Below are 71,730 nucleotides of genomic sequence, written 5' to 3' on the forward strand. Positions count from 1 at the left end.
GTCATTTCAAGAATCGCTACCAGCTTCACCAATTTGCAAAGGACGATTGCCCACAAGCCCAGTGGTTATTTTCTGCATCTGGACATGGGAAAAATGCATGTGACGGAGTTGGCGGACTCGTGAAGCACCAGGCCACGCTGAACAACCTGAGAGAACGTTCAGTAAGCGCAATTCAGACGGCCAGGACAGTGGTGAGCGTTCTATCGAAGAAACTGAAAGGCGTGCATCTTGTATATCTGGACGAAAATGAGGTTGTTCGGTATCGTGAACAAAAAAAAAAGAAGAGTGGCTGACGGTGCGCGCCTTCCCTGGCATTCAGTCTTGGCACGCGTGGCGGCTCAGCAAGTCATCAACAGAAGGGACCTGTGACGTATATGTAGCACGGACAGTCGGATCTGCTTGGAAGCAACTTTATTAAATGGGTACAGCGAGAAAAACCTTAGCGTAAATTGCCGAATTTGATTTCCCAAGGACTGCTCATTTTGAATGCAGGGACATCTTATTTATCACATTTTTCTTCACGGGGTATTTAACCTACTGTTTTTGTTGGTGGTTACTAATAATTTTTATCTGATCACTATAAAAAAAATCCCAAAATGTTATCCTCGAGCAGGATAAAATATATCGGCTTGCCACGATTCATTCATACACCGAGAGCATCGAAGCTGCTCCAGTTAGGCACTATGGCATCCGTCACCTGAAATTGTTTGTAATCGTAAATACACAGCCAACCTAAATATCTTACTATTATATCTTTGTTTTTGTGTGTGGAAGTAAGGTTATTTATTTTACTCTAGATGTAAAATGTACCGGAAGGTACAACTTCACACTGCATCATCTTTTCTCAAATCATTAGTCTCTAATATGATACCACTTTGTACGCTTATGTAAAATGCTGTATATAGTTTCTCCTCCCTTTTACTGTGTGACCGATCGCTCTTTTTATCAATGACCTCATCTGAATAAATGTATATAAAAGATTTGTGCAAGTTTCATGAAACTGGAACTCAGAGTCACTTCTTGTATAGGACACTGCTAAGTGTAGGCTTTGAAAAAGGACCCTACTTTGGGGAGTTGTTTCTTCTTTCACAGTGCAATGATGCAACATGTTTTTAATATAAATGAATGCCGAAATAGAGTATAACAGGGTACCCAAATTTAAAAAAAAATCGAAGGTGGTGTTTTTTTTTTATTCGCATTGGAATTTTTCTTTGCTTGATTTTTTTCCCATGTTTGCCTAAATATATTGTAACTATTGTGTCACTCAGATACCTTATTTATTTTTTCAATAATAGCCATATATTAGTAAAATAATGTCTGCAAGTTATGTAATAATGATTAAATTATTTCATGAGATACAGATTTCCAAATTTTGCCATTTGTCGTTCGAGCAGGCATGTTTGGCAATTTTTAGAAAACTAAATAAATTTTTAATAAATATTATTACTTTATATTACAAGCAAGTTGTACTCATAGTTTGTTTGTAAAAAGTTTCAAAATTCTCCTAATTTTATTGTTTTAATTATTCACTTTCAAACTTGCCCCCTCCATCAGTGCGCGTTATTGCAACTGTCCACCTCTCCCTGCCTTACGATTTTTTTTGTCTCCAAATTTTTTTTCTGGTCAAAACTAAGTGTGGATTCGTTTATACCAGACACTAGACAATGTCATATAAAAACATCAGTTGATTTAAAAATGTCGACCAGCCACCCTTTGGTCGATCTTATCTGAAATCACCCAACTGTTTCACGGAGCGAGCTGACGTCATCATTTTGAAGCGGCGCGAAAACGGCACCTAGTTTCCCCGATCCTTCGATTCCATTGGCTAACGCGCGTCGACGGGGCTCCCATTAGCCGCTGCGCTCGTCAGTTTCCACGACCGCTCACCCCATGGCGCTGCGTGGGGTAAGCAGCACGCCGTTAACACGGAGCGTCCAAGGTCAGCGTGCCCAGGGGGGCACGCCACCACCACCTAGACAGAAGGCCTCCGCGTGGTTTCCTCTTCCTCTATGAAACGTCATCACAGTCGGATCGTGCTCGGTCGTCTATTGGACCCGAGTCCGACCTTCGACGCGCTGACTGGCAACGAGCCGCAGCCGAACACTGACGCAGCACTCGTGCCCAATCTCTCGCCTCGATCGATCTGACTATGATGGCGCGTGTGGAGGCCTTCTGTCCAGGTGGTGTTGGGCACGCGCGCTGGCCGGTGACGAAAAGTGCGCAGCAGACGAAAAAGGGAGCGGACGAGCAGACGACAAAGGGAGCGGGAACGGCTTGCATGCTTTCGCATTCACAGCTCATAAGAAGTGTTTAGGTGTACCTCGTGCTTTTTTTTTTTATGCACCTATATTTTCTGGATCCGCGGCTTTTACCCTTTTGAGTATGCTATTTAATATCGCGAAATTGAGAATAGTTATTGTGAAATCGGAAAATAAAAATGATGCCAAAACCAATATTCAAATATGCCCGCGCTTGGTTTTGCACTGAAGTCATGGCAGGCAGGAGCCTACATCTCGCCAGTCGAGCAGGCAGTCTAAAAAATGGCCTACGCCGAGCATTCGTTTCGTGCTTCTGCGCGGGTGCTGGAGCGAACTTCCAAAACATTCATTTGACACTATTGAACTGCTTGTTATCAGTTGGGAATGAATCATATTGTCCCCATCCTGCCACTGGCGTCACTTTTCTTTTTTTTTTTTTTTTTTTTTGCCAGTAAATATTTTTAGTTTGAAAACACGATGGGGACTTAAATTGTAATAATAATGATAATAATCATCTTTATTTTCAGGGAAAACGTTACCCCGTGTGGCCTTCAACGTTGGGATAGAAAGGCGAGGGCCGTGCGCTGGTGCACGTTAGCCTGCCACCCAAAGAATTTCAATAACTTCGAGCAAAAAAAATATATATATATATGTATATTGAACTAATATTTGGGATGCTCTTTCAGCGATGTGTGTAGTGTGTTTAGGAAATTTTCAGACAAATCGGGGACCACGAAGAGAACGCCGATGCACACCTCCTAAATACATCTGTACCCCGCGGTAGTACACTCTACCCGTGGTAGATAAAGCGGATTACGCGTCCGCTAGGCACATTTATGCACACAGTGTTAGCGTGGTCATAATGTTTTGTATATCTATCATTAGAAACATCAGCACTTTACAAAGCCCCCTAGAAATTCTGGGTTTCGGTTTCAGTTTCTCTTCGAATGACAGCGTTTAGCCTTTCTGGTCTGGCAACGCTGCATCTCGCGCTTTCTCGTTTCGGACGATACTTAGTTTTGTAATGGCGGGCCTGTTTTAGCGGAGCTGGGTGACGATGGGAGAATTAAGTTATGTTTCTAAAGTTGTCGTACCACTCGGCCCGGTCTACTGTCATGCTATGTCGTCGGTCACTAGTGGAAACAGTTTACGAATAGAAACGCACCCGCCATGGCAGACGCCGAGGCTGAAAACAAAGTAAAAAGTGCAGTGGAAGCCTGCGTCACGGCTCAAGCGATGATAGATATCAATTCCGAGCATCTCGATGGGCTTCGAACTCAGTGTGCAACCAGCGTGGAATTGACCCAGAATGAAATAAGAGCACTCGAAGTAAGTGGACTCCCCTTTTTTCCACTCCTTCGCTTTGTTTTAGGACGAGCTATCCTTAACTGGGTGAACCCGGTTTCCCAATCAAACTTGGCTTGAGAAATCGGGAGCACCTACAGATGCTCCTTCGAGGTGTTTCGATAACTGTTTCGAAAAATGTTTAGCGAAAGGAGTGTGGGCAGTATGAAGTGTCACCCAGTTTTTGAGTTTCCCCACAGATCCACGTATTTCTGTCGCCCCGTATTCGTTTCCTTCCTGGCTATGGCGTGCCGGCTGCTTTGATGCAGCGCATATTGGAGCCGTAGGAACTTAACATCGAACTATTCGTCGTTTACTTCCTGCGATCATATTGTTTGCGATCACTTCGTTTTTGCGAGGCTGTGGAGCTATTCCTTCCGTATTACGCGAACGCTAAGTGCTCCGTGGGCTCGTGCGAACTTCCGTATCCACTCGCTGCAAGTTTTAATTCGTGTCAAGGGTGACTGGAAAGAGGCATTAAATTGCTCGCCCGGAGCGAGTCGCTGGATTCGCATTACAGGTAGTCAGGATGCTTAATAGGCATTCCAGGACACCACTCTGTAATTTAACGCCGCCCGAGAGTTCCTGGGTAAACTGAGCATAAAAGACTGCCATTCTGAAGACGTCGAAGAAACCCTAGCGTAGGCGTTCGGAGACAGTTCGATGTAAAACGCAGTGTCCGCCTGCATCGTTATTATTATTTTACACGAACTGACCCATTCAAGGTGCTACCGATTGCCGATGCTTGCAATAATACATGTTCTGTCTTTGAGTCGCATAAGCTGCTGTGTCTTAGAACATGTGCCTATTCTATGCCCATTCATTACTTTTTTTCATAACGAAAAATTTGCATTTTCAGCTAATACCATCTGTGTATTGCGTATGTAGGTCAGTGTTCAAGAGAGGTCCCTTCTGTCCATATTTTTTTTTTACCTGTTCATCGTGGATGAGATCATATTTTATTTGGTGATGCATCGAAGGCTTAATTTCTGCTCCGCATGTTTCTTTATTTGTTGTCAAGGTTTGGTGCTTTATGATTTTTAGGTTTTTGTGAACATGAAAGTGAATGTGTTTCTGCGCTAGACCAGCTTCATCATAAAGCTTGTGTAAGATAGACGTATCCTGGATATAGACGCAATTTCCAGAATTTTTAAGGCTGCTCAAACTGCTGTCTGGTATTTCAAGAATGACCAGTGAGGTGGTGAAAGAAATAGACCATTCCAGAAATATGCAGCAGCACCATCTTTGCCAGCACCACCATCTTTGCAACACACTACAGCAGTGATTTTACATATAGCGCATGATGGCATACCCACGAATAGGAGGAGCGGTTCATGTTGGTTTAGCATCTTGCAATTTGAGAACGCATAGAAAGCAGGACGATAACAAAACCAGGAACCTGTGAGCTTTATTGTGCATTCATTTTGCTTTCCGTTTCTTCTGAACTCACAGTGGTAAGAAACAAGGGACTGTGTCGGTTCCAGGATGTACGGAGCATGCGAACTGGCTGAGGCGTACCTCAGAATGGCCCCACAATTATCTGCACCACGTGGTGCAATAAGGAATTGCCAAGAGGCCTTGAGGAATCCTCTAGAAAGTTTAATTGCTTGTCCACCTTGATGTAATATCTTACAAATGGGCACATTCCAGTCTTTCCCTGTAAGCCCCTCCAAAATCATTGTGAAGGCTTTTTGAGCTCGGTAAAAAATTTTGTGCTGTTGTGAATTTACGAATTGCTTTTATGACATCTACTTGCAGACAAAACTAATCAAGCTTTTCAGCCGTCAAGTAGTGGCTAAGAAGAAATATGCCGGCACCGAAAATGCTAACGAACTTCAGCACTACCCCAAGTTGGTGCTCTGGCTCAAGGTGGTCGGGCTGTCTGCGAAATCCATTGAGGTACTTGTAGAAACCGTTGCTCGCCGCCTGAAAGAGGTTTTTCAGTTTTGAATAGGCTTACCTTTTTGACTGTTCTGATTTCTGGCCTTCTTTATGGGCTGTAGTTGAGCTAGTTACTTCATGTTTTTTTTTTTTTTTTTTTTATGTCAACAGCTGAACAGCCTAGACGAAACACGGGGATAAGAAATGAACGAAGAACACCGGTGCCTTTGTCCATTTTTTACCTTGATTTTCCGTCTCCTTGTCCAGCTGTCCACAGTAGCAAAAAATGCTCATATTCTGTCTTCCTTGTTGCCAGAAAAAGAGATGTGCAGCAATAGGTCAAGTTTACCGGTTTGAAAGGGCATACCAGCTGATTGTTGTTCTTTCTTAAATTTTCCGAATCTCGCAGTACCTTTAGAGGTTCCCTGGGGTTTTGTTTTCCCGGCATGATGATGCACTAACGTGCCTGCATATTAACTCTCATTTCAGTAATTACAAATTTGCTAGTTTTGTGGCAGACAATGTGGCCTGGCTCTGGATAGAGGTACACTCACAAATTCCGTATCGTCCGCACATCCGCAGGGGCTGTCAAACAAGCTCACCACCTTCGACGACATGCTGGAGAAGCCGGAGCAGGAGGTCAAGGGTTTCCTCAGCGCAGTCAACGCCCGAGAGGAAGAGAAGCGGAGGTTCCTCATTGCCATGCGCAACCTCAAGGCGTACACAGGTAGGTGCAAGGCGCAGGGCTCCGATTCCTCTCCTCTTGATTTGCCGTTCATTACATTGTCGCGGCAGTTTATTGATTCACTGGTATACCCCAACGTAAAGAGATCCAGTTATAAGCTAGGGTTCCGTGTTTTTCAGTGCACACTTTTGTTGGGGAACAAACAAAATAGCATTTATTTGCGCTTATGTTGAAGCAAACGGGACTCAGAAATGGGATTTCCCAACCCCAGGGAATATGCGACTGACCACAGTACTGTAAAAACATTCCGGGACAGACTCGAAGAGTGGAACGGGACAGTGGACATGCTTCCCGAAGGAAGAAGCAGCCTTACAGACAGTTGGGCAGGGTTTGTGTTATGTCTTAACACAGAATAAAGCCGTAGATAAATATTTCTGTCTGTGAATCTGTGAAGTTTTGGTTTTTCTCGTTCAGGGATGGATCTAATTTAAGGTCTTCAGGTTTTCTTCGATTTTGACAAAACGAACCTGAGGGTTCCTCCTCAGGGTTTATTCATAGTTACCGAAAACACAAAACCCCATCCATGGGTACAAAAAAAGGGCAGTATGACGATATGATGATGATTCATTCATTCATTCATTCATTTGTTTGTTTATTTTATATGCTGATGAACAGCTGATGCCTTGATAATGAAGCACGCCAGGGAGAATGGAAATTAGTAGTGATGGACCGAATCCGCCGAACTTCAGATTTGGCAAAGTTCGGCACATGCCAAACTTCTGAAGGAAAGTTCAGCAAAGATTCGCGACAATGCCATGGATTGCAAATGGACGCCGTGCAGTCACCATCGTATAGTGTAGTACTACCAGCGGTTTTGGCGAGATGTGGAGTAGGCAGGGCGGTAGCTCTGCATTTGTGAGTCTTTGCGTCTTTCCGAGTGTGGTTCTCTTCACATACACAGCCCACTGTGCAAGTGGCAAATAGTGTGGCACATACTGGATAACGTGATTTTCATTTAACCTTTGCAGTGATGCAACGAGGTAGTTCAAGCATTGACTTACAATTAATTTAAAGCACTCCTCGCAATTATAACAATCCTCTTTTCGGCTCACAATTCATTTGTGCCAAAACAAAATAATATTACATTTTAGTTAGCATTATTTCGCAGTTTTCCATGTAGCTGCATAAAACTAAACACAAAACTATCATGCTCGATGTTGTACATCCGACGTTCCTAACTCTTCCCATCTTAACCATGCGTGTGTGTCTAACACCGGAAATTGGATGCAAAGCTGACATCAAGGGACTCAAATAAAGAAACATACATAGTTACAATAATATTGTTATCTCTTCTGATGAAGGTTCAGCAGCCATTGCATTTGTTTTCGTACACGAACAATGACTCCCGGAGAAAGAAAGAACGCAGTGTTATTGCCTTTATTTTAACAATTTACACACTTGCAGGCTTGCACTGATAAGGACTCAAAATTGAAATTCTCGTAGTGTGATTCGTGACTGCCCAAGTACTACCCAACCTCGTTGTCACGCCACTTCTGCAAGAAGTCACTGTAAAATTGCCAGTAGACACACAAAAACGACACTGATACAATTATCTTGTAGAATATCATCTTAGTTAGTAATAACTGTGTCAATATGCATTACATGTTGCATTTAGGTTAATGAAAAAAAAAACAACAGATAAAACAATTTTTTGCCAGAAAGAACTAAATATCAACATTAAGTCTGGCAGCCATGTATATTTGCCGAATCTTTAGAAAAGCTAGTCAAAAGTTTGGCTTTGCCGATTCCTAAGATTCTGCGCCAAATTTTCAATTCGTCCCACCATTTCTGCTGCATCCGTCCGTATGGCGGGCGGACAGTGTAGGGAGGGGGCACCGGCCGAACACACCTGAAAAAATTACCGCATCTCCACGTGGTGAATGATGTTGATTGGGGGGAAGCTCTGGTGGTGCTGATGATACTGATTTTGTTCATAGGTATTGCTGAGGGTGCTGATTTTTTTTAGCCTTTATTGCTCATAGGTAGTGCTGAGTTCCGGGTTGCGTTTCGACTTCATTAGCCAATGCATGCAAAGTTTAACGCGATTATATGCTCATTTGACCGCAGCGCCCTCTCCATTATAGACGTTCAGCGGCTAGATGCAATGTTTCCTCCATGACATCCCCCAGCTCTTGAGTTACTACCACATCACAGAGCCCCCTACTCGTCCCGCAGTCGTGGCCGAGTGGTTAAGGCGATGGACTAGAAATCCGTTGGGGTCTCCCCGCACAGGTTCTAATCCTGTCGACTGCGCAAACATTTTTTTCTTTTTTTAAGAAAACGGATGGGATGGCAATCGATGTGAGCATGGACGCCGGACAAAGCGTCCATGCGTCCAACGTGTTTTAGGAGCTTCGCCCCTAAAACACGTTGGACATTCTAGGAGGCTTGTTGACCGCGGTTTCCGCCGCAGACCGCCAGCTGCGCGGGGACGTGGGCACGGAGGTGGACCTGCACTGGGACTCGTGGGACCGGGGCAGCGTGGGCCAGCTTCCCCGGCGGGTGCACACGTCCGTGCCCTCGGAAGAACTTTGCGGCGGCTCCCGGCTCGAGGTCGGTCGTGGGGGAGGCCGGCCTCCGACCACGCCCCCCCCGTCCAAGCGTCCCCACGCCCCGGCGAGCCTGGGCATGCCCGATGCCCTGCCGCTCACCAAGAGCCGCTCGCACGAGGCGCACCTTGAGAACCGGCTCGAAGGGGGCCCCGAACCGCAGGGACTGCCGTGAGTGACCTTTGTAGTCCGCTCGACCGCGATTCAGTGTCCGGATCGCACGCTTCCCGCTAGTGTGAATGGTGTCGAGCTTGACTACTGCACTGTTTCGTAATAGGAGGCATGTTTTCTCTTGAAGGGCAACTCCGCTCCATTTTTGTTTTTGAAAAAACGGTGCAGTCCTGTTTAGTATCGCCTAGGAAGTGGGCACATCAAATATGACCTAGTTCTGTCTATATGTTCCTTAAACAGTCCAGCAAACTTTAGAGCGTGCCAAGTTGCCAAAATCGGCCGACTCTAGCGGGCAAATTGAGGCACTAGCGGGCGATTTGAGGCGCAATCAACGGTGCAGTCGGGGCTATGGTATTGGCATACCCAACATTGAGCCATGCTCCGTCTGACTCTACAATGGGCTAGGGCCTGAAGGCTGACAGGCGGAGCACTACCTCAGAAAAGCTTGTATTTGTATTGCAAAAGTGTGCGCGACAGAGATTGTGATATGCAGAGTATGGACAGCACTAATCTAAAGCATATGGTTCTCTGTTGTCATAGCCGCATTTTTATATTGCAGAAGTAAAGGTACATGGTGCTCATTTTCGTAAATATTCGTGCCATATTTCGTAAACATGTCAACTGTTGGGAAAATTTGGAGGGCATGCAGGCAACACTGACATAAAGTCGTTTCGCCTTAGCCATAACAATCCAATTCTAGCGGCGACCGAGACACGTACGAGGCTGACAGCGGTACAGATGAAGCACATGCAGATGGGTCACCAGTCGAGATTCTTTTAGTGTCGTAATTATTCGTGATGTGACAAGTAACTGGGAACACACGTGTAAGTAGAACAAAATCCCAGCAAGCAGACGGAGCTGCCGTGCGGGCTCAGTAAGCAAACGAAAAACTCACCTCTGCATGACGTGTCTTGGCGCACCAATACGTTTAGGGGGACATGGCCTCGGAATTCAAAATTTTCAGAGAGAAACGTTTTTTTCAAAAATGATGTGTTTATGTTCCAAAGAGTGGTTTCAGGAACTTTCATTTATAAACATACAGGATTTATCTCAGAATAAATTATTTTCGACATGTCGGCATCCCTCCGAGTCAGCAGGGAGCAAGTTTTTTGCGTTTTTTATTTAGCGCTGCTTCATACTCGTTTAACCTACCCACAGCATCTCACCTTCATTGGAAGTGCTATTTACTCTAGATTTAGCCTGTAGAAGCTTTCGAAGTTTACAAGTATCAATGGCCAGGAGGACCCAAACATCCAAATAGAAAAAATTCTGAAAATTTGGTATGAGCAATCTTATTGGTTGAGACCCAAAACAAGGTTTACGAGTGCCCCTGCCCAGTGATGTGATATTGTGTCATCTTCAGTAACACCCTTTCACAGTATCTTCCACTTCAGACCATATTCCTGCTTTGCTGCTCTTGCTTAGTATGATTTGCCTTGCCAGTTTATCTGCCAACGAATGCCTGCTATAAACGTTAGCTAGCCTACAAATGACACAAACTGGTAACTATTGCTAGTGGAACAGGGAAGTCTCGAAGAGGAAGGGGCTAACAATGCGCTAGGTGAATTTTGCCTACCTCGGACTAGCAGAAAAGGAAGAAACCTAAAGTTGAAACTTCAAATGCATTTTTCTCAGTTTCACTTTTTGGCGGGAAATGTGGTATGAGGAAATGTATCATTGGACATTTTTAAAGTGTAAAGATTTCATTCGGTGGTGTCCTTGACTGAAATTTCCTGAGGAACAAGTTAAGGTACTCATAATCTGAAAAAAGCTAAATTCTTCATGACAAAAACTGAATATTTTAAAACTCAGAAATTTGTTAAAATTCTCCATTCTCCAGGGATTATTTTCGTCATTCTTGTCCAGGTTGCTTGCACCTTTGCATTTTATTGCATTATACTTATAACCTTAAAATTTGCAAGCTTCACCCTCGTTGGTGTTAGACTGGTGGCAGCTGATAAAACCCGTTTGCTCTACTGATGTCTAACCCCCCGTTAGCTCAGTTGGTAGAGCGCTCCACCTGTAATGGAGAGGTCCCGGGTTCGATACCCGGACCAGGCGGATTTTTTCGGTCGCTCACCAGTCACCTAGCTGTGTTTGGAGATTTATGTTTGTCCTTTGTCCCTCTTGTTCCCATTCTCCAGGGATTATTTTCGTCATTGTTAAAATCGTTTGCTCTTTTTGGGTGTTATTGTTTTTCTCTAGAATTGCATTTTCTACAATTAATTTGTGCCTTAACTTGCACTATGGGTATTCTACTTCACATTAAAGAAAACAGTTTGTGGATTGCAATGATTTTTTTTCTTAAATACATTTCCTAATAAAGTAACTTTTTCCGGAGATTGTTAAGCATAGTATGTTGTAGAATTGGCCTATAAGACTGAAACTTTAGATGTCACCAATCCTAATGGGGTTCAATTCACCCTGAAACTTTGATTCAATTTGAGACAATGGTTCAAAAGTTGACCCTCCCAGGCCATGTCCCCCCTTAACAGAGCAAATATTACGTGGTTTCTAACAGGTTCGTAATTGGACCCGGTGGCCTGTAGGATTGGGCTTTAGTCTATTGTAGGCTGAGACAAAGTATAAACTGCATCAGCATTGCCTTTTTTTTTTCTTTTTTTTTTTTATATGTTTGGGCAACTGTAACAGGTGATGTCGGCAGCGTCTCCTCTCGGTGTTGTGATTGGCGTGACGTGCCTGCGCAGCGCGCTTCTCAGTTTTGTGAGCCATCCGGTCGCCTGCTGTGTCCCAACCGCCGTTGTCGTCTTGCCGGCTGGGATTATTGTCTCTCTGAGTTTAATTTAATACACACTGTGTGTTCAGACTGATGCCGCAGTTGTGCAGACGTCGTCGGATATCGTAGACACCGAAACGTGGTGAAGACTGCTGTGCAGACGACACTTGCGCCTTGCACACTCCCTCTCCAACGGTGGCCTGCCCCGATTCCACCCGTCACTGTGTAGAGGATTGTGTGACCGCTCGTACCACGTGGTAGCTATGTTTTTGGTGGCCCAAGGTCAAAGTTGCCCGACGGAGCCAAAGTTTTGATTTCGGTTTCTAGTCATGTTTAAAGTAAGATTTCACGAAATACGTCCTATATTTTGTAAAGCAAATGACAAAGTACTTTTCATTAGTGCCTTTTAATGTGAAATCGCTTGTAATTTCGAAATATTCGGAATTGAGTGGAGTTGCCACTAGCATGAAATCACGATTCCCACCCGTGGTGACGAGATAAACGGTGAAAAATATGGAGTTGGTGATCTATGGAGACGTGACCACAAAAATTTGATCGAAAATGTCAACACTGCTGTATCCCAAACGAACTCGCACGACACAGGAGCTGATACTACAGATCATGGACAGGGCAAATTTGCGCTTCACGGTGTGATAAAGACGCGGGAACTGACTGCGAATGCGCGTGTCGCAGAAATCGACGTCGCAGGTTGCGGTCGCATCAAACTGCAGTTCTGTCACGCGACAGACGTGCGGGAGCTCACTGCGAACCCACTAAGCTGGGAATGCATTAAGCAATCTCGTCGAAAATTAAGGACAAAAAGAAAATCGTCGAGGTACTCATTTGGCGAAGCATGTATGGGGCCAGAAGCCCCACGAAACCAAAGACGACGGAAAAACGGGACTGTTCAGTTCAGTTCAGTTTATTATACCTCAAAGGCATTTCAGATGAAATGCATTACATGAGGGGGGATCAAATGACATATACAAATAGCAGACGAGTGACAACAAGGTAAATAATAGGAAAACGCAAAAAACTACAAACTAATAGGACAGATATCAAAACATAACATGTAGAAAAAGTAATTAACAGATAAACATGTTAAAGATCAACACTTTTCAGGTGTGCCTTGCAGAGTTCACGAAATGTCTTAGGGTTAGATTCGCATACTATGGTTTCAGGAAAGGAATTCCAGTTAGTAATAGCGAGAGAAAGTGGGGAATTTCTTAGTTCTGGCGAATAGAGGTTTAATTTTTAGGCTGTGGTCATGACGCAAGACGTGAGGTGGTTGGTGATTGTTGGTGTTTCGAAAATCAGAAGAGGAATAGTAAGTTTTGTGAAAAAGCACAAGACAAGCAAGTTGAGCTCTTTGAGAGAGAGGGCATAGGTGAAGGTTGAATTTTAGCGCAGTTACGCTTGATGTTCGTGAGTAGTCGTGTGTTATAAAACGTGATACTTTGTTTTTCACCGATTTGAGTTTAGTAATGAGATATGATTGATGAGGCTACCAATTAAAGCTGCGGGGGAGAAATCGGGCGACGTCGAAGCAATTTCCCACCGGGTCGCGTGGCTGCACCCAAAACCAAAGTGGTTTTCGCAGGACGGACGGAGGGTTGCGGAGACGCCTTGCCACCGAGCCCGGCCTGGAGCTGGCCAACTGCCCACCTCTCTCCCCGAGCCGTTCGCCGCCCTTCGTGTCCCCCGACCAGCAAGGCGACGCCTGCTTTGTGGACGAGCCCGCCGCCCAGCGTGAGTTTGGCCTTCCTGCGACAGAACGGGGAACTCGAATGGCTGGAACTCGCCGTAGGCCAACACGCCGTTTACAAACGAATCCGAGTCTGCCCACCCCAGGCGGGGTCACTGTACTTGCGCAGAAACCAGATTCGCGTGAAGCAAAGCGTCTGCGCGTGTGCCGTGCCAACAGCGGTGCCACCGCAGCGGCGTGGAGCCGTATGTCGTTGTGGAGAGCCACTTGCAGCCTAAGAGACCTGGGGTTTGGCTTATTACGCTCGTTGTTCTTGCCTCGTTGTGGCGCCATTGTCAGTTAACACCGAATGCTCATTAGGTGCGGAGCGATGATGAGGTGCTTGTTAATCAGAACGCCCTGCCATTCTTATCGAGTGCTTCTTGAAGAAGCTTGTTGGTGAAATTACCAGTTCTGGACGGCAGGACGCCCTAGTAAACTCGCAAGAGTAGAAATACATGGGCACTATTTTTCCTCAGGGAGGTGGGGGGGGGAGAAATAGTGCCTGTGTAAAAAACATAGGTTTTTTGGGTGTAAAAGACGTAATGCAGCAGTCATTGTTTGGAAACGCTGTCGGACGGCATACCCCTGGTGTCTGCTCTGAGGCGGCAAAAAAAGGGGTGCGTCACAATCTCTGCTTAGATTTTTAAGAGGGAAATCGGTCGCCCGCGAGTGTTGTTTCGGGTATTTCTAAGATGCTTTGAACCCGTAGATTGAGCTATCATCATAATTGGACAATCTCAGATACCGCTCGAGTATCCGCTGTCCGTGACTAAAGAAAGAGGAGACTGAGACTTTATTTCCAGACAACGGGTACAATTGCGATGAAGGTGCTGGAAATAAAAAGCTGCTAGTCAGCAGCTTTGCACATTTCAGCTCTCCTGAAACTTGGTTCGAGCGATGCGATGACAGCTTATATTAATGCGAAAGCATGAACTGTCCCATGGAGCGAACCGACGTCATCAGTTTGAAGCGCGAAAACGGTACCTAGTTTCCCTGATCCCAAAGGTCCCATTGGCTGGCGCGCGGCGACGAGGCTCCGATTGGCCGCTGCGCGCGTTAGTTTCAACGACCGCCGCCAAATGGCGCTGCGTGTCCGTGCTGCCAGCATGCCAATAAAACTAACAGCCGCAACCCCATGCCACTACGGGCCCCGCGCCGGTTAAAACGGACACTTTGGCGCGCGCTCGGAGGCGTCTGCTGGTCTTGCCACCGACCAACGTGCCGTCGCCTCCATCATCCACATCGTCGGCGGTGCTTCTGCTCGTCTTGCCGACGACGAACATGGCGCCGCCTCTAGCATCCACATTGTCGGGCATTCATGCTTTCGCTTTCACAACTCATAAGAAGTGCTTGGGTGTCTTCCCACTTTTTTATAGACGAACATAATGTAAATGCACGGTCATACAAACACATAGTATATATACCATTTCAGCTAAGCAGGTTAAATATAACGGCATGAAAAAAATTTGCCACAGAAACGATATAAAAAGAAATGAGTATAAAACGACTGCCAAATTTAATTTAAAAACAACTATAAAAGAAACTGTGATGTAATAGGAAAAGGGTGTAAAACGAATCTGCAAAAAATGCCTTGCGACCACAATAAAAAGAGACTACAGTGCAATCCGCTTATAACCATACCACATATAATTATATACTGCTTGTAACAATGAGTTTCTAGTTCAGATGCAACGATAATCAGTTATAACGATTGAATTTTCTGGGTTTTCTCAGTATCCTTATGAGTGGATTGTACTGTATTCTGTAAAAAATAATTTAATATATAGATAAAACAGAAGCCTCGCAAAATGTTTTGTGTGATCCCCCATGTCTTCAAGGTGGTCTTTGAGTCTTCTGATAACTCGTCAACGGTCAGCACTGTATTCGTGCAGTTTGGTCTCGTTGTCGGGCTGCAAAACTGCAGCATGATGCTAGTCTTTCTTGCTGTCTTAATAACATGGCTTCGCTAGACTTGTTTTGAAAAAATGTGGGCTTCGAAAAGCATTGATCTGTGTACCCTTTGAAGTTGCCTTTGTCAATCATCTACCTTTGAACTCTATCAGTGAAGTGTGGTTGGAAAAATTAGTTTTTTTAGACTTCATACTTTTTATGGGGATGAGTTGAGCTAGTTGATTATGATACATTACGGGTGGAACCAACTGAACAATGAAGGAAGGAGAAACAGAAAAGACAACCACTCGCTGGTGGTTGTCTTTTCTGTTTCTCCTTCCTTCATTGTTCAGCTGGTTCCACCCATAATGTATCATACTTTTTGTAGCATTTTTGCAACCAAAGCACCTTTCCAGGTGTCATCTCTGTGTTAAAGTGTTGTTTCTTTGCTGTTCCAAGATCAAAGTTGTCACACCAGTCTTATAATGGAACAAATCTGTTTCCCATGGGGCAAGTTCCACATTATGCTACAAAATTCAAAAGAAAAGTCAGGTTTCTAAAATTCAAGTTATTGATTCTTAGACTGCTCAAAGTCAGAACCTGGAAAGCTGCTTCGTGTCGATTTATTTGGCACATTCACCTAGCAAATGCCAGCGGAAGGTTTATCACTGGGCATCCTCGGATGTTCCTTATTATTTGAGGAACATCTGAGGATATTCCTCAGGCATCCTGATCTCTGTGACGTTCCGCCGATACAGGAATGGGGCCACATTAATTGACAACCTCATTCAGTTTCACGCTAGGTGAAGGAGGTGATTGAACCTTACCGAGTTCGGTCCTATCCCTCTCTTTTTCAGCCGTCGTCCCCAGATCACCGAGGATGCATGGAATGGCTCACGCCATTCACCACAGGTATGGTACCGTCGCATCCCAGATCCCTTTGTTGTAGTTTTAGGAAGTTGGTGATTGTCGGAAGGACAGATTCAAACCAGCTTACGTCAAAGGCCAGTGGGGTTTCCAAGCAGTTCAACCAGGGTCTTCTGGGAATGCTGCAGAGTTGATGCACACCTCTGACGCTTACCACAACACACTTCAGATGTCATTGAAACATTTACCGTGACATCGGTAGGCTAACTGCTGACACCCAGAGGGCATTCTCCTTCAGTAAAGAATCGTAGGAATGGCATTTGTGCCCAGTTGTTTTAGTTGCCGGTTGACATGTTTGTGCTTGAGTGGTGCTTAAACTTCCTTTTTATTTTTTTTTTTTTTCTTGCTTATTTTTTATTAGTTGAGTAACCTGCATACTATTCTGTTTCATGTACTCTGAAGACCAAAGCATAGGTTTAATGATACTGGCCAAGGATAGCTATGTTTATCCCTCTGCTCCAAGATTGGCATGTACAGTCGAATCTCGTTAATTCGAACTCGAGGGGGACCGAAAATTTGTTAGAATTAAACGGAGTTTGAATTAATGCTCGGCGGCGCAAAATGTTCGAATTAACCGGCGCGGGCGTTTGAGCGCTCGAATTATTGGACGTTTTCGCCCATTGAAATACGTATAGTGTAATCCGGACCACAGCATCAGTTCGAATAAACCGAAAGTTTGAATTAAGCGTGTTTGAATGAAAGAGATTCGACTGTATTCACAAATTTCTTGCGAGTTTTTTGGAGCATTCTTTTTTTCCAATGAAGTGTTTGCGTTACACGGTGAGAACCCGATAGACTCCTTGAGATTCTGTCCTGTCATCCCGTCTGCAGATTTACCTCCAGCGTCAAAGTCACAACGTGCCAGCAGTGTGACAAGGCAATGTTCTTCGGCTACAAGTGCAAGGAGTGCAAGTGAGTGTCTGTTTGCTTGCGCGTGTGCTTGCATTGTAGTCATCGTGTAACCCCTTACTGGGGCTGACTTCTGGGGAAGCTCTGAGAGTTTTTGTGGTCGTTCATTTTAGCCCACCTACGGGGCAAGCCGGCCGTTGATCGTGGATTCCCATTCCTTTCAGGTTCCGGTGTCATAGGGACTGCATGGACAAAGTGCCGCCGTCGTGTGGGCTGCCCAACGAGCTGGTGGACGTGTTTGCAGAGCACATTCAGAAAGGAGGTACGTTCCCTTGCGAGACGTCCTCAATGGTATTCAACAGCCGCGGAAGACAGCGAGGCCGCGGGAAAGCGCGAGGAGGCCTAAAACAAGATGACAGCGGGAGTCATCTCGAGCAGAGCCGGCGGTCGCTAGAAGACTAACATTTGTTTACGTGCCTAAACATACGCCCCGTGCATTTCTAATACTTGTAGAAACCAGTCTTCTACGGGCATAGTTTTAGAGACCAACGCGCTGCTTCCAAACAAGCCCTTGCGAGGTGTGGGCAAATGTGCAGCTTCCGCTCGAGGTATGGGCACTGTGCCTGCGCAAGAACCAGATCCGCGTAGAGTGAAGTGCCTGCACGTGCACCCCGCCAATAGCAGCGCCACCGCAGCAGTGTGACGTCAGCGCCGTACATTGGTCTATAGCAGGGGTGGCCAAATGCAGCTCTTTGCTGGTCACGGTGCGGCTCGCGGATCCCCCTTAAGGGGACCCCCCTTACCCCTTTCTGCGTTCCCCCCCAGGAAAGAAGGAAAGGATTTCAGAACACAGATCAGCTTGCGGTTGGGTAGCCTTGTGCCCTCTTGCAGTCAAACCGCTTTTCACTGGTATGTTTCCACAGAACCTGTTTCTTCCATTGTTCGAGTGGACAGGGACTATCAAAACATGCATGCACTTTGGCTTGGGGTCGAGGAAATGGTCTGTCTCGCGGCCTTTGTCACTCGCCGGTGATATTTGTCCGCTTTAGGTAACAGATGTTCCTTCCATTTGGTTTCTTGTTGAAGGTCGCGGAAGCCCGGGTTGATCAGCTTCCACTAGTCACAGACATTATGTTCAAGTTCACAAAGGACCAGGAACATTTTCATTGCTATGTTGACCGGCTTGCAGTTGTGACCTGCAAGCTGCTTTTTTATGCTTTCGGGGAGGGGGGGGGGGGCGGGGGGGCAGGGGGATAACCAAGCAGCGGTGTTTGTTTTGACCCCCCCCCCCTTTACGGCGGCTCTTAGAAGTTTCGTGGTTTCCTTTGCGGCTCTTAGGCCGGGTCAGCCTGGCCACCCCTGGTCTATAGTTACAGTTTTTTTCTTTGTTTACTCGTACGTAGATCCAGATGCCAAAGCAAGTGTCTCTGCGTCCGACGGTCAGAATTTTCAGTTGTTCGATATGCTTCCACTGCCTTTCATCCGGGTGGAAAGTGCCCCGACGCCACAGTGTGACGGTTGGTCAAGAGAATGAGCACAGGGTAGATCAAGAGCAGTGGGAGCATCCTAAAAATGCAGTTCTCGCGCAACAGGGGGGAGTAAAGACGGGAGTGGAGCACAGCAAACTTTAAGGGCCGACATCGGTGGCCCAAGGAGATGGAACGAGAGAGAGGGCAGGAAAAGAAAGCAGACATTATATTAGGCCAGTAGTTGGCAAATTTTTTTATCCTGAGGAACCTCCACCTGGCCTCGAATGGTAACCAAGGGTCCACCCCCGGCCTCACCATTAGTGCAATAAAACAGCGCTGAATCCAATGGCCCTTGTGAACAACAAAGCAGATGCCGCTGGGAGCGTTTGGCTTAGAGTGTTTGGCAGAGAACCCAAATTGACTGGAAGTGTGCTTAAACTGGGAAAACGCTTCACTCTTGCATGAAGGCAGTGAAGGAAATTTGAGAACACCCGAGGGTACTCTGTGAAGTTCCTGCGAGCTCATTCTGAGAGCCCATGTGTTGGGCCTATTTGTTCTGCTGCGGAACGCCTAACTTGTGCAGTTGCTCGTCCACTTCAGCTTTTTCACGCAACACCGGACACCTGCGCTCTCTCATAAAATAAATCTAGGAAGCCCAAGTGCCGAACTTGCAAACAATATCAACGGAACCCCCCAATTTGGGCGCCCCCAAGACCACTGGCCTTTCTACAAGGCATGTCCGAGCGTTGTTTCGGGCAGAAAATGTTTTTCTATAAATAACCCACGAAAGGAGTGCAATTAAATAAACTTTTCAAGGAGATGTCTCAATGCAGTGCTTTATTATGCTCAAACTTCACGACTGTGGGCTGAAAGAAAAAGATTTAAGCGTAAAAAGTTTCCTTCTTCCCTATGTATGGGAAGAAAAATGGTAAAAACTGTCTCGTTGACACCGCTACTCACAAATGGTGCCACGCACGCTCGGATCTGCTGGGTCTGATTTTGGGCATTTTTCTTAAAGAAGCTTTCACGTTCATGCTTTATGGTGTGCCAACTTTGAGGAGCAGCAACAACAACCAAACGGTTTTAACCACTTTTCTCATTAAATTTTTCAAAATTGTTTTAGGCTTAAATATTTCTCCTGAAACCCAGGCTCGCAAAAATTTAGTACAATAAATGCGTTAACTAAAGACGCTTTTGCGAAAAGTTTCATCGGACTGGATTTGTCGGTTTATTTATACTAATTTTTTAACGCTCGAATGGCGCTCTCGGAAACATAGGGAACCTTCCATTTCGAGGCGGCCGAAATGTGCGCGAGTGCAGCAGACCTCCAGACTTACTACGTGGACCGCACGCTGTGCAGGAATCCAGTCGCCTAACCACAGCCAGCACTTCGGCAGCCCGCTGCACGTGGTGCCGCGGTCGGAGGGCGGCCGAGGCGACAAGTCCCTGCGGCACCACCCGGCGCTCATCAGCATCCCCCCGTTCCACCACGGGGCGGACTCGTCGTCCAACACGTCCTCCTGCAACTCGTCCACCCCCTCCTCACCCGCCTTTGTGCTGGCCCCTCCGGGCTCTCGCCAGAACACCCCCTCGTCGGCATCGCGCATCCAGCAGTTCCACTTTCCGGGTGAGCGGTCGCTGCGTGCGCTTTGTCTGTTTGCGCATGCCCGCTGTCGCAGGGGCTGGCTCGCACACTTTCGTTTTAATTACGCTGCCTGGAACGCGTTGTCGGCTGGCATGTTTGGTGTTCTCTCCGGTCCGCGTATCCAAAGTAGTCCCGAAGTAGCAACGAACGAGTTCGCAGAAGCCAAAGCCTTTAGCTGTCAGATGTCGCCATCGAGTTGGAGTGACCTTCAGCACAACAGGTGTCTGCCACGTCCGCGACAGCTGTCGTGACGCCGCCAAGGTCGTGGCCGGTGACGGCGCGGCACGCCTACGGCGTCGTCGGGCAGAAATAGAGGGACCATTTTCTAGGATGCGGTGAACGCACCGGTCAGAGACTCGTCCCAGGCACCATAGTTTCAATGTGACCGACTGCGTCGTCATTCCTCGCCTTCCATTACTGCGTGTTGTGTGGAGCTCGGTCGCTATGACATCCGCCTCTTCGTAAGCGGTCATAATGTGTACAAAGCTGCCCACCCTCCGTCTCGCCCTCAGAAGGCTGTCGCAGATGTTACGAGCCGTCCCGGCCAGTCGAGCTCCGCGAACATATCACGCTAGTGCACGGCCCACGAAGGTCGCGCGACCCTCGCGCAGCATTGGATCGGTTTCGGCGGCTCTCAAGGTCGTCCTTTGCGAGGTGAAACGGAGCTTAGCCCCGGTTAGCCTGGTGCCGATCAGCACCTCCCCGGGCTGCCGTCTAGGTGTCTAGAGAGGTGTGCTTCTTTCCCCTCTCGCAGACATTTCGGTCACGGAGAAAGAGCTTCCAGCTCCGACCTCGTCGCTTGCCCGCAGCGAGGTGGTGGAGTCCCTCAAGTCCACGGACAGCGACAGGACCGTTTCGGGGACCTCGGGATCCGGCAGCATAAGTGTAAGGCCCGCACTCGTCGGGAAGCGGACGAACCGGGGCACGAGCTTTGTTGTCTCGAATCCCCCCCAAGCCTCCTGGTTTGCTCGTTTCCTTCCGTAGGTACTGCCGGTGATGAGCCCTCTGTACGCTGAAAACAAGAGGGGCTGCTTCGGTTTCGGGAAGACGGGGTTACATTGTTCGTAGATTCTATAGTACTATAATGTCCTAAGAGACGGCCCGCTTAAGATCTAGAGAAAATTGGGCGAAAACGAAGAGCATAGGCCAACGTTCGGCGTGCGACCAAGAAAAATTTTTAAAAGTGTTAGTTGCCTGTTATTTCGGAAACCTGTTATTGCACTGGGAGGGCGACGAAGCATAGATAACCGTTCTTTTCCGGTCAGCGACATTCACTCGTTTCCCGCCATAGCCAACTGGCCCCATTTCAGCCGACATCATTGTCGTACTAAAAAAAAGTCACCTTAGGTGTTTTTAGAGACAATTAGCGGGTCGTGCCAGAAACGGGGTGCGGGTTTTCTTTAGGGGTATTAGGGCAGGTGCCGGAACTCCCCATGCCACGTTGTGGCGCCGTACTGCGGGACGGGTTCGTCGTCGCCTAGCACGATATGGTTTGCAAACCTGCGGTTAAGTGCAAAGCACTTGGATAATGGTAACAGCATGCTTCTTAGATTTTAGCAACAACAGTTGCTGTGCGCTGTCAGCCGTCGTCAAAGCAGAAGCATTTGAATAGTCGGTCACGGAGGAGTGGAACGATGGGGTAACGCTCGCCGCAAAGACGATTCTGTGGAAAGGTCCTCTTCAGCACGCTCGTTGTTCCCGTGCCCATTGCTTTTTTTTTGGGGGGGGTGGGTACCGGTGCTCGGAGTGATATTTCTGCGTCTGCACGCTGTTCCAGACCGACTCGGAGAAAACTCTGGCTTCCACGAGGGTGGATTCTCAAGACAGTCAGGTGTCGGACATGGATCCGACGGACAGGGCGTGGCCACGACAGAACAGCGTACGTATCCGCCACGTCTTAGCACGGGGGCGGCTTCCATGAGCTAGGCATCACATTATGAAAGAGTGTGCGTCACAGTAAATCTCCGCACGGCCCCTAAAGTCCTACTAATTAAGTATGATTTATAAATAACGGTAATAATTAATTGTACATTAAAACATATATGCGCCTTCGCGCCATGCACTCTGCGTGCCCCAAGGTTCTGCGTAGGATTTACAAACATTTAAAAAAATGTTTAGAAACATGAAATTTAGTCATTTTGGTGACATGTAATGGGGTCGCTTCAAGCAAAATCCTGACGTATTACGAAGTCTGCGCTATGTAATAATGTGCTTTTTATGACATTGAAATGCTCATTTAGAAATCAAGAAAATATTAGCTTTCTTTTTGTATCGCATAATCAATGTTTACATAAATTGCTGAAGTCTTGGAACAGGTTGCTATGAATTACGCAGTTTCATGACTGTGCTGTAATTGCTTACATTTATGACAGCTTGGGAAGAGTCATAAATGTCACAAGTTTGAATAAAAAGGATGCTGGCCTGTTCACTTTTTGACTTCAGTTGAAGTAAAAAAAAATCGAAAAGGTCAGCTTGTAAAGTGTAATTGCAGAAATTACTGCTGGCCTCCTAGCCTACCCATCTTTACCTTAGTACTCTACCGACAAAAGCACCGAGGTAAAGTTAAAACAGTGGAAACCAACGCGGGGCAGTTTTTACTGCTTTAACCATTTGTAACCTTACAAGTGTGGTACGCCCTCAAAATACCTAGTTTGTGCGAACACTCGTGCGGGGAAATCATTTTCTAGGGGCCACATATTTGCGCAGGATTTCTAAGCCATGTACTGCGTTAGTGTTGGGTGCTACAAAGTTGTTATTCTTGTCATGTTGTCCATGCCCCCTGGACATCAGAGCGTAAGGAATTCAAATAGGTATCCTCAAAGGATGGGTCATGAAACCGAATGTTGCGGCACTCTTTCTGAACTCAGCATAATTGATGAAGCAATTTCTTTTCAGCTTTCTTTACGAGAATGGGACATACCCTTTGACGACGTCCAAATCGAAGAGAAGCTGGGAGAGGGACGCTTTGGGAGCGTGTACAAGTAAGACAGACGCATGAATCTTTACGTACAGATATAACCTCCGTGTGTTCAAGGAAAGGTGAGAGCATATCTCACAAACGCACCGGTTCTCGTTTGCCGCAGGGGAAACTGGCACGGGAGTGTTGCGGTGAAAATGCTCAACATGGATCACATAGACGATAGGAAAACCCTGGAGACCTTCAAGCAAGAAGTAAGCCCCCTTTGAGCGCACTGGGCCCCCGTCTCTTCACTTAATCGTGACTTGCCAATTCTTCCTCTTCAAGGTGGCAACCTTCCGCAAGACGAGGCACGAAAACTTGGTCCTCTTTATGGGTGCCTGCATGAAGCCACCGAAGCTTGCAATCATCACGAGGTGCGCCTGCACAGTTTTTGCAGTTATGTTTTTGAAAGTGTGAGGCAATGTGCAAAGTGCCAGGTGTTACCAACTGCAGGATGCAAATATCTGTTTCTTATTGCTTCGTTTATTGAATTGACAGCAAGTTGCTGCTAAGCCGTGCTCCTAAAGTCTTCTGTATGTGACTTAAAATAGCCTCATTGGACACGTCGTCTGCATAGTTCCTGCTTTTAACTGATATGCCCTCATAAATATATGGGTAGCAGCTCTTTTGAGATCCTATACTAAATCCGTGCCTCTGACCTGCTTCGTTAGTTTCTTATAGTTTACCCATGTAGCCGACACGCCTTTGTAGATCATCAGGCCAGCTGAATTAAAGTAAACATACACACAAAGAAAAGACCATACACACCGCTTCATACATTTTTGGGTAGCACATCTATTATGACATTCAAGCAACCTCATCTGGCATGCCTCCACTGCAGCATGCTAGTTGCCCTTCGTTGGTTTGGCAATTGAAACCCCCATTTCTGATTCGAACTTGTTACGATATTCATTCATTCACCCTTAAAGGTCCTTTTTGGAGGACATTCTACACGAGGTCACGACAGGAGTTAGAAATTCTTCCATGTACCTAACCTGCAGTTTTTTCATCTTTCTTTCCTCACAGTTTGTGTAAAGGCATGACACTGTATAGACACATACATCTACGAAAGGACAAGTTCAACCTCAACAGGATTAGCGGCATAGCCTTGCAGATCTGCCAGGTGAGTGAACAGACCAGCATCCTTCCATCCTCTCGTCCTTAGTTGGTCAGAGTGAGAGCGGGCGTCTGGAGCGTGGTTGCGGTCACGTTCCAGGGAATGGGCTATCTGCACGCCCGCGGCATTGTACACAAGGACCTCAAGACCAAGAACATCTTCTACGAGAACGGGAAGGTGGTCATCACGGACTTCGGCCTCTTCTCCGTGACTAAGCTCTGCCACGGGAACCGGTGAGTTTGCCAGAGCACATCTAGCTTGCCTTTCTGTGCGTCACTGTCCTTCGGGTCTGCGAGGGCCCTACGCAAGTTTGAAGCCCCCTACTTTTTACTTTTGCATTAGAAGCTCCTCTGCCAATGAGAGTTTGCTACCTTCCATAACACTTCGACACAAGTGCAGCCAGAGCGCAAAAAAAATGCTTGAGGCGGAGCTTTTCGTGCAGATCTTGCATTGCAACAGATTATAATGGAGGTGCATATACAGCTAGAGCATGAATTCAGCTTTCCAGATCAGTTTAATTGACACGGGCCACTGGTTGAGATATGTAGTCTCGCAGGCAGAACGCAACAGCGCTTGTTGGTCTTTTACGTAATTGTGCTCGCACACTCATTTCATATTTTATGTGCTGTACGTGCGTGCCGCGCGATGTTGACGTGTAGCGCCTTTTTGTGTTGTGCGCCGATCCTTTCATCCTGAGCTTTCCCTGCTCTCGACTCTCTATCTTTCATGGTATTTTTTATGCAAGAGTGGGACGCAAATGCGCTTGATATTTTATATATTTTTGGAATTCTTGGATTGTGCAGATCAAGTTAGCACCATAAAAAAGATGAAGGCAAAAATTCCTCTTTTGTACTCTTAACGGCGAGCGAACAGAGAGTAGTGCGTGTATCTTCTCTGGAGATGTTTACGTGTACACTGCACACATGCTGTAGTAGTTTGAAACAGCCAACTGTGCATATTTATACAAGATTTACAGATAACTACTGCACGCTTTCTCCTGAGCAGATGCATATTGTGGCGGCGATTAAGAGGCACAGCTCAGTGTTTAATGTTAGGAACAAAGTTAACGTATTCGTTTGTCAGTCCGTCCAATACAGCAAAACCTCGTTAATTCGGATCTCATGGGACCGGCGAAAATGTCCGAATTATCTGAAAGTCGAAATATCGAAAGAACAAAGAAAACTGCGCGAAAACGTTTCCCTGTGACATACCTTTATTTTGAGAAGAAATCTGTTATTACCGCCTGCTTTCTAGACGACACTTGGGCGGAGACGGCAACTTTCCTTAGAGCGGTCAGGTGCTCCACTGCACCCGCACTGTCGGAGCTACGCATCCCGTGCGCTGACAATATAGCACAGCAGGGTCTCTTCTAGTTTCTGGTGCACCACCTTCCAAGGCCGCTTTCTTTTCGCGTAACTTCTCGTTCTCGAAAGCCCGTAGGATATCGGCCTCAATTTTCACGCACGTGGCCAAACTGCTTCTCTTGACGTCGTAACTTTCCATCACTTGTCGAGAGACACCGTCCTTCAAGGCCCTCAGTATTTCCACTTTCGTCGCTAAATTCTTAGCCTAGCACAGCGGCAACGGAAAACGAGTAGCACAACTAACCAGTAATCGGAGCGGCGAAATCGCGACACCCGGCACTATTTTTCCCGAGCGCGCCGATAGCGAGAGTGCCAGTCACGTTGCATTTTTCAACGCGGGGGTGGGCGGTGAAAAATTAAGGGATAAGATAGCTATTAAAATGGCGGGCTTTAGGATCCCCGCGTTGAGCCATAAAACGTGACTGTCACTCTCGCTATCGGCACGCTCGGGAACAATAGCCCCACGTGTCGGAATTTTGCCATTCCGGTCGTTGGTCACTTGTGCTTCCCTTTTTCCGTTGCAGCTATGCTTCTGCCGCTTCCATGCAAGGAGAGTAACGCGCTGAAGCACGGCAATATAGAGCAAAACTGGTGCAAAACATGGAGAACTGGAAGAGCGAAGAGCCATTTGAAAACCGGAAAAACCACATGTGCACCTCGGATGGATAGCGGTCATACCCTTTGGAACGGACAGTAGATAGCGCCACCTGCCGAATTTGTCCGAATTAACCGTACTGCGCCCCGTTCCTTCCGAATTAATGAGCGTTTGCTGCCATTGACTAACACATACGTTTGAGTGGACCAAATCGGTAGTTCAAATTATCCGAATTTCCGAATTAGCGGGGGTTGAATTAACGAGGTTTCAGTGTACTTTTCTTTGTTTCGTACCGGTGAGGCAGGTGTTGCCTTTATTCCCCCCAGGAAAGGCGACTGGCTGACGATCCCCCAGGGCTGGCTCTGCTACCTGGCGCCCGAAGTGGTGAGGAGCCTGCGTGCGGGCAAGCAGTACGATGCGGACGACCTGCCCTTCACCACCACATCGGACATCTATGCATTCGGGTGAGGCGCTCTGCTTCTTAAGGGAGCAGTCCAAATGCCGCCGGCGGGGTCAAGCATCGAAGCTCCTGGGACGACTCGCGTCGCTGCTTGTGCACGCAGTCTGCAGTGACGGAGCCGGGGGGCAGGCGTTTGAGGCTGCAGCCACTCCTGGAATGCAACACATCCTATAATACTCATAAGCACGATACCCCCCCCCCCCCTCGCGGCAGGCTGCTGCTACGTTGCAGCTTCGGGAATGTGTCGTGTTGGGTTTCTTCGGACTGTTCCCGACCATATCTAGTTTAGACGCTTTACACATGCGCCAGAAATACAGCTGCAATTCCTGACCTTCCCTTGTCTTACCGAGATACCAAGCCACTGAAGCGGGCTTTGACAAGCAACCACAAAGGCCCATACTGAGGAGAAAAACACAGTCGAATCTAAAATGTCAATATTCTGTCCTGCTGTGGTAATGATGAAGTGAAGTCATCAAAATAAGAGGAAGAAGAAACTGATTGTCGGTTATGGCGGCAATCATGCACAGCTGCTGTAAAGCGTCTGTCAAGGCTGATGAAAAAAAGAATGGCAGATGAGAGAGAGGTACAAAGTACCGTATTTACACGATTGTAAGTCGTCCTCCCCCCCACCCCATATTGCACATCAGCAAAAAAAGAAAAAAATTTTACTGCGAACATGTGCAGTGATGGAAGTGCTGCGCCAAGTGCGCCAAGGACGCAATCCTGCTACATGTAGCGCCAAATTGTCATTTTATCGAAGAATTGCGCCATGCCTGCGCCGAGATGAGATTTAGCAATAAAAAAATAAAAATTGAAGTCCTATCGGAGCGCGTGGCGGTACCGCGGTATTTTCCGCGCCGCAACTGTAACGCAAACCGAAACTGCGAGAACGCATTATCATCATCATCATTGAAAAGAACAACGTTAGCAACATCTGAGACCAAAGCCGCAGAGGCTAAGCGAGGAACCATCCCATTAAGGAGCCTATTAAAAAAAAAAAAGAAAAAGAGAGTCCGAGTTTGTTGATGTTTTCAATGTTGGCCCGTCCTGATCCCGTGCGCTAGCTACCAGCGAAGTCAAAGCTAGCGCGAGACCAATGCTCTGTGCATTCCTGACTCGCGCGTGGGCTTGTGCAGTGTGGGCACCGTTACGGGCTCCATGTGTGCGCTCGTAGCTTCGGTGCGAGCGCAGCTTCAGTGCACCGAACTCTGCACCGAACTCTGGATGTAGTGCTGGTTAAGCCTCACCGTCTTTTTTGGAGCACAAAGCACTGCGCGACTCGCGTGACTGCGGTGTCTGCTCCGCGAGTGTCGCTTCTCTGCAGTGCGTCGGTGCGTGCCAAGGAGCGCACACAACGGGTTAACTCGCCGTGATCCGATCGTGACTTCGCCAGCACATCGAAAATGAATCGGAATTTTCGAAGCAGATATCAGATACCGCAATATTTGAAGCTGCTGCCCAAAAGACAACTCTAATCTGAACTAAAACATTCCACAACACTGAGGGTCGTTAGATGCCGCTGCAGATACCTTAAAAGAAGTGCAGGCTCATAAAACTAAATATCCTGTACCATCAGAACTCAGTGTGACATATTTAATTGTATTTTTTTATCTGACAAGCAGACAAACTTTATTTTAAAAAAAAAAATTTTTTTGTGTTTACTTTGTTGAATTTCATATATCTTGTCTTAAAAAGGCGACAGGCACTGTGTTCCAATAATAGAGATGGGCTTTATACAGCAATGCAGCATTATTTCATTTTCAAGTAATATGCCAACATATGCCGGACCCTGCTCGAAAAGGGCCACTACCTGCTCCAAAACAACATTTTGCCTGCTACAAGGCCTGCTCCAAAAGGTCAAATGGCACTTCCATCACTGCATGTGAGAACGGCAAAGTATCTGTTTCGAAAGCCGAGCCTCCAACACGTGATCAGTACCTTCTAGCATGCTTTGGCTGCGCATGCACGCACGAGGTGCATGAGATGCCCAGGCGTTATTGAAACTAGGAAGTTCACACTGGAGGCGGGACAACTGAAGCTGCTCCCTGTCATTCTCACTCCGTCCGCGACTAGACTACGACTCGTCCGCACTGGTGGTGTCAGTCCCGTCGTCATCACTGCTACGTTCTCGAAGCACGTCGTTGGCGTCCAACGAAATCTCGCACTTCGCAAATGACAGTATCAACAGCATCCTCTGCGCTTGCTCGATAGCGCCCTTTTGTGGCGTACGTTGCAAGCCTGACCTCCAACTCTGGAAGGCATCCCCACCTATCCGGACTTTGGTCTGCGGAAGCCTCTTCGTTTGCTGCTCCACTGGAGCATCAGCCACTCCGACGGGTCAAACTTGCGTCCAAACAGCGCAGTTCTTGGTTGTTTCTGGGTGAAGAATGGCCATAAACGAGCACCGTAAACCTAAACTGCCCGGATCACGCACGTCAATACAAAAACACTTGGTTAGCTTTCCAGCATGACCTTGACACTCGATCAAACGACACGCGACCGTGAATCGTGCGAAAAGAAGCCGCGAAGAGTGAGCCGTGAGGCTGTTCCAGCGGCCTCCGGAGTGGCTGTTACAAGAAGTGCCGCCACCCCTGGGAGTCGGGCGCGTCGTGCTCTGTTCACTACCAAACATTCGGGTTAATTTGCGAATCACCATCAATAATGATCGTTTGCGCAAATAAAAAAAAAAATAATTTGCAAAATGAGCGCACAGAATAGTGCAATGCTACAGGTACAGCCAGCTGAACTCGTAACAAGCTGAGGTGTTCTTGAAATCGCGACTGTTTCGTTTTTGTTGGCGGTGGAATGCTTTGGTTTGAATATAAGTCTACCCCTCCACTTCAGATTTTCAAAAAATTTTAAAAGTGGGTCGACCTACATTTGTGTAAATACGGTAGAAGGGAACAGGACATGTACATTCATAAGAGTCTTAGATGGAGAACAGGGAATGTGGTAATCTTATCAGGAGGCAGCTGCTCTGCCGAGAAGGCTCAATAAGGAAGGAAAATGGGTGTTTCCTCTTCCCTGCAGCACGGTGTGGTACGAGCTGCTTTGTGGGGAATGGCCCTTCAGGGGCCAGCCATCCGAGTCCATCATCTGGCAGGTGGCGAGGGGCATCAAGCAGTCCCTGGCAAACATACAGGCGTCCCAGGACATCAAGGTGACTATTGCACTCTGGGAGATTCCATCTCATCGCTGGCTGGTTGTCTGAGACGAGCGTCTTGCCTTCTTCCGCCCTTTAATAAGTTCCTTAAGGGCATCTTTTTTTTTTTTTTATGAAAAGGACGATATACAAGAACTGTTTTTTTTTTATGAAGAAATGTTTAGTTTTTGGTGAAATGGCAAAATTGAGTTCAATAAAATAGATCCGGGCAATACATAGCCTATGACGTCACATTCATCCGCGACGTCAAACCTTTCTGCAGGCCTCCCGGCCAAATGCCCACCTCCCCCCCCCCCCCCCCCCCCATAAATCCTCCCCCGCCCCTCGGAACCGAGATGGCATCCTTTAAAGGTTTAGCTGATAACTTTAGTCGAAGTGAGCGGCTTAGGCCTTTCTTGAGCCCATGCTTTCGAACCCTTTGAACTAATATCCTGAAATTTCAGTAAAACAACTTTGATTTACTTTAAGGGGAGGCACTGCTTTTTGAAGCAAAAAAGCTTAGAAAGAAAAATGTTTTGAAATTGTGTTTCTTGAAGACTGGCAAGCACTTATCATCTTGTCTTGAAAGATTTTTGGTGAAATAAGTCTCTCTTATCTTGAAATATTGTCTTGTCAACAAAGTCAAGTGGATTGGTAGATGTTTTTTGCTATTTTTTCTGAGTGAACTACAATCGAATCTCGTTAATTCAAACTTGCGAATAGTTCAAACTAACATGCAGGTCCCATCCTATAGGCTCCTTGCACTGACATCACATCGCATACTTTTGATCATCATGTAAAAGGAGGAGAGGGAAGCTGCTTTTGTAAGAAGTTTGAGTGACAGGTTAATCTTCCACAGTGTAGACCTCATATAACGTATGTCGCGGGAGTCGCGAAAATCCGCACTATAAGCGGTATCGCACTATAACCAAAACATCAATTTTTCAGGCCAAAATGCATGCCATCAGACAACTTACCTTTATAAAAGAATTTATTTTATGTTAGATGAAAAATAAAGCTTAGTTTGAGGAAAGTCTTTATTTCACCAGACTCGTACACTTCTCTCTCAAGTGTGTCACGCATTTTAAAAGAAATGAGCGACTGTTGCCTGGCGCAGCCTTTTAACGGCGTCGCGGGTTGCGGACGGACGTTGCGAGCGTTCAGGATTGCTAACCCTAGTCACTTTTCTCCGGTGATCAAAACGCGTGAAAATTCGCATCCTTTATATGGTACGCGCCGGTAATACCTTCAACTTGAGCAGACGCATAAAATGCTCCAAATAAGAAATCAGGGCAATGTTCGAAAACACAAATGCTTAGAAATCACCACTGTAGTCGAAGTAGACAAACACGACGACACGAGCGTTTCTGCCATCTTGAGAGTGCCGCCACAACATCGCTGCACGAGTAGGTGGCACAGAACGAAAATTCACAGTCAAGGATAGCGCTTTTACGCGGAACGATGAGCTTCTACCACGCCGTCTACGTTGACGATCAAAACCGACGCCATGTTTGCGGATAGAAGCAGCCGCCCGGCCCGCGACCGGCGTGTAACGCGTGCGAACACTTCTCCTCGATCTGCGGAGGGACGCACGCACGTGAACGACACGTGCGTGCGTCCCTCCCTCGCTGTGGCAACTGAAGCCTCTCTCTTCGCTTCTCCCCGCTTCTTCAAGCAACCTCCTTGCCCCGCGAGTGCCGCTTGAGGCTCGCGCCGTTATCGAGTGTCGCACAGGGAAGCGTGCTCTCTGCGTCGGTCAGTCGGCGCGGTCGCCGGGCTGTTCCGAAAACCGCACTATAACCGGTATTTCCCTTCACGCGCCTGCATTTTAAGCGGTATGTAATTACAGTGGACTCCCATTAAACGAAACTCGCTTAAACGGAAAATTCGGATAAACGGAACTCTAAAGGTTGTTTCGGTTGGTTTCCTATGTATTTAATGATAAATTCTTCGGGTAATCGGAACCCCCTTTTTGCTTACTTCGGTTAAACGGGACCGAAACCGAAACTACCCATGGCGACCGCGGACATCGGAAATAGCTACAGCAGTCTCACAACCATGGAGTACGCAATAGCCAAGACTGAGGACACTTTAAAGGGAAAGGGGTTGTGTTAGAACAAAATTTATACAAATATTATTATAAAAAAAAAAAAAAAGTTGTTAGGCTAGGTGACGCGAGGTGCCGCTCGTTACAAAGGGTACGGTACAGCCATTCATCCATCCATCCAAGCCATTATATTAAGGCAATCCAATCCAGTCTTTCTACCGCCATTAGGGTTAGCGCCTCGTCTGTTGCGCGTCACGTTTACCATCGAGTACACAAACCAGCGTCCGCTTGCCGTGTTGTGATGGAAGCGGTAAAAAAGCGGCCGCACCAAGCGATCTCGCTTGCTACGAAAATGAAGATCCTTCAAGAGCTGGATCGTGGTGACCTCTCGAAGACGGAGATCGCAAGGAAGTTCGATATCCCGAAGTCTACACTCTCAAGGATATCAAAGGACAAAGAAAAGATTCAAGACGCTGTAAAGCGCGGAAGCTTTGCCACCGACCGAAGGAGGATGCGAAAGACGCCTTTTGAGGAAATAGAGAACGTCCTTTTTCTCTGGTTTAAGCGCGCGCGAAGTGCTAATTTCCCGATCAGCGGCCCCATCCTCGAAGAAAAGGCTGGAGAGATTGCGTCTCAGTTGGGAATAGATAACTTCAAAATGAGCGACGGTTGGCTCAGCCGTTTTAAAAAGCGCCACGGCCTAGTCTTTTAAGACTATTTCTGGGGAAGGTGCAGCAGTCAACAGAAACCTTTGTACCTCCAAGGCATGCACACCTACTTCGTCAAAAAGCGATTACAAAATGCAAAACAAACTACCATTACCTCTTTTTTCTAGTCAGCTACATTAGCTGGACATCATGCTTGTGAAATAAAGTCATATTTCACTCATTTTATGTGCTTTGCTTTAATGAAACTTCTGATAAACGGAACAAATTTTTCTGTCCCTTCGAGTTCCGTTTAAGAGGAGTCCACTGTACATGGAGTTCTATGGGAGGCGAACCGGTGGCTTAAAAAAGCCACGTTATACCCGGTCCTGCACTATAAGCGGTTACGTTGTAAGTGGTCTATACTGTATAATCTTTTGGGAGGAGAACAGCAACACCTGTGCAAATCCGGGAGGCACAAAGGAGGATCCTGATAAGAGGGGAGCTCCTTCTTCCCCTTTTCTCTGGAGGGCATCGAAAATGACGTCATGTGCAAGCCACGTATGTGTCTCTATGGGAGGATACTCCCGGTAATTCAAACTTTGCTTTATTCAAACACATTTTCGGTCCCCCTCGAGTATGAATTAACGAGATTCGACTGTATTTACACACTTTGCTATTTTATGGAAGCCATATCTCCACTTGCACATACACAGTCTTCATAATTTTTTTTCTTTCTCTAGTAGATGTGTGTGTGACCGTAGCCTCCTCTATACTCGCAAAGTCTGGCAGTTCGAAGACGGAGCCGTAGAGTGCCCGGTCGCAGATATGGAGCGCGAGGATCTGGTAGCACAGAGCATCAAAGAGCCATTTCTCGGGGAACCTGGACAAGCAGCGCACATCTTTTGCAGCAGTGAGGACCCGAAACAGACTTGTTCGCTTGGGAAAAGTGTGTTTCGGCGCCTCGCCGCAGCGGGGCGCCAGCCACGTGGCTCTCCTCTCATCCGTTACCTGCCGCTCCACCTTTTCCATTTCGGCGGCCGCTTCTCGTGGTGATCTGCCAGGCTTTGTCAGTATATAAGAGCCTATGGTTTGACATATGCAATAAGGGGTATAAATATAGTATTAAATATGGTAATCGGGCTTTTTTAGGTGTTTTGTAGGTATCCTGCAATAAATCATTTTGAAACTGGAAAACTCAGAAGTGTCATAGAAAGCCTATAAATCAGCCTAGAGATTTCATTTTTGCCTTCTTGGAGTCCACAGACTTTTAGTTTACTGATATATATTTCTTTCTAGATTTCTGTATTTTAATTTGTCTTCATCCCAACATCTTTGCAAATTAAATTTTCAATATTTACAAAACTAATTAGGTTACTTCAATACCAAGTATGTATTGTACCGTAATATCCCGAGTCGTCGCCTAAAATTCATAAAAAAAGTGAGGTGGGGCATGTCTCAGTCAGTAAGCACAAAAAGTTCAGAAAAAACTAAATAAACGTTCATTTTTCTGTACCTATCTAGCGTGGCTGCGCAAGAGATATATTAAACTCGAAACTCGAATTAGTTTCATTGTTTTATGCGAGAAATGCTCACGAAAGAATGTTTTACAATTGCAAAGTCCGTCGCTTGCATACGCACGATGAACACTGCCAATAGGCATAGTGTGAGAATGTTTGTTCTGCGAAAACACGTTTCCAACACCGCTATGTTCTCTTCGCTAAAGAAAAAAAAAAAAAGCCGTTTACAACTCCCTGTAACGCCGAATTGCAGCGCAGCTCTTGAGGAGGAGGAGGGAAGGATACTAAGGGGAGGGTATATTCCTCCTCCCTCCTCCCTCGTGATCCTGGGGGTCACGTGACCTGGGGGGGGGGTTACGTAACCTTACGGTTACGCCGACGGCGACGCCGCTCAAGCCGGAAACGGGCGCCTAAGAGCTGCGCTTTAAAAGTCTACAAGAAAATAGAAAAATAACGAGGCACAACAAGGTGAGCGAGCAAGCGGACGAAAAGGGGGGGGGGAGAGGAGTGACGAAGAGCGATGCTAGGGAAGCGGGAAAGTTGGCTATCGCGTTGTCAAATACTTTTCCGTAGGGCCAAGTCGGGCGCCTTGTCAGTCGCAAGGAGTCACTTGCGCAACTCTCTTGTTTGGTGCATACATGTCTGCAGCTGTGAGCGGCGTGCTATGAACGCGGGTTGAGGCGGCGTTGCTGTGTGATGTGGACACGGAGGTCGAAATGGGATGCTCTACAGACGTCTGTGTGCAGCGTTCCATCAAATCTTCATTTAGCCGTTGACATAGAGTTCTACAATAATACATGCTAAAGCTTTGCATACGCAAAGAATGGCGTCGTCGCCACGGCGCATGCGTCGAGCACTAACTGCGTTTTGCGCTTTGCATGCACTACTTTAGCGTACGCCATTTTCGGAAATTGTGTGCGTACGCAAGGAGTCTTTGTGCTCCTTCAAGGAAGTTTTGTGATAAGAAGTTGTCTAAAGCCAAGGCGAGCGCAGTTAAAAAATGGCGACTCCCAGGACGATGGCTCCGGCTGCTTTGGCCAGCGTTGGCTTTGGCGGCGGCGTAAGCGCAACGTCGGCGGCATTTTGCGACTGCAATTTTTAGTACGGGACGACGTTGCACTCTGTTTTGAAAACCCAGTAAGGTGGGCAGTGACCACCGGCAACTTGATGATTGCGACGCGTGCATATTTCTCGGCGGAGGTACTACGGTGTGCGAAGGTCAGTACACGAGACCTCTCTTGCCGATGCGATGCAAGCGGACACAACCGGTCAACTGCTCGCGTCGCATTCTCATGTTTAAACGAATCTTAAAAGTTGCTTTGGACCAAAAACCTTGTTTTTTCTCAAGTTACAGCATTTCGTGTCTGAAGTAAAAATTGTGACTGTATCTTAATGGCATTGCAAGCACGAGATGCTTAATCTTTTGCGTTGCGGCGGAGAAATGCTATTGTCAAACTGTCTTGCATAGCCTGCGCTAACTCAAATGCTAAATTTAGCACTAGCGTGCGCTAAAATAGCATACGTTATTCTAAAACTCCGTATTATCTTAAACATTGCACAGCCTTACTAACCATTGTCGCCACGTTCCTGGAAAAGGAATGGGAGGCAGACCTTGACCTTACACTCTGCAGTTACATTCCAGGATATGGGACGTTCGCTGACCTCGCGATCTCTAATGGGTTACTGCTGGTGTTATCTTCTATACTTTTTTTTCTCCGAACAAACTTTTTTGTAAGCAAAACAAAGTTTCATTTTGTTATTTCCATTGTTTTCCTCGCACGCATGTACTTTGACTTCGGGGTTGCGTAAATTTGGGGTTGAAATCCGTAAACAAAGTAAAAAATCTTTCCTTCCTTCGTTTTACCTTGTCACGGATGTCCTTCAACCGTAAGGTTCACGGCCGTGTCATTTGGGTAGGATGAATGTTCACGGATCACGGAGTCCGCTTGGGGTATTTGGTGCGGGCGATCACTCGGTGCTTTTTCAGGGGTGGAAGTGCTGCGCCAATTACGCCATTGTGCACCAATCCACTTTTGCTGCGCCATCCTGCTCCCAAGCACACATGTTGCGCCAAAACTAGCCAAACAAGCTTGTTTTTTTTTGTTTTGTTTTTTCCTTAAGGTTATATTTATTGGATTACTCTTTTTGATGGGCCACAGTGGTTTACTGTGTTGTGTTTGTTTAGGTAATTCTGAAAAAATAAGGACTTTTAGCAAACCGTCGCCGCGTACCGCGCACTATGGGAGGGAGCCTTTGAATCGTGCTTTTAAGCGCGCGCCTGAGTGGTACCGTGACCGCAGGGCGCGCGCTTAAAAGCATGGTTCAAAGGCTCCAGTAGTAAGCGGTATGCGGTAACGGTTTGCTAAAAGGCCCTATTGCTATGAATTTGAAACCGCCATACCGATGTGGTCGTGTTAATGGCGTGTAAGCCTGATCTCCGAAAATGACACATGCACAGGTCGCTTTGTCAGAGTACTCATCAGAACTCTGACAAACGACGAGACGATGCTTCAGTGCATCGTTTCGCCATTCACTTAATCTTTTTTTCCTTTTTTTTTTGCACAGGGACACTGAGCATGACCAGGTGTATTCGAAATAAGACACACACACATTAAATCGCCGTAAAGTCTCGTACAAACGCCCGCCCCCCAAAAGTTGCACATCCCGTTGTTTTTTTTTTTTTTTTTAATTTTATCTATTGCGTGATTTGCAGTATCGTTATGCGACAAGCGTGCTCGCCGCGGGTTCCCTCGTGTTTATCGCACCGTGACACGCGAATCTGCAGCATCCGTACTATGCAGGGTAGCCCTTCCCATGACATGCAAATTCCAAACTGGTTTCCACATTTCTTTTTTTTTTTTTGTGATTTTTGTGACTGCACTGTGAAGCGCGAATGTCGTGACTGCACTGTGAAGCGCGAATGCGCTGCGTCCACGTTCTGCTGCCATACCCGTAACAGGGGAGCGAATTCCCACACACTTATTGCACACGTGAGTTTGCCGTGTCTGCGATATGTATCAGTAATGAAAAGGCAGTGAGTGCACAGGTGAGCTGGTGATAGTTAACCATGATGTTTAAGACCCGAGACTGTAGTGAGGGCTTTGAAGTTGAAGAGTTTCCGTTTCACGTAGCTTGTAGTGCCCCCCCCCCCCCCTCCCCCCGACACACATACACACAAGCGTGCGTATGCACGCACGTGCACACACAAACACACACACACAATTTACTTTTTCATTTTGGGCAGACATTCTTCCAGGACCTTATGGTATATAAATATACATATGAGCTTGCTGGCATTTGTTTACCTATCGTCTAATATTTGAGGAAAGCAATGACTACTCTATAAAAAATAAACATTTGGCATAGTATATATTTATTTTTGCATGTTTGGGGTGCTTTTACTGAGGCTGCCTCCGCGTTCCTCATTCGTGTCGTAAACGTTACATATAAAAGCGATAATTGGTTGCCTCAATCATCTGTAGAGTTTCTTGTAAATGACGTACGTGGCGAATACACCTGCTGGCACCCAAACAGCAAGCCGGCGGGAGGACGAGGAGAACAGTGGGAATGTCCTGCCGAGCGAAGCAAGTTCTAAACCGTTGTGCTAGAACGCATCCAAGCAATGCGGACGACAAGTCGTCTGTTTCTTGCACAGGAGATGCGGTGACTTCAGGACGATGTTGAGGTCTGATTTGTTTTGATTGAAATGATAGTGGGTAGACCTCAATGCCAGGTGCCATGAGATATACCCAGTATCTTTTTAATCAGCCAATATGAGCTCGGCGTTTTGGCGTCACGCAACCCCTGTGCAAGGAGGAGACAAACTTGCGCTCCACATTGACTTAATAAGAAAAACCTTCCGTTTTATGGTCTTGCTAGTTTTATCAGTAAATTTTTTTTATTAAACTCCTAATCAAGCTTTTTTGTTTCTATTTAGTCAGTGATGCCTCTTTTAGTAAGAGTTAAGTATGTATGTATGAGCAGGAATGGTATAGGTGGTATCATGAAGTTTTCAATATTTTCCATTTGTACTTTTATCAGATAGAGTAGATTTGTACTCTCTTGAGTATTGGAATACTTTTGATTTGTACTCTGTTCAGAGTATTGGAATACTTTTGTTTGCTAAACAGGGACTTGAAACATTTGTATTTCCTAATGATGAACTGTAGTCAGTATTGGACTTTATTTCATATCATACTATGTATTGCAGCTTGAAATGGTTTTGTTTTTAGCTTATGAAACGTGCGATTTAGGTTGTTAAATAGTTGAAAATGCTTTGTTTTCATGAGGCTTAAGTTGTTTTTCTTAAGTTGCTTATGCCTACTATTGTAAATCTATGAGAGGAACCAACCCACTACCACTAGGACAGTTCTCAATGGCAGCCATTCAAATATCTTTTTTGCTATGGGCTGGAATATATTTAAGGAAAGGTCATGTTTGGAAATGGTTCTGGAATGTCACATGGAGATGCTTTTTTATTTATATTTCTTTTTGTATATCGGAAAACACATCTGTGCTTATAGCACTAAGCAGCTCCAAGATTTGCATATACCGCTACGAAACTCGATTTTTGTTGCTCCTGAGCTGCTCCAAAGCTGAACTTTTAGTGCTCTAAAGCTGCTCCAAAGGGTCATCTTTGCTGCTCCCAGACCTGATCCAAAAGGCTGAAGCTTGCTTCCACCTGTTTTTGGACATCGATATTCGCCTTAAAAGTGGGGTGGGCGATGACTCAAGGATTGGGCGGTGACTCGGGATATTACGGTAGGCAGATTGTAATGGCAGGTAAGCTATGTAAATTATATTTGGATTAAGTCACAAGTTATATAAAAGAGCTCTACAAGCAGTGCTGCCATTTCAACTGCATAGAGTTTGTGAGGGCGTCGGGAGAAAACCGGTGGGTGCGCAGACGAGTGAAAGGAGCGAACAGACTTGGACACTCACGTAGCACAAAATGAGGCTACGTTCATTACAAAAAATGCCTGCCGATATTGGCAGGTACATACTTTACTTGGGGTCTGCCGTTGTTTCTCGAGCGCTCGTAGGTAAGGTAACAGGACTGTGGAAATGTTTGCCTTTGACCTCGAATTTCTCTTAAATACCTCAACCGCACTTATTGTCCGCATGGGCAAAAGAGAAGGCAAATGCCGCAGAGAACTGCTTTGCGCCCCTTGAAACGAAGCCTCCTTCTCCGCTAAATGCGTTTTCCACGCACGCGCGTGTCGTCGCAGGACTTCCTGATGGTTTGCTGGTCCTACAAGCCCCAGGACCGCCCGGCCTTCTCCAAGCTCCAGGTGCAGCTCCAGAGGTTGCCCAAGAAACGGCTGGCACGAAGCCCCTCCCACCCCACGCACCTGTCGCGCTCCGCCGAGTCCGCCTTCTAGCCGACGCATTCGCACACGCACAGCCGACTCCTTCGCCCTTGCAGTTCGCCCTGTCTGTTGTCGGGGCATCCCTCGTTCGCTCGCCGCGCGACGGGAGTTTTCAAAAGCGGGATCGGGAAGTTGCCCGAACGTCCGTACAAGTGGCGAGTCCCGTTCCCAACCGTACTGCGAGCGACGCTTCGTGAATGTGAGAGGGAGGATCCCAGGTGAAAATGGCTCCGCTCGCAGCCGAATTAGGGTTAGCGACTGCTGACTTCGGACTGCCTCACAACCTCTTGTGATCTCTTACGACGAGTCGGGTAGCCGAGGAACACCTGCGACTTCCGTAAATTAACTTCTCTTATTTTTGCGCATCATTTTTTTTTATGTTGGCTCAAAAAACCTTTGACAATGTTATAAATGACCATTTCGATTTCACTTCTTTGTTTCTTCCTTCACCGTAAGTGATACGCAGTTCCAGGGCCACCTCATAGGTGGCGCCAGCGTAGCGGCACATTCTCTCGTAAGATATCGCAAGAACTCGGTCGTAGGCAAGCGCAAGTGTGTGAACCGGCCCTTATGGAATTGGTCTTAGCTGAATCCAGTTGGATTGTGTCATTTCTGACTGGATCCAGCTGGTACCAGTTTCATAATCCAGCTGTAGGTGGGCTTATTTTCACCCCTGGGGGGGAGGGGGTGCCTGGTTTCCATACGTACAGTGCATCAAAATAATAGAGATCCCCAGAAGAGGAACCTGTGTAGCATAATTTCGTGTCGCAGTTAAAACTGGAGCTTAGTCGTGCCCTGGCATGGAGTATTGCCAAAAAAAAAAAAAAGTGTTATTTGGAAGGTGCTTGCTTGGAAATGGGATGCAAAAGCTCATCAGCTGGAGGTGTGTTTCAGTTGGTAGCTGGTGTACATTTGTTGTTTTTTATCAAGTCACTTCGATTGGGCCGATTACCATGGAACTCTGAAAGGTCACTTATTTAACAAAAGAATGTTAAGAAGACTCTATTAGGAATTAACATACCAGGGTGACTGCCCGTTTCAGTATCCACTCTAATCATCTTGTATTTCTTTTTTTTTTCCCCAGAATGACAAGCTTGGTTATTCTTTTTTCAATACAATTTCGTTCAATTTGGCCGGCTCTTTTACACTAGCATGTCCGCAGCTTTTTGACCGGAGTATGGTGTAGTTAGACTGCTGGAACTTAGTTGCGTTATAGTTGGCTCTGTTGTAAAAAAGTGCACTGGTTATTTGGAGCAGGCCGTACGTGAGGTCCTCGGGGATAAGGTGAGCCGCAAAAAATTATAGACTCAAATTTTTTTTGACCGTGCTACAGAAGCTCGTCTAATTGTGAATAACCCCTCAACAAGAACAGTAATTAACTAATTTAATTCTAGCTGACCTCTGTATATGTGGAAAAATATGTGTGCAGCCAGGAAAGGAATAGACCGACACACTGTTTACAAACAAGCCCGCATTTGCGCACACCAGGTGTGAGCACTGCGCGAGCGCAGAAACCAGATTCGCGTGAGGTGGAGCTTCTGCGCATGCGCCGTGGCGACAACGGCGCCACCGCAGAGGTGGGACGTCACAACCGCGTGTTGGTCTATATGACACTGACTTTGTTGGAAAAGTGCCACGTCAGTTTTGAAAGGCTGTTTCTTCAATTTTTATTTTCCATGTAGGCAGTGTGATAGAGAATTTCACACACTATATCAGTGTATGTACGTTGGGGCTGTGTGTCTTCCGGAAAAAAAAAAAAACCGAGGGCAGGGAAGAGCAGCAGAAAATGTTATAGGAAGGTGCACATTTCTTCATTGCTTAGGGTTAACTGGGTTTATTTGTCGTTCTTATAAGCCCGGATTTTCGAAGACTAGCTCTTCATGATACTTTTTTGAGACAAAGACTGTTTGGCAGCCAGGCCACCTCTAACCCCTCACCAACCTCTCGAACATGGAAATGTTTGTCGATGACAGTTGTCCTTTCTTGTTAACTTTCTCCAATGCATTGGTGTAAAGTTAACATGTTAATCTATGTCTGCATGGACGGGTGTCGGTACCATTCAGCGCATTCCGATGTTGGAGCGAAGAGTGCATGGTGTCGTTTGTTTTCGATATTTTCCTAGCCGCAACAATTGTGATGGCCGCCCATCGAACTCTCCGAGAAGCGCTTGCGGCACTCGAGCTGTGTGGGGGGCGGCGCAAATTTCCAAATTATATTTGCTTCGCAGCCATCTCCTACATTGAAAGGGAAGTCAGCTGCGGTAAATCTGCGGCCACACATTGCGCGGCGAAGTTGACGCGAACACGGCCTCGGGACTTTTTTTGCATCTTTCTCGTCAAAGTGTACGGAGAAACAGAACATTACACCGCCGGAGCTCTTTCCCATAACAACTATAGTTTTGATGACTGTTTTGTTATTCTGAGATGAAAAACAGGGAAGCCAGCGCTGGTTTGTTCGTGCTGAGTGTGTCGCACTCCCTGTGTTCTGACTGCGGAGGGCGGTGCGTTCCTTGTTTTGCGTGGACTTAAGCTGCCCAGGTTTTGCCAGATCCTTTTTCTGAATCACTGGCGGGTCGTCGCAGCAGAGGCATTACGGTTAATGAAATGCAAAGGCACGCTGTGTACATAGTTGGATAACTAGTTGTGAGAAATGGATGGCGAGAGGCATATATACATATATATAAATACTAAATATATAGCATTGTAGATAGGCGATAAATGTCCCAATGCAGCGCTGGTGGAGGGTCACCTTAGTTGGAGGCGACGGTATGTGGCACACCTGGCTTGGTTTTCTTTGCAACAAATTTTTTTGCCAACCCAAAAGGCCAGAGTTTTAAGCTGCGGGAGTTTACAGGATGTCTTTTTTGGTGAGACAGTGTGTGCGTAATTGGCACTATAGCCAGCTACAGGTTAAGAAAAGTTTTTGAGGGAAAGGAAGGCTGGGGAGGAGGAAGCTGACAGAACGCTGGAAAGAAGAGGTGGTTTCCCCCTCCTCTCTAGCATTCTGTTTGCTTCCCCCTCCCCAGCCCTCCTTTCCCTTGAAATCGAAATGTTTTCTTAACCTGTGACCGACTATAGTATTTACCATGCACATAAAAGCCTTATTTCTTAAAGCTGCTTTAGGCTGTAAAATAATATCTCTTGTGAAAGCAAAGCCCAAGTATGAAGTCAGTATTATGTTTGCTGCGTTTTGTTTTGTGGTTTGTTGCATTCTTTCGAGTTCAATGGCGAAACAGTGTACCCCGCTTTTGACAAAAGACTGTGGCAGAGATTTGGAAAATTAAAATTTTGAGCAATACCCACTTTGTATAAGTGCTAACCAGTATACTTCCTTTAGAGCAAACATTATTTTGCACAGCTTGGGTACTTGCTTCAAGTGGGTCATGCCTTATCATTTTAATTAGGCTGCTTTCGAAAGTTGTCTGCCTTTAGCACTTCTTGAAACTGCTTAACTGTAACCCAGTGCGGGAAAAAGAAATTCCAGCATATATATTTGTTTCAGCATTTGAGCACAGCGGAACAATATTGTCATACAATAAGGTACTTTGTCCATAGCCCGGATTCGAGCCTGAATCTCATTTGTGCGAGGATTTCAGTTTCGTTACTTATTTTTTTTGTTGTTGGAGCATCGCAGAGAGACAGTTTGGAGACTGCTTTTCCCTCCCCAGAAAACAGTTTGCAGAGCCAGGTAGCTTCTTCCATGTTACTACGTGTAGGGCATTTCGCTGGTAGAAAGTGGCAAGCGCACAAGCAGCATTCATTCCATTCGTGGTGACGGGCAGCGCTTGCCTCCGCGGAAAGGCAACACTTGTTGTTTACAGTCAACGAAATCTGGGGTAACGAAGGAAACGTGAACATAGTCGGAACAAACCCAGATTTATTTTTTTATGTGTCCCACCCCCCCACTCTTGTTTGTAGACCTTGTACAGAGGTGTACCCCCGTCGTTTGGGACGAGTGAAACGTCGAGCGCTTTCGACGCTGCCAACTTCCAATTGGTGCACACGACACTTGGTTGACCACTGCTACTTGTCTTCAATGGCACCCGCCCCCGTGGGTGGACAGTTTTCGCTGTTGCTGCTGTACCTTACGAGGAGTGTCGACTCTTGCGGCACTTGCAGTCGACCTGAGTTGTGTTCATCGTGGACATGGCCATCTTTTCGAAAGAGTGGTGCTAGCCGGGTGCTTTTGTTTGCCGTCGCGCTAGGCTATTTGGTATTAGGGCCCATAGACCTGTCCTTTCGTGTCTGCAGACTGAGGCAAAAATCTTTGTAGGAGATATTTTTGTAGAAGCCATTGTAGATGCGAGCGTGGCACGCCACTTATGATTTGCCTGGTAAAGCAGGAGGCTGCCTTGAGCAGCAAGAATAGTCCTTTTTTTCCTTTTTTTCGTGATTGTAGCAAAAGCACAGCTTTGCCTTTCGTGTGAGTACCTGTTGGGCAGGCCTTTAAGTTGCCTGTTTTCATGAGACTGTCTTGTGAGACTTCAGAGATATTCTTGAATTACATATAGTATTTGTAAGGTTGTCTCTTTTCTTTGATAAAATACTTTGTGCTTACACGTGCAGATGCCGAGCATTATTGTGAATGTATGTGTGTTAGGCACCACTCTCTAAGCAGTTGGCACAAATGATTTTGAATGGTGCAAGGCCGGCGGTTGGCCTGCTCTTGGTTGCCGGTTGTGAAGCAAGATGCAAATTTCAGAGTTTTATCAGAATGCGAGAGTGGCAGGATGTATTGCTAGCTTCAAATGATCTAACTAGAATAACACTGACTTTTTATTTAATACTTTGTACTATGTTACGCCTATTACCTTTATGGTGCTGAATGTGATACACGTGAGAGCATTCAAACTGACATAATGAAAATAACCAAATCTGACTGCTGTTTAAATTTGCAACAGCTGTTGGCCTGTGCTCATAACTGCAATTTAGGTTTCACCGTGTCTAAACCCAGGTGTTGTGGGTTTTCAATTTTGGTCATATACCTTAAACATTGCAGGTGTTAAACTGCTTATAAATTTAATCTACTCACCTAGTATTTTTTCAATGTGGATAGAATTTGCATTTGGCTTCTTTATGTGTGTGTGGTCAGGTACTATCAGTTATGGAATGGTACCTAGCATATCTCTGCATTTGCCTAGATGCTATGTTAATTTTTAGGGACTCTGTTACCACTCTTAAGAAGAGATAGATTCAATACTGTTTCAAAGGGGTGCTGAATTTACAGAACTCTCTTGAAGAATGGTCTACATGCATATGAAAATTTCTGACACTGCTGGTCTGCCATCTCTTCTGTTTGTCTTGAACTGTTTTAGGTTTCTTATCATTGCATTGCTAAGTCCAGAGAATTGTCATGCTTTGTTGTAATGGTGTATAATTCACTAAATGCAGACCTTGGGGGTATGTGTAAACATTTGCAATTCGGTATTGTTTTGGCAAGTAATATACTGCTGGAGTTGCGTCATTTGTTTCTGACAAATGTATAAGGCAAAAATATTTGTATGATGGAGCTTCAAGAGTTGTGTGGTTGATGCGTGTACATACATTGATTTCTTAGGGGTTGTTTTTTATTTATTGTGATTCTGTTCATATGCATATACCTACGAGGCTGATGCTCGTGAAATTAAGTACTAGCTTTTTAATACCGTTTTGTATTGTTTTGTTTCAAAGACAGAGCTTTACTTATTTGACTAGTGGTTGAAGACATCCATTTGGTAGTTATATATTCAGTCTAGAGGAATGTACAATAAAGGTATAGATGACAGCGGTGGCAAGTGCTCTGGTTCCTTTGAAAGAACCCTGCAGGGGACACCTGCACCATAAGCAGGTGTTGGGTGAGTCTCGTCACTACGGACTGCGAGTTCAACCACCCACCCGCGCCTGGCTGTGTATGGCATGCCCGTTTCCGCAGAAAGGGACATCCTTGTGGTTGAGCCTACCTGGGGTAGGGGGTAGGTTTGAACCCTTTGGGGCCCCCTGGGGAAAAGCAAGTCACCATATTGGATCCCGCTCCTCCCCCCCCCCTCTTTTATTAATATTATTTTTACTTTTTTTTTTCATTTTTGATTTTTTAATACGCTCTTCCTTTCAAATGTGTCAGCATTCATTGCCCCGGCATATGCAGCCATCTGTAGTTTGGCCTGATTTCGTAAGGCCGTGGCGCGGTTCCCGCCATGCTCTCGTTCCGTTCGTTCGCTCGTTACGTCCACTTTCTCTTTCAAGTAAGAGAAAAAGAGTAATTGCACGCCTTCAATCGGGAGTTTTAGAATAACCGTGCGCAATTTTAGCGCACGCCAGCGCGAAATTTTCGCGCATATTTTTCGTCCAAGCATGTTCAAACCGGGAGCAACAAGCGCGGCCTCAATGCGTTCTAAACGTCCCATCGGTGGTTCTTTTACGTCGTCAACTGTCAAGAAGAGGAAGGGCTTAGCCTCGGCCAAAACTTCTACAGATTGCCATCGAAACCGTTCGAAGTCGAGCGGAGGGAACTATACTTGGCCGCTCAGCGCACTGAGTAAGCGAGACAGTGGATTTTCTCGCCCTCCAGGTTGTTCTGCTAATCGTAATTGTAATCTTTATTAACTCAGGACAGCCGTGACACCGCGGAAAGGCGATTGCCCGTACCTTCGAGGCCTGCGGTGCCACGTCCCACGTAGCACAAGAACATACCGAGAACTTTCCGGGAATGTTCAAAAGAGCATAGGCAACATACTTGGATTGTTGCAAATTTACGTAAGAACATTCTATCAACCTTGTCAGAATTTGGCGCAGGCACTTATCGCTATATTCGGGGAATGTTTTCTAAGGAACATTTAGAACGTGCTGAGAACGACATAGAACATTACCAGGACATTCAATTAACATTTGGAGTAGCCGGCGCCATTTCTCCATAGCACCATCTATTTTCTTCTTCAATCAACATTCAAATACCCTAGCAAGGCTCTAAGAATGTTCTCAAAACATCCAAAGAACTTCTGCAACTTTATTGAAATGTTGCAAATTTATGCAGGGGCATCCTTTCAACCTCCTCGGAACGTGGCGTGGTTACATGGTTACATTCACGGAACATGCTCCGAGGAATAAAAGATTTCACAATTACGGCTTGCTTAGGAGCCCCAGTGAGCCGCACTACATATATGGATGTGATAAAGGTCCTCACAGGGCGATATTTTTTTAATCGAAACTGATTTTTAGAAGGCGCCCAAGCACAAGCCAGCCGCTTTCCCAGCGCACCAGCCCGAGCACGTAATAATGACAGTTTACTCCTGCTTGTCAACTTCTTTCATTCAATGTGTGCTGTATACATAACCGATTACTCACTCCGAACTTCAGAACAGATAACACATGCTATCCCCCTTTCAACTGGGAAATACGACGAAAATAATCCACGGAGAAGGGGAACGAGAGGAACAAAGGACACATTTTCGTCATTCTTGTCCAGCTCGCTTGCACCCTTGCATTTAATTGCATTATAATCATGGGAAATACCCTTTTTCAAAGTTCTGAACTCCAGATACTAAAAATCGGCTCCATTCAAAACTGCCCCTATAGGGAGTTTTCACTGACGTAATTTCGCCCACCATTTTGTTGTTGTGAGCTATCTGGCGTGTGTCAAACTCGAGCATTCCAAGGATTTACATGACCCCTACAATTCGTAGAGCACATAAGCTTATGTCTTACCACGCTGATATCATCTCAACCGGTTGCGATGTAATCCTTCAAAGTAGTAAATTTGTTTGAAAAAACAAACTAACAAAAAAATGGCGGATTGACGTCATGTGCAAACTACCTATACATACGCAGTGAATGCCAAGTTCATTATCAAATTTTGAAAACCATTGCGTTTCTCCTACACGTTCGTTATTTCACATTCCTCGGTAGACTCGTACAAGATAAAATTGATCCTTTATGCTAAGTTTCCAGAAGCTCCACTTAATTTGCATATTTTTGGCACAAAGTGGCATATAGTGCAGGGTGTTTCAAACCACAGGTTGTGTGAGATTTCCGTAAAGTTGGCTTCACCTGCGAACATTTTAGGAATGTTCGCAAGCGAACGTTCCAAGAATGTTGCGCATACGAATGTTCGAAAGGGAACGTTCCAAGAATGTTGCGCATACGAATGTTCGAAAGGGAACGTTCCGAGAACATTCTGCATACAAATGTTCGCCAAAGAATGTTGAACAGCTTGCCTTGTAGGGAATGTTCGCATACGAACGTTCCGAATGGTGTTTTAACGTTCCTTCAACATTCAGAACATCCAGGGAATTTTCGCACTACATTGGGTGCTACTTGCGGGTCTAGTGATGATGATTATGAGATGATCTATTGAAGGGGAGGTCGACGCGGCCTTTTCAACATCGTAAGCACCGTTGTTTGAAGGTTCGGGGTTCAAAAAGACGCTTCTACCAGCTGTGAGAAATGTCTTGGCAAAGGATGGTCCCCGGAGGTTTCTGTGCGTTGGGGCTGGGAAAGCCCTGGCGGTTTGGTGGTGATGAGCCTGATGAGTATACGGCGAGCTCTACTGATCCGCCGCACGAGGCTTGGAGGTTCGGCGGCGGTTCAGACCAGTAGGCCCCAAGGTGACCTTCGGCAGGCTGTTCAATGAACGTTCTGGAAGGTAAAGCCTTGGCGATTGATGGTGCGCGCGCTCGCTTCGTTGAAGGCAGCGGCTCCAAGTAGGAAGGCCCAGACGAGAGCACTAGAACGTAGCGCCGCGGTCACTCGGTGTAGCTTCCTGGCATAGTCCTTGGCTCCCTTCTGCTAAGCACGGCTGTACGATCAAACGGCCGTGGCATGCATCGCAACGTGTGTCATGCGAATTTGACGAAGAGAAGCACGCTATACTGTCCGACCAGTGGAGCGATTCGATTGAACTACATCTTTTGCAATGTGAGATCAGCAGTAAAAAAGCCCAGGGGCCCTAAACTCGTCAAGCACAAAGTTGGAGCCGAAAGTTCGCGGAGCACGCCGATTGGACATTGGCGACAAAAGTGCCAAGTCATCGTCGTGATTGTCCAATCGGTTCGCTCCATCAATTTCGACCCCAACTTTGTGTTTGACGAGTTTAGGGCCCCAGGGGTTTCCCCAGGAATTGAAATTAGTGTGTGTGGGGAGGGGGGGGGGGGGGGGGGGGGGGCGGCTATATTTTTAGGGGTGGGGGGGAGGGCATTGAGAATAAAGGAGTTGCGAATTAAGGGGGTGACTTCAGAGAAACAAGGGGGATGTGTAGGGAAATCACTGGAAGCGCCGTCTCCAGCGAAAGCTTTCCTTTGAACTTCTAGCTGTATTAGATCTATTCAGAGCGACGCCAGGTACTCCAGTATTCTGATATAGCTATGATCTGGCAGCGGATTTTCTTTTAGCACACCACAGTATGATGTGCTACAGGAACTCCGCCGGCATAGTAACGAACAAAATTATCGAAAATGAAAACCTTCTTTTGCCTTTCCAGATTGGGAAACCACTGGACGAGTGATTCCATAGCAATCTACAGTTGCTTAGAAATTGTTATTGTCAAATCTATAAAGCGTTCAATCGAGGGAGTTTAGCAACTTCTACTTTGCACCAGCTTATTAGAAGGGAGCTGCTGCTGCGCTGTCATCGCGCGACGCAGCAGAGGCTGGTTGCACTATCTCTCCACGGGGCGCAGTGCCGCCGGGGCCGAAATGCGCTCCGATAGCAAACCGAAACTTAAACTCCGTCGAATTTGTGCGGTTTTTCAGAAGGCCGTAAAATGCTTCGCATGCCTTCTATCGTTCTGCAATTTGTTGATTTAGTGTTTTTCGATGATGCTGAGCAATTTTCTGATTGAAACCATGCCCTTAAACACAATATAAAAAAAGTTAATTACGCAAAATAAAAAAAAAAAAAACGACCGCGTCTCCACCTGGTGAATGATGTTGATTGGGGCGAAGCTCTGGTGGTGCTGATGATACTGATTTTGTTCATAAATAGTGCTGATTTTGACCGCAGCGCCCTCTCGTCTATAAGCGTTGAGCCAACGCGATTATATACGCATTTGACCGCAGCGCCCTCTCCTGTATAGACGTTGAGCGGCTAGATGCAACGTTTCATCCATGACATCCCCAGCTCTTGAGTTACTACCACATCTCAGAGCCCCCTACTCGTCCTGCGGTCGCGGCCGAGTGGTTAAGGCGATGGACTAGAAATTCATTGGGGTCTCCCCGCACATGTTCGAATCCTGTCGGTTGCAAACATTTTTTTCTTTTTTTAAGAAGACAGATGGGATGGCAATTGATGTGAGCACGGACGCCGGACGGACAAGGCAAGGCTAGACCCTAAGGAGCTTCGCCCCTAATAATTAACAACCTAATTATCCCGGACTTTAATACTTTTCCTACATAGGCCTCTAACCCAGGACCAAAACGACATAAGCCTTTTTTTTTTCTTTTTTTGCGACGCATAGTTTTTGAAATATCGAATTTGTCCACTTTTCGTGAAACACCATGTATATTCGCACTATACCACACCACTTTGTCATTTGGCATTTTCTACCTGTCTCACAAATGCTCCCAATAGAGAACGTGTCCAATCAGAGGTGTTCTAGAGCAGCAGTTCTCAACCTTTTGGCCGTTGCGGACCCCTAACTGACACAGAGGACGTTGAGGGACCTCCACTGAGTACAATACTGATTACGAGAAAGCACAGATAAAAAGGCACGCTAAGCAAGGGTCAGAAAAGGGGACGATAGAGCTGCTCGTACTATGTTACAGCCTTATAGGTCTTCGTATAAATTGGCTCCCTCAGTACACGACCAGTGTGGAAAATAGTTTTGCATGCTGTAAACAAGGCTGATGACGTCAAGCTCACTGGAAGAAAATCGAACTCGTAGGTTTTACTCAACATCATCCTGTTTTGTGACTCATTTGATGTGATCCAGTGCAGAAAATGTCACTTCACGTAGGAAGGTCATCGAAAATGGCAGCAAGAGTCTTATACCTTCTCGAACATGAGAGGGTATTACGAAAGCACTCGCCCTCAAAAATTGGTAAGGGGGCGTTGCGAGCACACTTGTTGCAAATATATGCTGCAGGAAAGCTCAAGCAGCGCGTCGTCTTCCAGCGGTTTTTTCTTGAAATTAATCATCCAGCCTGTGTCGGCACGGAGATGGCGAAAGCATTCTCGATCGTTCTTTCTCTAGGGACTGCCATTGCTCTTTAAAGGCCGGAGTACACTTCGCGCTTTCCACTTTTTTCCGCCTCCTCCTTTCTTATATCCTCTCTACCTTTTACCTTGGCCCCATCTTGGCTCCCCCCACAACTTGGGAGAGGGAAGTGCTGAAAGGATTATCTTCCCTGCAGAAAACCGAGGTTGTACGCCGGCCTTTAACCAGGGTCCTCAACATTCTTGGTAGCTCTACTCCACTTCGGAGGACTCGTCAAAACTATTCAGCTGGAAACGGGAGTCTAAAACCTTGTTTTACATCTGGCTGCTTCAAACAGTGAAGTCCTTGATAATAGCATCGATCTTGTCATGCACACTGAAGATTGTGACTGCTTTCCCCGTGAAACGACAGGTTTAGTTGGCCATTTCAAAGTCCTCAAATGTGCGCGGACTACACTGAACGCTCTCGAGGACCCGGGTGCGCGGACAACAGTTCGAGAACCGCTGTTCTAAAGGCACATGATGCCGCGTGGAACGCGGTAGGATACTTTTTGGCATGTCGTGCTCCACGTGTTCCAGACATCATCTCATTGTAGGCCCCGCCACGTGCGCGTGCATTGCTGTCTTTTTCATTTACATCAACACCTTGGTGCGACATCATCGCCTCGGTGCGTGCACTAAACCAACTACAAGCATCGCAATCTTCCCCGGAAATATTTTAGATGGCAGTCATAAAATATCAATAAGCAGTAACGTAATTAAATTTTTGGATCGGTATAAGTTATAATCCACAACGCTACATTTCTTTTGCATTGAATTTTATGCGGAGCGCTAGTTCGTTTGTTTTTTGCACAGGGGTTGCGATGATATCAGAACGCCAAACACTTCTTTCCTGATCGAAAAAAAAAGGCTAAAGCTTAAGGCATCCAGCATTGAGCTCTACCCACTATCCTTTCAATTAGAGCCAATCAGAGCTCGGCGTCGTTATGACGTCACCCCAACTCTTGTGCAAGAAACGACCTGCACTTCGAACAGGTTCCATTCACAAAATTATTAATATCTGCTTTTTCTGACAAAAGATTGTAATCCCGATGACTGTAATTGCCTGGGTATCATCGAATACACATCTATTACAATTTTGATTGTTCCTTGAATGTCCCAGAAATTTGGCCATATACGGACTCTATGCCCTGTACTTGGCGTCATCGGGCAATGATGATGGTCACTCCTACTTATTCTTGACAAGAAAAATAAAGAACAATGGTGCAAAATGTATGTTGCACATGGATCCGCTCTCTGCAGCAACGCCATCATAATGGACGCTGATGTGACGTTAATTCAAGTCTTTACACTTCGTTTTACATTTAGTGCGTAATTAGTTCAACACCGTCAAAGCTGCGGACTTGAGCGCGTGGCTTTATCTTGTAGCTCATTACCACTTGCTCTCGAGCGAATAAGGCATTAGGTGAAGTCACGCGCTCGCGCGAGCACATTGACAGCGTTGCGTATTAAGTATGAAACGAAGCACGGCCACTCGATCCCCCCTGTTGGTGCGGCCTGCCGATGTCTTTCCGAAAACAAAAGAGCGCGCGTGAGAGGAGAACTTCTCCCATTTTCCGTGGGGGCGCTGCACATCGGTGAGCGGTAAAGCGTGAGCGGTCTTGTGAGCTGAAAGTATCGCAACTCCAGCGCGCCGCTCGCCCTCCCGCGGACAAACGGTGAACTAGAGGAGCGGGGACGGCAGCGGTGGCGGCGGCGAGGAAATAGTAGTAGGAACTGTCGGCCTCGATGCGTGAAGCGGTTTTAACGAAAAAAGCGAGCGCGCTAAAAAATGAATTCTTGTACTCCGCCTTGCAACAGCCTTGCACGAAGGACCGGGATGTCTAATATCATTAAAGACCTTTCGTGTACCGCATACGCTGCGGATTTCTGGTCTTGGCCGCCAGCTTAATATGTGCTCAACGTGACGGAAAACGCTCCCGCTAATAATGAAGAACTGTATAGTACGGTCTACGGAAAGTCTATTCTTTGCCATAAGTAGGGGAAAACTCGTCGCGCAACGGTATATGTCGAGCAATACAAATCTGGAATGGGTTCGCGTTTTAAGGCCGTTACAATGAACATGACCATTTATTCCAAGCACCTTAAAAAGACTATTACGTACTTGCTTTCAGGTAATTACAAAGCAAATAAAAAAATGCTCGAATCATTTTAAGCGCGTCTGTGTTAGCCAGCCGTTCGTGACGAGAGCTTAGAACGCGCAGTTTTGGCCAGAGGGACCGCAATGTTGCAAACAACACGGTATGAAAAATGTACGGTATATTAAAATATTTATTTCTGATGGAGCAATAAATAAAACCCCTAAACACGCCGATTATGTTAATAGGCAGTTTTCGCATTGCGTACAACACCCCTAAACTCTAGTTGGACGCAGAGCGCACTGACGTTAAACCGGCGCTATACCAACTTTCACGAGTGGCTTGATGGCCGAGCTGTGCAACTTAATAAAATAGCTTAAGTAAGTGTAAATGAGTATAAAAAAATAGTCATCGGGGTTTTCTTGGCTTTACTGCAAAACCTAGGTTTTTTTTTGGTTTTTTTTCTGTACTCTTTGATGCGTACTTTAGCTGTTTAATATCTTATAATGCACCGTCATCAAGCCTCTCGTAAAAGTTGGGGCCGTCAGTTTGACGTCAGTGGGCTGCACGGCGAACTGAAGTTTTGGAGTGTCGTACATGTGACAAGGAATGTAAGGACTAAAACATGTTTTTTTTTTTAGAGTGATGAGCGCGGCAACGCTCCTGGCGCGCACTGAAAATTGTGCTTCAAAGGCGCAGCGCGAGCTTGCGCTTGTAATGCTACACCGTACGGTAGCCTGCGGTAACAAACTTCCTATCAGTAACCAGAGAGTAGTTTTATTACGTGTTGCAATACATTAAAACCGAGTTGGTGAGCAGCGAGTTGTGAGGTTGTGACGCGAAGACACCAATATTGTGAACGCTGCTCTTCCGAAGCTTGACGGTCCCCGTTCGCGGCTCTCTTTTTAGAGCCCTAATGGCCAGGCAAAGCGCAAACATATCTTCATCACCCTCAAAAATATTCTGTCACAAACAGTAACGTGGCCGGTGCCTAAAACGCGCTCGCTCACCACAAAGCTTCGTAATTTGAGGTTTCTGCAACTTTTAAATAACAGCATGCACGTTTTCCTAACGTGCATCAACATCTCCGTCACCAGTAATATGATCCCTACCTAACCGCTTCGCATTTGTAGACAAATAAATCCTTTTTAGCGCGCTGAACAGCGTCAGCGAGCAAACACACGGGATATCCTGGAGAATCTATCCCCGTCTCTTCCGCCATCTTGGAACTACCGCCCCGCCACCTATAGGGCCATTCTGATGTTAGCCTGAGACTGAGGCAGGAAAAGAGGAAGTTTCAAAGTAGAAGAAAAAGGAACAGTCGAGGATACGTCTCTAACACAGCTAAAGACAAGTTTATTCGGTTTCAATTTTAGAGGAAGACGAATTTAAGGACGTAGCAAAGACCATGGTAAATCTGTCGAAATCAGCGTTGAGCGTAAAGTTCTTCATTAAGGATCATAAACCGGAGATGCCACTTAGAGTGGTGATCAATGAGAATGGCACTTGGCAGAAGGTAGTTTCCGTGTTTCTTCAAAAAGGTTTAAATCATGCAATTCTAGATAAGTCTTTGTCACTGAGAAATTCGAGTGAGTTGATCACGGTACTCGAAGGTCATCATGGAAAGGAAGGAGATATGTTGTCAATGGACATCAAGGATCTTTATTACTCATTAGAGAAGAGTCGTTTGTTGGAAAGGGTAAAAGGGGTGCTTGAAATGAATTTGGTAAGGTTCCAATCGCGGTCAGGCATATCGGTGGACAGTTTTCTTGCCGTTCTTGATTATTACTTGCAGTCAACAATAGTAGAGTATCAAGGAAAAAAAGTATTTACAGAAAGAGGGAGTATGCATTGGGTCGAGTGTAGCACCGGCGTTAGCGGAAATTTACCTAAATTCTTTGGATTGCATTGTATCTGATAAGTTGCAAGAACTGACGTCGGAATCCTGTTTTGTGAAAAGATATGTCGATGACATTTTGATATGTTCTTTTCGGGAGGGATTATCTGACACTCTGGAAGCATTGATCAGATCGGCAGCCCCGGAACTGAGATTTACAGTCGAACGACCCATGAATGGTAAACTGCAGTTTTTAGAGCTTATGATTCACAATGAAAAAGGGCTATGTTGGGAATATGGAAAAGAAAACGCAAAACCGCTGCTATCAAAAAACAGTTGCCATTCAAAAACAGTCAAAGCAGGTATTGTCAAGTCTTTAATCACATGATGAACAGAACAGCGCACACAAAGACAAGGACAGAGAAAAGGAACATGCTGGACACACAGCGCTTGTGTGTCCTGCATGTTCCTTTTCTCTGTCCTTGTCTTTGTGTGCGCTGTTCTGTTCATCATGTCATCATACCAACTCGCCCAACTTACTACACTTCTTTAATCACAAATGCAATAGACAGATCATGTACTCATTTCTTGGCTGAATCAGTGAAAAGGCAGTGGAGAAGGCTAAACAGTGCTGGTTATCAGGATGAATTCGTAGGGAAGCAGTTATCCGTAAAATTCGCAGACAAATGTAGAGGAGAACCAAAGCAAAGGCCAAAACATAGAACTACTGTAATTCCGTACTATCACAAAATTTCTCACAACTTGAAGGCTTGTGCAAAAAAGTTCGATGTTGATCTGGTTTTTAGTTCGGACTATAAGTTGAGTAAGCTCACGCCCTTCCACAAGAGTGTAAGGGAATGCACAAAAATGCATCGAGAAAAGTCTATTCCGTGTGATAATGGAGTGGTATACGAAATTCCCCTGGAATGTGGTTTTAAGTATGTGGGTCAAACGTCGAGGTGTATAAATGAGAGATTGACTGAACACAAAAGAAATGTCAAAAACAACGCGACTGATTCGGAAATAGCGAAACATGTTCAAGAATGTAATAATTGTATACCACGCTGGTCCGAAACAGAAATAATACACAGGGAAGTAAACGACATCAAAAGGGTTGTAAAGGAAACAATAAGAATGAAATCAATGGGCAACTGCATTAGTCAAGTGTCGTTACAGCTTAGCAGCAGTGCAAAAACCTTAAGAACAAAACGAGCGTGTTGGTAACGGTAATTAGACATGAGGAAGATACATAGAAAGGGGGGACGGACAACGAAGACAACGAAGTCTTCGTTGTCCATCCCCCCTTTCTATCTATGTATCTTCCTCATGTCTAATTACCAAAAACCTTCTTGCGGATTTGAGAGTTTTGTTAAGTGGTTGTTGATTGTGAAAAGGTGTAAGTGGTTTCCTCCTTTGTGTCTTCGGTTTGGATCAGGTGGATTGGTATCTTTTGTTGCCCGGTTGTTTCGGGATTTCTTTTTTTTTTTGTTTTTTTGAAAATGTTTTTAATAATAATAAAATAAAAGAAACATCAGGGCCAGGTCAGCTGGGCTTAAGCCGTCGGTGCTGTCCTGGGGTGGGGGATGGGGATTAAATGAAGTGAGTCAGGTGAGCCTCCTTAATGAACCGAAGGAGGGAGTCGAATAGTTCCTTTCGGTGCTTTGGTGAGCCGGATGGTCTGGTCCATTCCGCCAAGCTCTTGGGTCTTTGATCCGCGGGAATGGTCAGTAAAATTTCTTCTTTTTTCTCAAAAATGTTTATGCAGTCCCAGAAAACGTGATTTTCTGAGGCCACGACCTTGCATTGTCGGCAAAGACTTTCGTCCATGTCGTCTGCGGGTTCTGAGTTCTCTTCGTTGTACCTTTTCAGTCGTTGCTTGTTCCAAGTGTACATTGCAGTACGTTTAGGTACCATGGCGGTTCCCGTGCGTAGTCGCCTGAGGCAGACCCTGTCCCATCGGGAGTAGGGTCCATCCGGTAAAGGGTACGAGTCCTATTTTCTGAGTGCATGGAGCCTCTCTCGGCGCTCTCTCCGCTCATCGTCCTTGACGGCTGTAGGGTCCTGTCTTTCTGAGGAGCACGTGAGGCCACCATAGCCGGGATCAGAGGAGGGAGAAGAGAGCATGACCCGTGCTGCGGCATGTGCTGCCTCGTTCCCAGGAATGTTTTGGTGGCCTGGGATCCACCTCACACTAAGCTTTGTTTGTCGGTTCATGACGCTTGCTTTGATGGCCTTTGCAGTCTTGTTGGAAGTGGATGGGTTCCTGCATTCTTCGTATGCGGCCTTAGAGTCCGTGTAGACGAGGCATTCTTCTTGAGGGTCTGAGTGTTCAACTGCCATAAGAATAGCCTTGAGTTCGGCATCTCGAGAAGCAGTGTACTCGTTTAGATTTAAGAGGGCCAATTCCCCCTTGCTGCTAACTGTCGCCAAAGCTACGATGTCTTTGGAAACGGCAGCATCCGTGTAATAAACAATCTTTCCCGATTCTATCTCGGCTTTCGCGTGTTTGTACATCTTCTATTTTCTTGTTCTTTGCCCATATTTTGAGGGACGGGCTTTGTCTCTGTAATGAAGGTGTCTTGCCATGGTGGGGATGCAGTCTCGTACAGGTAGGTGGCGTATTGATATCCTAGCTTGTTGAGAATCTGTCTTCCTGCCGGTGTCTTCTGTAGTCTCAATACTTGGCTTAGTTTGTCCTCGGCCGCAATCTCGCTCAGCCTGTTGATATCGGCGATTTCAATCAAATCTTCAAGTTTGGTACACTTAGGGAGACCAGTGATGAGCCTTCTGGCGTTGTTGTTCAAACGCTCTAGTCCGTTCTTCTGAGCCCTAGAGAGGCGAAGGTAGTTCCACCCGTACATCGTTTTTGAGACGAGCAGGGCACGTACAAGCCTTCGGAGGGTGTGTTCTTGTGCCCCCCATGATTTGCTTGTGACCTTGCTGATTGTTCCAATGGTGCTCTTCCATGTCCTTCTAATGTTATCGTACCATTTGGTCGCTTGGCCGTCTTCTTGGATAATCACGCCAAGAATTTTGACTTCCGGGACCCTTTGAATGGTCGATCCGTTTACTTCCAACCGCAATGAGCTGAATCTTTCTCTGCCCGTTTTGTTGGCTACTATTACAAACTGTGTCTTTTCGGCAGATATTTCCATATTAATGTTCTCAAGAAAGCAGGCTATTGCGTTCAAACCGCCGTTTAGGTAGTGTTGCTGCAGTAAGATGGTTGGGGCGACGGACCACAATGTAATGTCATCTGCGTAGATAGTATAATTTAAGCATTCATGCTTGTCGAGTTCGAATGCAAGGTCCGCCATCACCATGTTGAAAAGCGTGGGAGATATCACTGCGCCTTGTGGTACGCCTCTGTTAAGGACAGTCGTCTTCCCTTCTGTTCTGCCGACTTGCACAGAAAATGTTCGCTCAGTTAGGAATGACCTGATGAACTGTAGGCATTTTCCCCTGAGGCCTCTGTTGATGGCTCCTCGAATCACTGCCCAGTGAGGTACCGAGTCGAAGGCCTTTTTTACATCAATTGCCACGACTGTCTTTGGTCTGCTAGAAGGTTGTTTAGACAGCACGTCTTTGTGAATGAGGGCTATGCTGTCCGTGGTGCTAAGGCCAGGTCTGAATCCGGTCTGAAATGGAGAGTAGGCGGGAGATTCGTTCTTGCCCTTGTCCTCCAGCATCCAGGTGATCCTAGCTAGCACCATCCTCTCCATAATCTTGCACATATTGGAGGTGAGGGATATTGGTCTTAAGTTTTGCAGAGAATCGAGCGGTTTTCCCGGCTTCGGGATGGGAATCACTGTTGAGTGTTTCCACTCTCTCGGGATTTCTCCGCTTTCCCAGACCTTGTTGAAGACTTCGAGCAGTTGTTCTTTGCCCTTCTCCGGAAGATTGCGCAAGGCGGCCACGGTGATCCGATCTGGGCCCGGCGTAGTGTTCCTTGCCTTCGCTAGTGCTTGGACTAGCTCACCCATGTTAAAGGGAGCGTCCATGGGTGTCGCTTCAGAATACTCTGGTTTGTCCTCTAGTGGCCGTTTGTTGTTGTCAGGGGGGAAGAACTGGGAGCCAGCGGTGGCCGCCAGTTCTTGCTCCGATATCCCCAGCCTGAGGGCGATGCTCTCCCCTGTCTTCTTTGCTTTTTTCTTATTGTTGAGACCCCTAAAAGTTCTCCACCTACTTTTTTTGATCCGGTCTTCTCGTTAAAACTGTGGCAGTGTCTCTGCCAGTTTTGTCTTTTTAGCTGAATCGTGTACCTTTTCGCTTTTGCAGAGGCTGCATTGAACTTAGCTCTCAGGACTTTGTTCTTCTTGTTCTTTCGATATCGTTGTTGCGCTTGTAGCCTGCTGGCCCATAGGTTAAGGAGGTGAATGTCCGGATCCGGGGCCTCTTCCTTGACGTTGTAACTTTTCGTTGAAGCTCTGAGTGCTGCGCAGATCCTGCTTTCGATGCTCTGTCCTTGGTCTTCTCTTTCGAAGGCCATCCTGAAGCAGTCCCACTGGATAAATTTTGTTTCTCTTGTCACTGGCCTTTCAGCAGCGAGGGTGATCTTTATTGGAAAGTGGTCGCTTCCCATCGCATCTGGCAGGGTCTGCCATTGAATCCTCGTATTGTATGAGCACAAAGTTAAGTCCGGTGAAGTTTCCCGTCCGTTGTTTCCGAACCTGGTCGTTGATTTCTTTTTGTTTAGTAGGCGGAGTTGGGCTCTTTTAAAATGTTCTTTTAGACTGTCTCCCCTCTGACTGTTCTTACGGTAGCCCCAGGTTTTTGCCCATGCGTTGAAGTCGCCCGCAACAATAAGCTGCTCCTTTTTTCTCTTTTCACGAGCCAGATCGGTGATCCAGCTCATGTCATCTGCGTCTTTCTTACGAGGTCTTACATAAGCGTTTGTTACAATGTATGACATCTTCTTGATGGTTTTTGACCGCAATGACTTCCCGAAGTTCATTGCAGATGTGCGAGGTGTCAAGTGCAGTCTGAGCCACGTCCTCTCTGACAAACGTGGCTGTCGCTCCGCATGGTTGACCGAGGCCCAACCTTTTCTTCTTGTATATGATAGTGGGGAGTTGATATGTTTTATAACCGGTGATCTTGGGTTGGATCATGTCCACTTCTTGCAAGATGATGACTATCGGCGTGTTCTGTTGCATACGCTCGAGTTTCAGTTTTAGTTCTGCCATCTTGTTTCGCATGCCCCTGCAGTTCCATTGTAAAATCCATGGGGGATTTTCAGTCATCTTCTGAGTGCCTTGTCCCTGTTCAGTGTCCTCCATTATGGACGCGGACTAGAGTGTTGACCGTTGCACAGAGTTTTTCTATTATGGCTTCCAGTTTGTCCAGGCGCGCATCTTGCGCTTGGAATCGTGCTTCCATTGCCGTATGAAGACCTACAGCGATCGGCTGCTCCAAGATGAACCCTCCTTGGTGGTTACCCCCTGCCATGTCGGCCCAAGAGCGAGTCTCTCCTGTTGTTTGTTGGCCATTCTTCTCTTGCTTCTGGGGAAGCTCCGGCCAGGCTTCAATGTCCTCTGTAGTCGGGGGCGGCTTTTTTGTCTTCGGTGGGGCGTTCTTGTCTGAAGAGGGTGGGATAGTTCGCTTGGGACAGTTCCTATCTGTAGCTGGATGTTTGCCTCCGCAGTTCCTGCATTTAGGTGGCTGGGTGCACTCGTTGCTTTCGTCGTGCTCGTGTCCGCATTTGCCACAATAGCTGTTTTCGCTGGGGCAAATGTCTGCACGGTGTCCAAATCGGTGGCAGTTGAAGCATATAAGTGGTTTAGGCCTGTATTCGTGCACCTTGTATGTAAAATTGCAGAAGCGCACGTAGCGCGGCCTTGTCGTTCCCTCAAACGTAAGCAAGACTGTGGATCTCTTCGGGCCAAAGATATGGGCTTGGACAATGTTGTGTGTTCGGCAGGACACTTCCTCCAAAAGTGTTTCGTCTGTTTCTTCTGGGATGTTCTTGAAGTATACAATGCCCTTGCATTGGTTGGGATTCTGTGCTCTTACTGCTTGGAATTCCATAGCACCGTCAGAGGTGTAAATTTTCTTGAATTGGGTGAGCTCGTCTGCGGTGGTTGTGTCTTTCGTAAGTGCAGCTATCGTGTTCGCTTTTTGGTTGTACTTGAGCGTAAAATTTTCCAGATGTTTAACTCCCGCTTCTGCAGCGGCGGATTTGATTTGCCTAGGAGTGAATTCCATAACGTTCCTTTTGCAAGTTGGGCGGAAAACTACCGCCTGCATCTTTGGTGGGCCTCCAGCTGCGAGTGGCGCTGATTCTCTTCCTGCTGAGCGCTTGTCCACTTCCTGGGATTCTTCTACCGACATTTTATTGACGGCGGCAAAAGTCGTTGACTTGCCTTTTTTTCCATTCGAACTTTTGTTAGTTGAGGTTTCTTGTACTGACACATTGGTGGCGGTCTTTGGTTGTTTAGCCTTCGGCTTTTTGTATGTTACCACTTTGAAATCTGCCAAATCATCCGCGGTCTGATGGTCCTCTACCATCTCAATTTCCTCTGAAGAGGTGGCTTTCGGTTCGTCTACTGCTTCTCTCGTCGCGCTTGCTCCACGAGGTTGCTTTCTCTTGCGGTTCTGTTCTACTGTGAAAGCTTCGAAGGATTCCCAATCCGTTTCACGGAATTTTTTCATCATACACTGCAGTTCTTCTTTGTTTCGAATAAAGTACTCGAAATCTTCTTTCATTGCGATGAAGTTTGAGATGGCGTCTTTGTTCTCGAGGCAAATTTTTAAGTAAGTGTCGCTTACTCTGTGTACAATGACGTTGCTGCCCTGGGTGTTGATTTGCTCCAGGTTTACAGTTTGAGCAGGAATGCCATTCGCCGAAGTCGAAGACGTCCCTCGCTTTTCTTGCAATTGCAGTACTTGCGTTGCTGGCACGGCGCCAATATATCTCTCGTCGCTAGCAGCGGGTCCGTTATGTGGCGGTGGCATGGCTGGGTCGCCGTCCGGTGTCGTGACCTTGTATTCTGCTGCCTGGGTCATGCATGTGTTCTCTTTAACTGGCGTAGCCATCGTCTGCGTAGCTGGGGTTCTCTGCTGTCCCCGGTCCGGAGTTGTGGAAGGTCGGCGCCGCGAGCGTGCGAGCCGCACAACCTCGGTGTTCTCTACGTCGCTTAGCGTGGGCAAAGCGAAGGATTCGTAGAGAAGAAAATGAATCTGGGCAGGGCGAATGGAAGAGCGCTTCACAGACACGTCCGCTCGCCATCAGCTCCTCGTCGTCTTTTCTTGTTTCGGGATTGTGGGCCGGGGAGGAGAGGAGGAGGGTGTGCTATGTACGCGAAGGTCGATTGTCTTCCGGGAGAGAGGAGCTAGGTTGTGTTGGTGAGGGGGGGGGGGGGGGGGGGGCTTTATAGGATTGTCAAGGTCGTTTGATTATTGTGGTGGAAAGAGATAAGTTCTTTGTTATCTTTTGGCTTTGGAGGTCGCGAAGGTTCTGTGGCGAAGATTGCGGAGTGTATATAAGAGGGTGACCGAATAAACTTGTCTTTAGCTGTGTTAGAGACGTATCATCGACTGTTCCTTTTTCTTCTACTTTGAAACTTCCTCTTTTCCTGCCTCAGTCTCAGGCTAACATCAGAATGGTTAATTTCCACCAGCTCGCCTGCGCACTCACTACAATAACCTATAGGGTGTTGGAGTTGCGAGTACTCTGTTTCACCTCATGTTGTACCGCAAGAAAGGCTACAAGCGCGAGCTCCTTGCTCTGGGGCAGATCTCGGCGGCACAAGCTCTCGTGCAGTAAGGGCAGCTGTCAACGCTATGAGCTCGCGCTTCCAGCCTTCGCTGCGGTAGAACATAAGGTGAAACGGAGTATACACGATTGCAAGCTGGGCGACTGGCCGCCGCCATGTCTCTGCTCGAGCAGGCACGCCCGTGCGATTACGAGCCTGCCAAAGCTACGTTCCCCCGCGCGTTGCACGCGCTTGCACGGATGGGGCACCACTTGTGGCGCCATGCTTGCAATTGTCTATAGAGAAGGCGCCCAACGCGCTCTTGCTCCGCTACCCAGATAAAATATCTGCCTGTCATCGGCTTTGCCGATACCGAGGCGCTGCCGCGGTTGCAGAAGGCAGCAAAACTCGCTTTCCCCCACCTATGCCCGCTGTGCTCGGCGAAAATATCGTAGTGTCACTCTGCGCTCGCGTGTGTGGTTTGTGTTGGCATTTCGGAAGTTGCCGGAAATGTAAATGCGCGTTCTAGTTCTGTCTGTCTATGCTGGAAAACGCGGTGGAGAAACTGCATCGTGACGTCGCCGGTGGGAGGAGCCTAATCTCCATCGCCAACCAACTACATCGGAAGAGAACTGCACTGTCACGTGTCCGGTGACGTCGCCGAGCAGTGGCGATTGAGTTGAAACTACATCGTTCTTTTTTTTCCCTACAGGGAATTTCGGAGAATCGCCGAGTAGGCTAGCGCACACCAGGGTCGCTAAACTCGTCAACAAAAAACTCGTCAACAAAACAAACAAAAGGAAATAAAAGTAATGTCAGGTTGTCAATATTGGCGGTGATGCTTCAAGAAGGCAAGGACACTAAAGTTGACATCGTCGATTTGAACACGCACCATGAAATTTGTCGTTCACAACTGATAATCCTGACTCCATCGTAAAAGGTACCAACTATAAAATGACGTCACTGAACGCGCCCGCACACTATATACGTGCCCTGGCACGAGTCTTTTGAAAATTTGTCATGGCCACTCTTGAGTTCATGGAACGCGAGCTGTTTTAATTCCAGAATCTCTTGAACCGTTATTTCGAAAATTGCAGGCTGTGCTGTTCCTCGTCATTGCTCATTGGAACACCTCTAAGCAGGGTCGTCGAAACAGGAGGACGGGGAGGGCGGGGGAGGGATTGAGCCCCCCTCCCCCAGTTGCGTCGAAAGAGGGGGCAAGGGGCATAAGGGTGGAAGGGGGGGGGGGGGGGGGGTATCGCCTCAGCTCTGAACCACCATAGCACTTCAGAGAGTTATAATAAAATATACGGGGAAAGGAATATCCCCCTTCTTCACCACCATCACCTCCTCTCTCTCTCTCTCCCGAACAATTTCTACGGCCCTTCTTGAGACTCCTATGTGTGCGTGCGTGCGTGCGTGCGTACGTGTGTGCGTGCGTGTGTGTGTGTGTGCGTGTGCGTGTGTGTGTGTGTGTGTGTGTGTGTGTGTGGGTTCAACGCCGATTCACTTCTCCGCTATATTGTAATGTGATGTCCTTTTCCCTGCTAAATTTAGCGGAGAAACTGAATGGGAGGAGGAGGGGAGGAGAGAAAGAAGGGAGGAGGAGGGGCATACCCTCCTCTCCGTACCCTCCCTTATTCCTCCTCAAGAGTTGAGCTCTGATTTCGCATTACAAAGATTTGCAAACGTCTTTAATTTGTTTTAATTCCCTTTCTTCGGCTTTTTTTTTTTTTTTTATCCCCCGTTTCCCCTCAACTCTAAGACATTACCGACGTCTCTACACAAACCGCCTGTGGGTGACCCTGGCGTTGTTGACAGTGGCGGAAGATGAGCTCTATAAAGCCGCCCGCGTACACCGCGCACGGCTCCACAACATCACAAAGTTCAATCTTCGCCTCGATTTCGAAGCGAAGATTTTGGCCTCAAATAACTCCTTCCCAAAGTTGTGAAACGTCACTTTGTCGTCACCAATAACTTCCACAAACGATAATCTTGCGACGAGAAAGTTCAAAGTATTTACCGGCCGCCTAGGCACAATCTACGCATCATAAACTTTAACGCGGCGTAGGGATGTAGGGACACTCGGGCGAACGTCATCAGTGCAGCCGTTCAATCGGCTGGCACCACGGTGTCGCTCGCACGCGCTTCGATGGAGCTCGCTACGACTTTGTGTTTTACATTCTCACTGGAATTTGAGCACCGAGAGAGCTTGGATGATTGATACTAGTGCCACTAAATAAGCTACGCTTCAGAATAACGACACTTCGCCATATTGTGGCTTAAAATCATGGTTGCCAGTTATCTGAAGCTTTATCTGAAATCTCAGGAAACGCTTTTCCGTCCTCCCCAAATGTTTAAACATTTCGCGACAAAGCAAAGCAATATTACATGAGCTTCCTAACACCGAATCTAATGCTGAGGAAGTCACACCTTTGAATCATGACGATCGGCAGTTGCGTCTGCTCTGCACAAGCCCCAAAATGGCGGCGCCCACAACAATGTCGGGGAACGGAATGCCGATACTCTAAGCGCAGCTCATTTAGGGGCTCTAATTGACACCTCGCTCGACTTGACGTCAGCGTCGCGAGAGTCCAATTAGCGTGTTCGGCAACTTTCGGACACAAAGTTGTGCTCGACGAGTTTAGCTCCCCAGCTCGGAGCACGTTGAGCGAAAGCTCGCGCTGCAGAACCCCGGGATCGTGGTTTCAATCTCCGCTCCTGCCCGTTTCGATCTGCTGGATGAGCATCGTACCGGCGTGCGGTCGTGTACTGCGTGATGCACGTTAAAGACTCCGGGCTAGCAGTCGTACTGCACTGGCTAAATTGCTTATCTACAGTGGGTAACAATGTCGCCATGTTCAGGCAGACTAACCTCCGACGACAAATTTTACTTTTTGACTATGTATGACTGCGTTAGTGCAACTTCTCTCGTGCTGCACGAGAAAGAAAAAAATGTTCCTTCGGGGGTTAAATTTTCGGTGAAGTAGGAAGCAAAAAAGAAGAAAAGAGAATATTTCCCTCAAGTTGGGTTCGTAGTAGAAGAGGGGGAAGAAGAAAATCAGTTGTTAGTCCCACGGTCGAGGAAGACGACGATTCAAGAAGTAATTACCGTTCTTTTTTCTGCCCTCGCGTTTTTGACTATTTCAAGCTTTGAATACATTTGGATACGCTCGGACATAAGGAGAGAGACTTGAAAGCACCAGCCGCGGCCAGGGACAACCGGTTGCAGCTCCTCACGGCAGGGTCCCTTCGGGGAACCCGAAATACGACATGACCTCTCCACCCGGTACTTCTGCACTGGCATCAGCGACCGGATCTTCATGTTATTCACAGACATCTCCAAACGAAGACCACACGTACGTCACTCAAGACACGTACGCCACTCAAGACACCCCACCCGCGCGCTCTACTCTCGGTAAACGACGCGGCGGTGAAGGCGACAATTCTGCTTTAACGCCTGCCAAACAACTGGCAGCGGAGAGCGACTCAATGGAACAAGAGCTCATCGAGGGCGATCTTGAGGGGTTCGTACTCGTTGAGCATCGCCGTCAGAGAACAACTGGAATCCCGGTCCTCTTTGTGCCTGCAAATGAAGGACATCGTTTGCAACATCAAAATCCATTGAGCTTGAGCGCCGAGGTAAACGCGGAGGCGGCGGCTGCCATAATAAGACATCGTTTCACTGCCAGAGGCGGACTTCTAGTAGAAGTCGCTGAAACCGCCACAGTGGACCGCCTTTTGAAGGTTCGCTGCCTCGGCGGAGTTCCCGTTCAAGCCACGGTGCCCAGAACATATCTGCAGAACTGTGGCATAATCAGAGGCGTACCCCTTTGGCACACGGACGCCGAGCTGGCCACGTTCCTGCAGCAAGACGGGGTCATTGCAGCCCGTCGACTCTACCGACGTCGAGGAAAACCTGGGGAAGCTGCCCAACCAACAGACAAGGCAGTCTTAACTTTCCGCCCCAACACAGAACGCCGAAGCAGAATAAGCCTCGGATTCACCAAACACGAGGTCAGCGAGTACATCGAAGCGCCGACCAGGTGCTTCAAGTGTCAAGTGCTTGGCCATGTTGCAAAATATTGCAAAGGAGACGCCAAGTGCAAGAAGTGTGCTCAACCACACTTAACGAGGGACTGCCCGGGAGAAACGGCAGTCAAGTGTGCAAACTGCGGTGGTGAACACCCTGCAGACTATGTAAATTGCAAGGTGCGCCTCAGAGCCCTAGCCAGAACAAAGCAGTTTGTTCATGGACCAAAGCTCGCTTCGCCGTCGAACGAGAACACAATTCCAAAAAGCGCTACTTTTAGTGCAACGGACACTGCAGATGCCCAAGAAACGCCTAGCGTTGCCGAACAAGGTGCGAAGCCTAAGGGGCCGCCACAGAAGACCAAGAAGAAGACTCGGGCATCCACAACAATCCCACCAACGCCAAACCAAGGACCTCCTCGCAAGCCCGCTACCTCTACAGATGAGCTCAAAGCTACAGACGTATCTTCCCGCACGGCCAACAGGCGCACATACAGCGACGTTGTCAAAGCTGATAAGCGTCCCCAGCAACCTGCACCTTCCGTATTCTGCTCCGTGACAATGGGCGATATCATCTGCCTTGTCTTCTCTGCCCTACGAAGTTTCACGGCACAACTACCATCATGTGCCTTCAAAAGCATTCTGCAAGGAATCCTAGTATTCGAACCCGCAGTTATCGCGATGGCAGGAAATTCGCATCAGAATAATGGTTGACGTTTCGTCATTCCAAGAGAGTCTTAAAAATGCTACCGTTTTTCAGTGGAACGCGAGAGGGCTTCGTCCTCGGCTTTCCGACTTCCGACAGCTTATGTTCAAATTTCACTTTCCTATCTTAGCTATTAGCGAATCACGCGTTCCATCCGACTTTCGGCTTTCGGGATATGAAATATTTCAGTCGGTTCGTCCTAATGGCATTAGTAGAGTTTTTCTTGCGCTCCGGAAAGACCTAACCTATGTGTCACATGATATCACCCCTCATCCGGACAATGAGTATGTGAGTGTCACAGTTCGAAAGGGGAAAGTTACATTCAGCGTTATTGCTGTATACATAGCTCCGGCCTGCGGCTTCGATATCTCGAGATTAGATAATATTATTCGACAATGCAAATCCCATATTTTGTTAGTAGGTGATTTCAATGCCCATAATGTGGCGTGGGGCAGTGTAAGGACGACGCCACGGGGACGAGAGCTACTCGATCTGGCGGACTCTTACGACCTATGTCTCCTGAATGATGGTTCACCTACGTTCATTCGAGGTAGTCGCTGCAGTAGTTGTTTAGATGTTGCGTTCATGTCGCGCGAGCTCCTGTCCCAAAACTCCTGGCTTGTTGATATAGAGACTCATGGCAGTGACCATATGCCTACCTACATAACGGTCAGAGGGTTCCAAGCAAATTATTATAATCATGTTCTCACTTCATATATAGATTGGCCATGTTTTCGAGACAATGTGGAACTGTGCCTGCAAGGAACAAGCACTTACGAGAAGTTTGTCTCAACGATAGAGCTATCAGCGACGGAAGCGACCAGGACTGTCCGTCTCCCAGCCTCGCGCACCGTTGTGGATACGGAATACGAAAACCTTCGAGCGATTCGTCGACGGGCAGAGCGTCGCGCTCGACGAACCAAATTAGCTGCTGACGTACGAGTAGACAGGCGCACTCAAAAACATATCCGCCGTCACTTGGATAAACTAGGTCGGAAGAAGTGGAGAAGAACATGTGCTTCCTCATTTGATCCCCGTGTTCCACTGTCAAAAATATGGCACGTTGCTCGCGGACTAAGATCCAAACCGCAACAAAAAACGCCTTTTCTTGCGTTATCACTCCACACAGGTCGCTCGCCACGTGACATCGCTGAAGAGTTTTGCGCTTCACTCGTTCTGCCAGCCTTAAACGACGATGTTCCACAGCATTTAAGCGCTGAACATACTTCTTTTTCAGCTCCCATGAATGCCATCTTCAGTGCGCCAGAACTAGATGAAGTTTTAGCCTCCCTTGATCACTCTTCTTCGCCTGGTCCAGATAAAATCACTTACGGTACACTTGCCCACCTAGGACCAGCAGCTCGCCAGCTGCTGCTTCAGATATTTAATGACTCATGGACAAACTGTCATGTTCCACAAGCGTGGAAAATTGCGAACATCGTTCCTGTACTCAAAGCGGGTAAGTCTCCTCTTGATTTGAAGTCTTACCGGCCAATTTCTTTAACTAGCTGCGTCGGCAAATGCATGGAGCGGTTAATTCTGTCACGGCTGGAGTGGTTCCTCGAATCAAGCTCAGCATATCCAGCTACAATGACGGGGTTCAGGCAAAGCCGTAGCTCGATTGACAACGTAATCGATCTTGTAGCCCATGTTGAAGACCAGACGCTTCGGGGAAAGTTTACTATAGCAGTGTTTCTCGATGTACGTGGAGCTTTCGACAATATCCGACATTCAGCCGTTCTACAAGGACTCCAATCAGTTGGAATTAGTGGGCGACTGTTTGACTGGGTTGCTGACTACCTCCATAATCGAACAATCTACATGCACACCAAAGAAGGCGACACCTCATATCATGTTTTAGCGAAGGGCGTACCCCAAGGGGGCGTTCTTAGTCCGGTTCTTTTTAACATCGCACTTATCGGGCTTACGAAGGCTGTACCAGATTCCGTGCACCTTACACTCTATGCCGACAACATCTGCCTCTGGGCAACCGCTGCCTCTCTTAAGCAGGTACATGCTCAACTACAGAAGGCACTTTTTCAAGTATCCCAATTTCTTCACGATCGGGGGCTTGAAATTGCTCCAACTAAATCAGCAGCTGTAGCTTTCACGAGGATGAAAATGAGCCGTTACCCTCTTTCCCTCTATGGTACAGATATTTCTTACACTCCAAATCATCTTTTTCTCGGAATTTATATAGACAAGGGCCTAACATGGAATCCGCAACTAAAACATCTTAAGACGAAGCTTTCTGCATTTATTAGTTTAGGAAGGTTTATAAGCGGCACAACCTGGGGGACATCCGTAGCTGGACTTCTGCGTTTATATAACAGCTTATTCGTTGGCGTTCTCCGCTACAGCTTGCCAGTTATGCATGGTTTAAGTCCCACAAACATGAAAAAGCTTGAATCTCTTCAAGCACAGGCGCTCAGAGTATGCCTTGGGGTACCTCGTTCAACCTCGACCATTGATACAATAGCTGAAACTCACTGCCTACCTATCAGAGCCATTCGCGTTCAGGAGACTCTACGAAATCACATAAGGCACCTTACACGACATGACTCGCACCACCTAGCGGACATACCGGAGAGGTGTTTCTACAGCCGCACTGCACAGGCCATTATTGATCACAAAGAGAACATTCCAGATGCATATCAGGACTCTCTCATCTTCGCTACGCCTCCTTGGTTGTTGCCCCCTCTTGTGCTCCACACAGACATCCCAGGAATAATTAAAAAATCAGCGCTCCCTCCAGTTGTTCTTCGTCAGCTTTCTTTGTCTGTTTTATATACGCGGTACTCTTCCTCCTGCCATTTATACACAGATGCATCGACTACACATGAAGGATCATCGATTGGATTGGCGTCCCCGGCGCTCTGTCTGAGCGCGGGCCACAAGTTGTCTCACAGAATGTGCTCCACTGCGGCAGAGTTGGTAGCCATTCGTGAGGCGCTTTCTTACATATTAGATGTGTCTCCTCGCACTTGGACAGTTATTACTGACTCTAAGTCAGCTCTCCAATCGTTGCAGTCTCCACGTAGAAAGAGTCCAAATAGGCAATTAGTTCTACAAATTCTGAAAGTTCATGCAGATGCTAACCTTTTAGGACATTCAATTTCTTTCCAATGGATACCTAGCCACTGTGGCCTACAAGGAAATGAAATGGCTGATGCTATGGCTGCACGTGGCCATGACCTCGTTCAGCAAGTTATGGCCCATTTACAAGATCAGACATTCGTGCAGCTGTGGCACTGCTGGGGAGGTCTACTGCAGCGCGTCATTGGAAAGCGGTCGCCCACCAGAGCTCGTCCTTAAAAATAATTGACCCAAATTTAACGTTCCAAGTTCCACGCGGTCTCAAGAGGCGACGGGAGGCAGTTCTTCATAGAAGTCAAAAGTCAAATTGGACGTTTGAGTGATTTATACAGCGTAAGGTTGGTCTGCCAGTAGGGGCGACACTGGTTTACACTGTAGATGAGCAATTTTGCCAGTGCAGTACGACTGCTAACCTGGGGTCTTTAACGTGCTCACGCAGTAGTGATACACGACCGCACGGGCAGTTTGATACTTGAGACCCATGTTCCGGATAAAAAAAACAGGACGCGGGATGGCCAAAAAAACCTGCTTTTCGTGCAAGGCTCGTCAAATTATGAGGCGCTGGAGAAATGCAGCCTTCTGCGTTAAGTCCTTATTTCGAACTCTTTTTGTTCGCCTTCCGCCCATTGAAAAGCATGCGGCAAGGGCCTTAGAACGCGCCTGGTATCGCTGCGCCGCAGCGTTCTTCCGCATCAAAAAGTTCGTCTGCTTTCCTCGCCGTCACCATGGCAACGAACGCCGAATGAATAGAAGCACGCACGGTACCGCCGCGTGAAGCTAGCAACAGCTGACGCCATTTTTACGAATGCCGTCTGCTAGCCAAAGCCGAACGCGGTGTGTCAGATCAACCGCCTCCGCCGGTGCGCCGCTAGCAAAGACGACGAAGCTGAGACACGCCGACGGCGATCGAGCAAGCAACAACACCGCGGGACGGCTGCAGCGGCGGCATTTATTCGGATCAAAGGCCGCCTTCGCCGGTGCGCCGCTAGCAAAGACAACGAAGCTGAGGCACGCCGACGGCGAATGGGCGAGCAACAGCACCGCGGGACGACTGCAACGGCGGCATTTATTGGGATCAAAGGCGCGAAATAAGCAAGAACAATTTTTATTTGAATCATAACACCCGATATCCAAGTTGGGGACCACATACCTTTGCTGGGTCTTTCCTGTGAACTTTTTACAGAGGCAGGGGGTGCCGCATTCAAAACACAGCTCCGTTTGCAAAATATGGGGGCCCTGAAGAGGACCGTTGAGACCGCTACCAGAACCTATAACTGACGTAACGAGCACTTGACGAGCGGTTGGCGCATAAGTCGTCTTTATGCATGCAGGCGGGTGACGGGCTCAGCGCAGCGGATCCCTCGAAGTCACCGGGGCCGTCAGAATCCTCGCCCTGTCTGCGTCGGGGCTCTAGATTTTGGCGGCCGCGGCGACGAACGACTGGAATCTATCAGTGTTTCCGCGCCTTCTCTCTCCTCCAAAACATGAACTTTGCAAGGTGACCAGTGAAATGGTGGCTCTCGCGCCGTCCACGTGGAAGAGAGTTTTTGACGTGGGCCCAGGTGCCCTCCACCGTATTGGTGTGCGCACCAGTGTTCGGGTCGACAAAGTGCAGCTTGTGGTTAACGGTGAGGTGCGTGAAGCGAGCGTCATCTGCAAGCTTGCGATAGCCAGC

General features: G+C 47.0%; 1 protein-coding gene across 1 annotated transcript; it reads left to right on the forward strand.

Moving 5' to 3' along the window:
- The first annotated feature begins 3,262 nt into the window (after positions 1-3,262).
- Positions 3,263-45,202, forward strand: LOC120842769 (kinase suppressor of Ras 2). The gene is made up of 19 exons (XM_040213944.2): positions 3,263-3,587; positions 5,361-5,501; positions 6,066-6,210; positions 8,642-8,948; positions 13,286-13,434; positions 16,180-16,234; positions 17,081-17,161; positions 17,323-17,420; positions 19,928-20,194; positions 20,967-21,097; positions 21,990-22,091; positions 23,108-23,193; positions 23,296-23,383; positions 23,457-23,545; positions 24,198-24,294; positions 24,388-24,521; positions 26,574-26,711; positions 29,738-29,867; positions 39,289-45,202. The coding sequence occupies exons 1-19, from the start codon at positions 3,429-3,431 to the stop codon at positions 39,439-39,441; spliced, it is 2,550 nt and encodes an 849-aa protein (XP_040069878.1). The 5' UTR covers positions 3,263-3,428; the 3' UTR covers positions 39,442-45,202.
- The last annotated feature ends 26,528 nt before the right edge of the window (positions 45,203-71,730 follow it).

The sequence above is a fragment of the Ixodes scapularis genome, unplaced genomic scaffold (assembly GCF_016920785.2).
Source record: "Ixodes scapularis isolate PalLabHiFi unplaced genomic scaffold, ASM1692078v2 PGA_scaffold1__304_contigs__length_218370807, whole genome shotgun sequence".
Classification (NCBI taxonomy): domain Eukaryota; kingdom Metazoa; phylum Arthropoda; class Arachnida; order Ixodida; family Ixodidae; genus Ixodes; species Ixodes scapularis.

Excerpts from the sequence above, each read along its gene's own strand:
- LOC120842769 (XM_040213944.2), top strand. The coding sequence starts at position 3,429 with ATGGCAGACGCCGAGGCTGAAAACAAAGTAAAAAGTGCAGTGGAAGCC. Across the intron at positions 6,211-8,641 it reads CAACCTCAAGGCGTACACAG|ACCGCCAGCTGCGCGGGGAC; the intron begins GTAGGTGCAAGG and ends TTTCCGCCGCAG. Across the intron at positions 17,162-17,322 it reads TACAAGTGCAAGGAGTGCAA|GTTCCGGTGTCATAGGGACT; the intron begins GTGAGTGTCTGT and ends CATTCCTTTCAG.